General features: G+C 47.6%; 2 protein-coding genes and 1 pseudogene across 4 annotated transcripts in view; 2 read left to right on the forward strand and 1 right to left on the reverse strand.

The window, feature by feature from the left end:
* Positions 1-1837: 1837 nt before the first annotated feature.
* On the reverse strand, positions 1838-40556 carry FAM131B (family with sequence similarity 131 member B). The gene is made up of 7 exons (XM_067570010.1): positions 40305-40556; positions 12261-12370; positions 10791-10826; positions 5585-5678; positions 4634-4858; positions 4200-4343; positions 1838-3711 (listed from the first exon to the last, which is right to left on the reverse strand). Exons 1-7 carry the CDS (start codon positions 40330-40332, stop codon positions 3167-3169), a joined length of 1182 nt encoding a protein of 393 aa, XP_067426111.1. The 5' UTR covers positions 40333-40556; the 3' UTR covers positions 1838-3166.
* Positions 31884-32132, forward strand: LOC137167744 (MICOS complex subunit Mic10 pseudogene; annotated as a pseudogene).
* A 14933-nt stretch (positions 40557-55489) lies between the features above and the next one.
* Positions 55490-67406, forward strand: part of ZYX (zyxin) — a 15402-nt gene continuing 3485 nt past the window's right edge. The window contains exons 1-4 of one of the 3 annotated variants that reach the window (XM_067570020.1): positions 55490-55626; positions 60579-60865; positions 66383-66564; positions 67051-67143. In XM_067570020.1, the coding sequence (XP_067426121.1) occupies positions 60601-60865; positions 66383-66564; positions 67051-67143 (540 nt within the window). In that variant the 5' untranslated portion in view covers positions 55490-55626; positions 60579-60600. Of the gene's footprint in view, positions 55627-55908; positions 56204-59618; positions 59939-60578; positions 60866-66382; positions 66565-67050; positions 67144-67406 lie in introns of those variants that run through there. The other 2 variants (XM_067570019.1, XM_067570021.1) reach the window with 2 other exon arrangements.

The raw sequence follows: 67406 nt of genomic DNA on the forward strand, positions 1-67406 counted from the left end.
AATAACTTGAAAATAATAGGTTTCTACAGAAATTACTCTAAACACCTGTAGGATTTAACAGACAATGAGATCTTGTGTATAAGCTTTTTGAAACTGGGGTATAGAATTCTGTAGCAGGAGCATAATTTTCTGGAGGTTAGAAAACTCTCTAGAAAGATTTTCACTTGCTATTACATTCTGTAGGGTTTTCATAAGGTAAATTTCTTTTCTTTTTCTTTTTTAGTCTTTGTTTTCCATGCAGTGTGTGTCCCTCTGTTGCTTCTCCCCTATGGAGAAAATGCACATCTCTCTTACATTTGTCACACATCTTACCAAATGCACAACTTGTATGCATTAAAAAAAATAGACCTTAACCAAGATGACCCACCTGTCCTGGTCCTATGAATGACAAGGCGGAAGCAGGATACATTTGAAGATACACTGAAATATAGTTACCGTAAACATCCAGGTTGGTCCTGGCTAGGCACCCGGGGGCAGAACGGTTCGGAGAAAATAAGAAGCAGGCTATCCGAACATTCCCCCCCAAAGAAACACTCCAAACTCTTTTTGCTTCCCTGAAGGTTCAAAAAAGGTTGAGTTAACTTTCATTTGTATGTCGTCCGCTGCAGTGCACCCTGCCCTTTCCCAGTTTCCCTGTTCTCGTTAACGAGACTTCCCCAATCCACGCAGCAGCCAGACCACAGCAGTTCAGATAAATTCAGGATAACGAGTCCCCCCAGAACTTTGGGAGGTGCTTTGTCCAACCCTCTCAACCTTGGAAGGTTGGCACCAGAATGTGTAAACATATTTAAGTAGATATTGAAACCTCATCACTCAGGAAAGGAGCAACCTCCCCTGGAGAGACAGGGAAGCGCCAAAGAAATGGGGACAAAGAGGTGGTTACAAAGACTTTTGTCTCAGACCCACCCCCAAGCGTCAGCCTCACATAATTCTCCCAGTGGCGTTTCCATAGAAGTGCAGTGAAGAGGGAAGACAGATCCTCTTGAAATAGAGCTGGCCAGAGAGAGACTCAGAAGTTCATTGTGGAGTTTCCTCTAATCCCAATTACCGGTGCGAAAGATGTGTGGGCGGAAATACCATCTCTGAGTCCCCGTGTCCAATTCACCCTCCTCTTGACTCCTGGATATCATCCACTTCTGTTTACCCGTGGCTGTCTCAGCTCTTAGCCTCCTGCCACATTCTCCTCTCCTGACACATCCTCCTTCCCGGCTACGTAGTTGAGGTTCCGAATCTGGATCAGGAGAGGGACACACCTCACTCTACCATCTGGCAAGCAGCAATACCAATTCTGCCACCAGGGAGAAGGCGGCAGAGAGGAGACAAACGTCTGTATGCCAGCTGAATAGACTGGTTCTGGCTTGGAGCAGGTGGGGAAGAGATGCCTCCAGCGTAGTGCAGAAAGAGGGCAATCTCCAGCTTGGTTCATTTATCCAGCTCCAACCCTTAACTTGCCCTTTGCTGGCATTTTCTTGCCGGAGGATGCAATTGTTCACACGTTGCCCACATTTCAGTGAAGACCCAACACTTCTATCATCCCCTGCCGGTTCTGTTCTGTTGTCTGAACATTGATTGCCCCATACAATTTTTGTCTCCTGTTTATTCCCTGGCAAGAGCAGAGAGGAGACAATTGGTTAAATACCTATTTAAAGCCCCTTCCCCTGCAGTATGTCTGCAACGGCAAGAAGGGGAATCACATGGGATCAAAACCCCATCAGTCCATGAATCATAAACTTTGTTAATAAAAATATAGAACCCGTACAAATGGGGAAAACCCCCCAAAACCCAGCCTTCCCCACCCCCGAAAGAGAGATGGGAGGAACGAGAAAAAAGAGACAAGTGCCAAGGAATATTTACATTGTCAAGAAAAAACAGAAAAAGTAAAGCAGGAAAGAGAAATGAACAGGAGGGAGGAGAAAAGTTCCCCTCCCATCCCCTTTCCTCCATCCACATTTGGCACGACAGGGGACACTGGGAATGGTGTGGTAGTTACGGTCAGTGGCAGCCGGCCCACAGGCCTTTCCTTCTGTTAAGCACTTTGTTTAGAGCCATTCCCCGGCAATATAAAACTGTAGAAAAAGAAACAGCAACAGAAATCCAATGTAAACCCAAAAATGGTGATACTGCTTGTTCCTGGCCTCACTGCCTGCTCTCTCTCCGATATCACAGGCAGAGGAAAAGAGGGAAGGATCCAGGCAGCAGCAAAAGGTGGACAAATTCTCAAACCCTCAGGGAAAGTCAGCTTTATGTTATGATGGGTGATCCTCCCGGCCCCTCCCCGTGCATGTAGTGCCCAATAACACTTGGAAATATCCCCCTCTCCGACTCCCAGGCAGACAGACATGGCAGGCGGAGCAAAAGAAAAATGTTTCAAAGAGACTGAAGCACAGCTGTTTGAGTATGGGTTTAGGTCTCTTTCCACAGAGCCACGCCATCCGTACCAGAGCACGGCCCATGTCCACAGAGTTACACCATCCGTACCAGAGCACAACCCATGCCCACAGAACCATGCCATCCATACCACAATACAGTCTGGATCCAGAGCCTTGGTTCTCATATCAAAGTACTGCACATAGCTCATCCATCCTCTTAGTCAGTGGCTATACTCATACAGCCTTATCCTGCATATCAGCCATCGTCCCTGTATCAGTGCAACCTATATTCACAAAGCCACGATTCCCGTATCAGTGCAGTCTGTATCCACACAACCTTGTCCCCTGTTCAAGAAAGACTCTGTATTCACATAGCCCACGGATCAGAGCAAGTTGTAGCCACAAAACAACATCCATTCTGCCAAGAGAGAGTCCATCCAGACAGACACATCCCTGTATCAAGCCACTGTTTGTCTCTTGGGAGCCACATCCCAGCATCTGAGCAGTCGGAATCCAGAGCCAAGCCCCTGTCTCAAAAGGATGTAAGGTCCAGAACTCCCTGAGCCCCCAGCGTGCTGTCTGGAGCAGTGGGGCTCAGGGGATCTGTCCAGGATGGTGGGAGAGGAGGGCTCCGCCCCTGCCGAACATCTCAGTTCTTTACTTCCGTTCTGTTGAAAATCAAATGTCAGAATGAAAGGTGTGTCCGCCTGGGAACCTGGGGAGAGGTTTTCCTCTCATTTTGTTCTCCCCCACCCCTCTCCCATCCGGTAGTGGTGACAGCTGGCTCACTGGCAGCATCAGTTGTTTGCTTCCCCCTCCTCCTCATCAAAGGACTGCACCCCGGAGGAGGTGACGTCCGAGACCTTGCGGCTGAGTGCAGCATGTTCCAGTTCCTCTCGAGGTGACAGCGACTCCAGGTCCCGGCACACGGCATCGTCCTCCTCTGGAGAGGGCTTCTTGGTTAGCAGCGGGGCCTTCTCCAGCAGCGGGTTCCCGTCCTCCTCCGGGTGCACCCCCATGTACGTGCTGGCTTCAGCCCCTCCTCCGCCCCCGGGGGCAGCCTGAGAGGGCCACACGTCAGCGGGCCCCGGGCTCTGGAGCAGGGGCTGTGGTTGCTGCTGCTGCATCTGATGTTGCTGAATGAGGCTACCCTGTACCAGCGTGTTCTCCTGCAGGTTGGACTGGGTCTCCTCAAAGTTCTGGCCTAGGTAGGAGCCGGTAGCCGGGGAAGCGATGAGGGACTGGTCACTGGTCTCCCAGGCATCGGAGGAGCCCAGACAGTACATGCCCTGAGAGACGTAGGAGTGAGGCCAGCTGTCGTACTGTGTCTGGGCCATGTGATCTGCAGACAGAGAAGGGGAGAGAGAGAAAGGGGGAAGGAACGGGAGGAATTGGACAGAGAGAAGGGGAAAGAGCGTGAGACAGGAGCACAGAAACAGGGAGAGATGGCGGAGAGCAGTGGAGACCACAGAGAGGCGGAGGGGGAAGGACAGAGGGACAGAGGGCGCCTTTGGAAGTGGCAGCCGGACAAAGCTGCAGAACCTGGGCATACAGGTGATTGATTCCCGGCCTCCCCTGCTACGCCCTGCGGCCCAGGAGAATGGGCTCTGGAGCTTTTCTGCTAGGCCATGACTCCACGGGCAGCTCCACAAGTGGGTGATGTTCCTCTCTCTGCCAGATCTCAATCCGCAAGAAAGGGCGTCGGTGACCCCCCCACCCCCCACCCCCCACCCCAGAGGATCAAGACCCTAGTGGGGATGGAAAGGAGCCTGCCAGCAAGGACAGGGGAGGGCAGGGATGTCCCAGCACCACGGAGGGGGTCGGGCTCACCCTGGTTCTCCATCAGCTCCTGGTAGTTCTCATTGTAGTTGCCTGCTGGGTTATCCTGGGTGGAGTTGACACTCATGTCCTCACCATCCATGGAGGACCAGGCCATGAGAGTGGCCTCAGAGATGGCGAACTGCTCCATCACTCCTGCGCCGGAGAGAGACAGGGAGAGGCAGCGGAGTCGTGAGGCGCTCCCACCTACCCCCACCTCACTCACACCCCTGAAACACTGATTCTTCCTATTGCTGCCTCGGTGATATCTCCTGCTCTGAACTGCCCCTCCCCGCCACGTGCATCCTCCTGCAATACTCCCGTCCCCCCCCATCCCCACCTGTGTGCGTTCCCCAGCAATTCCCCTCTCTGGATCTCTCAGGTTGCCCCTTCTCTCTCTGCTCGCAGACACCCCAGCCCCCAGCTGTGGGGGGAGTCAGGGCTACCTGCAAGGAATCGGGCTTCCTTCTCGCCGTCGCTCAGGTCCGAGTAGGCATCCGCGTCCTTGCGCACCGCCTCGTGCGTGTGTTGCTGGCTGTTACCTTTGCCCCAGCCTTGCCACTCAATCATGTGAGCCACCCGACCCTGTGCCATAGCCGTTGGCTTCGTGACGTGATCCTTCATGCTGCGGGATATCCCTAAGGGGCCAGACATCAGAAAACAAGGAGGGGCTATTACACAGTTCCAGGGCTGTTTGTCACTCTATTCACCTTGCCCTGGAAAGGGGCTCCCCCCATTGTGGGGCTCAAAAGGCTTATTAAGCAGCTCCAGGAGTCGTAATTGCTCTCCATGCCCTTCCTGATATGGTTTTGCATCACTTCCTGGATGGGGTCCCATGGGGGTGCAGTAGGGAAAGGAGGAGAAAGCTAGAAGTGAAAGACCATGGAGAATGAGTTCTCTTCTTTGCCCAGCCCAGAGTTCGGCATTAGGAGAACCACGGGCACAAGAGGAGAAGCTCAGAACTGGATGAACTAGAAGACGGAAAAGGAGCTTTTCCCAGGACAGGCTTGAGGGAAAGCAGTTGAAGAGGTCTGAGCATGGGGGCACAGTGAGAAGAGACCGAGGCCTATGGGACAAGTTGCAATTTTGAGAGGCAACACCTGGGAGAAGCCCGAGGCTCGGCAGTAGCAGAGAGGAGAGGTCTCCAGGTGGGCAGGGAAGTGAGGCGAGGACAAGGGCTAGAAGGCAGCAATCAGAAGAACAGTGGGCTTGGGTAAGGGGGCAGCAGTAAGGACAAGCAGTGAGTCGGAGAGGCCGGGGGTTACAGGGCAATGGTAAAGAGAGGTCTCAGGTGGAGCAGAGCTGTGGGTGGACACCTGGGTTTGTGGGGCAGCAGCAAGGAGAACAGTCACAGGGAGAGGAGTAGTGCCAAATGAACCTAGGTAGGAGGTTCTCACCAGAGAAAGATGACTTAGCCAAAGCCCCGATTCCATAAGCGTTGGAGTTCCGCTTCAGCTTGGGGAGAATGGAGGTTGTGTCTTCCATGGACAGCTGAAAAGAGAGAGAGCATGAAGGTGTGAAAGAGAGGGGGGGGGGGGGAGAGGGAAGGATGAAAGAAAAAGAAAACGAGAGAAGGAGAAGAAGGGGATCAAAACGAGAGATCAGTTGAAATGTTCAGGAAGGCAGAGGAAAGATGGGAAGCTGAAGAAAACGACAAGAGGAGGAGTACAAAGGGGAGGGGAAAAGGGGACGCAATATAAACTGGACGAAGAATCTGCATGGCTCCCTTTGCATGAGGCGAAAGCCGGGTCAGGTGCGGGAGGCCCCCTCTCTGTGGGCATGTTGCCCTACCCCCATCTCTCTTTTGATGACTATGGTGAGTTTTTTTATGTGGTGACCACTGGTTTGGGGTGCAAGGAGTAGGGGTTGAGAAGGGGGAGGTGACAGCGCAACAGGACAGGAGGCAAGAAGCAGTAATAACAGGGGAAGAATATGCTTTTGGCCATTGTTTTCTCTCTCATTTTAAATCATCTGTAAAGAAAAAACACAATGAAAAGGAATGTGTCAGTGATGAGCCCCCTTTATTCAGTCCATCCACAGCCACAAAAAATATAAACAAGCAATGAACAGCAATGCCCACATCCTTGTGGCTCCCAGCCACACCCCTCCCTATGATCAGCCTCAACTCTAGAGAGAGGGGGACACTAAACCGTCACACGAGCCAGGGGTTAAATGTCGTTTGTTCCTCCTGCATTAATCCCCTTCTTCCTCGGGAATGCCAGGGTTTTGAACTCCACATGCTCCTCCACAAGAACTAGTTTCTCCAGATAAATCCATTAGGTTCCCTCATACATCCCAGACCAAATCATTAGACTTGGGGGTTGCTTATAAAATTAGGCACCTACATCCATATTTAGGCATCTAGGGGCTGATTTTCACAGGGGCTGAGCAACTAGGCTCTCACTCCCACCAAGTACAAGTGCAGACATAGGTGATCAGTCCCTCTGAAAATCATAAGGACATAAAAAAAGCTGTAGCGGGTCAGACCAATGGTCCATCTGGCCCAGCATCCTGTCTGCCGACAGTGGCCGGTGCCAGGTGCTTCCGAGGGAAGGAACAGACCAGGGCAATTATCAGGTCATCTATCCCCTGTCATCCAGCCCCAGCATCTGACAGTCAGAGACTTGGGGACACCCAGAGCCTGGGGTTTCATCCCTGACCAACTTGGCTAATAGCCATCGATTGACCCATCCTCTAAAAAAGCAGCTAATTCTTTTTGCAATCCAATTATAGTTTTGGCCTTCACAACATCCCCTGAGAATGAGTCCCACGGATAGACTGTGCGTTGTGTGAGGAGGTACTTTCTTTTCTTTGTTTTAAACCTGCTGCCTATCCATTTCACGGGGAGGCCCCTGGCTCTTGTGTTATGTGAAGGGGTAAATAAAATTTCCTTATTCACTGTCTCCATGCCAGTCATGATTTTATAGACCTCTATCATATCCCCCCTCAGTCATCTCTTTTCCAAGCTGAAAAGTCCCAGTCTTTTTAATCTCTCCTCATATGGAAGCTGTTCCATATCCCTAATGATTTTAGTTGCCCTTCTCTGTACCCGTTCCATTTCTAATATATCTAATAATCAGGCCCAGAGTGTTTCAAGATGGACACCCAGAAACAAAGGCTCTCAAAATTAATGCACTGTTTTATTGGAAGGTGTTAACAGCTGCTATCAAGCATTTGCTCTATGGGCAATCAGAGAACTTGCTAAGTCTGATGAGTCTGCCAGCTGCCCTTCATTCAGGCTAAATGGAAGAAGCAATTAAATGCCCTTATGGAGAAAGATTGCTGGTGACAGTGGAAGCCACCACCCAGGGCAATAGGCCACATGCAAGGCCAATCAGACACTCATCCATATGGCCGAGGGATTTCCCTGGAAACTGAACTGGGCCACTGATTAGCTGGAGCGCTGTGTGTGTCTTCATGTGTCAAAGGGAGAAAGCAACAAGAAAGCCAGAAAGCAGTTGTGAGCATGGCCCTGAAAGGAGGCAGAGGGACAGAGCTCCTGGGGACACAGGATTGACTGAAAAGGCAGGCTTGGAAACTGTGAGCAAGGAAACTGCCTGCTGCTGTTTGTGTCTATTGCAGTCAGGGAAACAGGACTTCAAACATTCTTTGTAAATAAACAGGACTGCACCGAAGGAATACCTGACTGTACCATCAATTTCTCCTCCTAACTGAAATAATCCAGCAAGGCCCCAAATATTGGCTAACCACTCACGACAATGGTCAATAGGAACTTTTGAAACAATGGTCCTTGGAGCGTAAATAATTGCATATACAGGGAAAACATGCTGGTATTGCTACTGCAAGAATTTTATCGGCATGAATTTGGGATGGTTCCATTACTCACTAGTGTCAAAGCCACAAATCATCCATGTGGCAGTAAAACATTTTCCTCCACCACACCACCAACAGATTCTGTACATGGCACATATTTTACAGGAACACTAATTTTGGAACATTTTAAAGAATTTTTTAAAATTGTATTGGGACGCTAGCTGGTATCTTTCATCCTTGTATCTGATCACCTGAGTTACCTATTGTACAGGGCTCAGATGAAGCCATGGGAACCCCTAGAAATGACTTTATTAAACAGAATTTCAATATGTGAACAAGTAATGATTTTAAGATCTGATAATTCAGGCACTTCCAGTCCTATGTGCGCCATTGGAAGCTGGGAATTCCCTTTCCAGTTATATGAATCCTCTACTTCTAGCTTAGTAGTGTCATGAGAATCGAACTGTAAACCTATCAGTGGCGTGGGACAGAGTCTCATCTATCCTGGATCTCAGGCAGGAACATTTTGGGGGAGAAATTCAGATTTGAGGGAAGGAAGAGGAAACATCTCTGTGGCTGGTTGATTTTTTTAAATGGTGATTGACTGACTACAGAGTGCTGGAAGGAGTCCAAAGGGAGTGGGCACAATGAGGGCTGAAAGATAGGGGAGCACACAGAAGTATGAACCGTGTGATACATGTATTTATCCCATGGAGATCAGCTCCACATACTGTACATGGTGAGATACAGAGTTATTGTAGGTACAGTTCTTCCGGGGTCTGTGGTAGAGGTGAGTATTAAGGACCTGAATGTGCAGAGAAGGTGGCCTGAAGAACAGGGATATGGTCCAGGAAAGCATTCCATGCCTAGAAGGTGCAGTGGAAAAGGGCAAAGAGAAAGGAGGTGTACTTCAAGGCTGACTGTCACTACAGAATGGAGAGACTCAAAGTCAACGATTTAGACCAGAGCAGATTTGTGTAGGGAGTTGAAGGGAAGGTCAAAATGCATAAAAAGTGTGGTGGTCAATGGGACGCCAATGGAGGGATTCGATGTCGTCTGACTGTTAGGAAAGGGACATCATTTACAGTCTGATCCAAATGTATGCCCCTCATCCCTCTACTCCTCATCCCCTGCCAGTTCTGTAACTTGCCTTCACTTGTATATTTTTCCCCCCGGGTAACGATTTATTTCAGCTGATCAACAAGAAACCATGTACTCTGCATTAAGAAACAAACACACCCAACCGTGGACAATCATATTAGTACGAACAGACCTGTTCAGGGCAGAGAATAAAAGGATGTGATGGATCTGCAGAACAGGAAACTACAACTCCCATCGTCTCCCGCCACACTGTACATGCCCTTTCCTCTGGTCAGCGGCCACATAAGGGGAAGGAGTGAGTGTTGTGGCGAGGGAAGCTGAATCCGTGGCCACAGGGCAGCAACAGAGAGCAGGAGAGAAGCTGGAGGCAGGCACAGTTACAGAGCCGCGTGGGGATCAGGTGGTGGCGGCCAGGCATCACAGCTGGGTGCAGATCCGTGGTGGGTTTTTGGGGGAGCAGCAGCGGTTGGGTAGGGAGCCAGTGCAGAGGGGCCCCAGTGAGACGCTAACTGAGCCTGGCCTGGAAACATGCAAGCTCCTGTTTGCATGAATAGAGACTGGACTGGAGAGGACACCCCAGGCATAGGCCTGAAGAGTCCTGACTCTCGGCTGGACAGCCCTATGGACTGTAACTGTTTAATCCTCTGGACCCAGGGTATCTGCAACCTTTCCCCTTCCTGCCAGCCCTAGGAAAATACTCTTTCCCTTAGCCGTGTGTCTGAGGGGTTGGTGGGCCCTACCAGGCCTAGATGCTGAAGTACATATAGTGCTTGCCTCAGAGTCGCAGTATACCTGGCGCGCTGCTTGTACCTTCGGGGTCTGGGGTGCTCCATTACTGAGCAGCGCCAATGATTACACAACATGAACTTCAGAGCCCACATCTCATGCGCTGCCGGGGCTAGAAATACTTTTGGGGAAGCCGATAGAAATGGCTTCAGCACCAGGAAACTCTTCCCTGCACTGGTATTGCGCTAGCGAGCAGAGAAAACAAACACAAAATATAGTCACAGCAGGTTACGGATGACCTGCAAAAGGGGGAGAAGGTGGGAAAAATGGTTTGTATCTCTTCTATTTGCCTTACGGTGTACGGAAAAAGCCTTGTTTTTAAACTACACTTTTGCTTGTTGTTTTTTCCTCCCTATTGACAGCAATGGTCAGTGCAAGGTATTCCAGAGGGAAGCATAAAACTCCAAACACCTCTTTGTATAACTCTGTCCAATAAAGACACATTTCTTCCTTACCTCTGAAGATGATATTGTGCCCTGAACCAAGAGTATTAATAGCCAGATATGCTACAGATACACCCCAATAATCCAACAGCACCCAAAAACCCCAGAGAGGCACCCAGAATAATCTAGCCGCCACAGAGATCACATATAGATGGCCAGAGACATCTCAAGATCCAATGACACCTACAGATCCCACAGGTATCTCCACCAGCAAAACACCAGAGGACCCAGATCCACCAGCACCCAAATACTCCCCAAAATATTACCCCAGGGTCTATCAACAGCCAGACACCCCACAAGGAGGCCCAGAATACAAGTGGCACTCTGGGCCTCCAAAGATATCTCCATAATTGTGTTCACTATTCACAGTGACAGCGTTAGACACATTCTGCTAATCCTGGGCTTCCGCTGGGTGGAAACTTGAACATCCTCATCAACTGTGCAAATGCTCCTCTGCTGCTTCTCATGATAGGAGGATTGCGGCAGGGTTTGTACTCACATTAATTCCATCCCAGGAGAAATCCGTCCGGGTTTGCTATGGAGGAGAAGAAAGCGAACATGTTAATGGAACACATGGGTGTAGTGTGTGCGACCATGTATTTCTCTAGTGGCTGGTCCTAATGATTATAACAGCCTGCTACTTACTCACAGATAAAGGAGTTACTCCTTTAGCTCAAGTGGTAGGGGCTTGTGCTTTTGGTGCTGATGGTCCTGGCTTCATTCCCTCCTGATCACTGTGGTGTCTGAATGTATGCGGCCATGGTTTGTGACATAAGGGATTGGGAATATACAAAAAAACAGAGAGGGAAAAAGAGAGAGAGAGACAGACAATATATAACCCTCTGATAGAAACCCCCTGCATTCACACACTGCCTTTCTTCACTGAATTCTGTGCACTGGCAACTTCAGATATTTTCAAAGACAATGAATTTGTGAGGTCCTTATTTCAGGGCAGTAACAAGTGCATAAACTTCTGTGGGAGCTGCACCGCCCTTGGACTCACTCAAGGGGGAGCTAGACAACTGGACGATTTCAGCCGTAAATCGTTCTACAACAAGCTACAAAACAATGCATTCACACTAAGCCAATCTTCCTTTTGCAAACCAGTTCCAAGCGTCCCCTTCTGCCATTATAGTGCTGGTTCACTGAGGATCTCCTTGAGTTACTTATCTCTGGTTCCTGGCACAACTCCCTAAAACAGGAGTTTCTGGGGGTTAGAACCCATAGTTGAAGAAGTGCTGACTCAAGATGCAATTCTTATATATTTGTTTTTTCAATGTGTAAAATTGTATGTGCTTTGTAAAATAACATGGCATGGGTATTGAATAAAAAGTGTCTTGAACTTTTTGTTTAACATGAAGGATCTTGTGCTTGCATACACTGAACATTACAAAACAGAAAACTCAGACGCATTAAATTACAGAAGCTGCATCATTCAAAACAAGAAATGAATCAGCACAGGAGATACTGCCCAGTAATTTAACTGCAGGGATTTAACAGTGAATACCCCCCCAAAAAATAAGGAGAGAATAAAATGCTCTCTGTTTCCCCACAACAATGTAGCTCTGTGCTATGAAGAATTGGTAGCATGGAGCTTCAATACTAGAGCCTCCCGTCTAAGCCGGCACCCAAGCAATTCAGACCGAGATGGTTATTAGACTCACTCTGAGCTGCTTTTCTCATTCCACGCTAGGAACACTTGTGAAATGCTACACGCACTTTTATTTGTGAAATTTTACTAAGACCAAATTTTCAAAAGTGGCCTCTAATTCCGGGTGCCTCGATTTTTAGCTGTTCAACTGAAAATCAAAGCTTTCACTTCTGAAAACTGAGGCCTCAAAGTCTCTAGTGCAAGAAAGACTTTTGTGCCTTTCCCAGCTGAGGTTGGTGATTCCAGCCCCTTTGTATGTATTCTGTAGGGTTGAAACTTTCTAGTCTTCTCCGCTGTGGGCATGGGGTGGATGCTCACCTCAGTGGAGGGTCGGTGGATGCTGCTGCCATGCAGTGAGCTGGTGCTGTCCATATTGATTTGGTCCACATCTTTCAATCCCTTCCAGTCCACTGCAATCACCTCATTCCCTGCAGGGACATAACATCCAGTCGGGATTCCTTACTTCTATTGCTTTGAACAGTGCTACAAAGGGTTTTACATCAGAGTTCAGCAAGGGCAGGAGTGTGTGTCATAGATTCATAAAGTTTAAAGCCATAACAGACGGTTAGATCATCTAGTCTGACCTCCTGTATAACACAGACCATTCAGTTTCACCCACTTATCCCTGCATTGAGCCCAATAACTTGTGTTTGGTTAAAGCTTACCTTTTAGACAGATATTCAGCACTGAGTCGGGATGGAGAATCCACCACTGGTAGTTTGTTCCAGTGGTTAATCACCATCACTGTTAAAATTTTGTGCCTTATTTCTAGTTTGAGATTGTCTGAGTTCAACTTCCGGTCATTGGTTCGTGTTATGTCTTTCTCTAGATTAAAGAGCCCTTTAGTACCCAGTATTTTTTCCCTGTGAAGGTACTTGTACACCATAATCAAGTCACCATTCAGTCTTTTTTTTGATAAGCTCTCGCACTGGTAAGTTTCACATTGTAAGGCATTTTTTCTCTCTCTCAAAATTTGTGGTTCTTCTCTGCAGCCTCTTCTATTTTCCAACATCCTTTTAAAAACATGGACATAACTGGATGCAGTATTCCAGTATTTATCTCATCTATGCCATGTACAGAGGTAAAACCACTTCCCTACCAGGGTTGGCAATTTCTAGGGAAATACTAGTTTAGGACAGGCACTGGTAAATACTGGCTTAAACCCAGGTTAAACTGGGAAAAATAATGACATCAGTGGCCAACAAGTTCAGCAAACACAGAACAAACCTTTTCAAACTTTGTATACATTCATTCAAAACTGAGGAATAGGCATAGTCTATCCACTGTGTCAAAGCCGGGCTTCTGCTACGGAACGCTGCATGGCCAAGTGGACCTGGAATGGTAGTCTGCAACTCTGCATGTTCCTGATTGCTTAATGCTTCAAGCCTACAACTCTGCATTATTGTCATTTTTATATAATCAAATGTTTTTGACTTCTGTTTATATAATATTGAAAACTAAAGAGCGTCATTACATGTATAACTGCCTTGAGAAAATACCAAACCGGAACGTATACAGACATTCTAACGCTCAGGATTATAATTACATACATTAGTATTACACCCACTGCAGGTTTACTTTTTACTTGTACAACTCTAAATTAATCTACGAATCTACTGCCTTATGTAACCACAATTTGAATATGTAACTAAAACGATATGGAATGTGGTGAAACTGTTTTTAATACAGAAAACAGTTTTTAAAATAGACAATGCCTTAAACTGGGACTAACTTGTTTTTCCCAAAGTGGCAAAAACCATGATTTTACCTGGCAAAAACCACCTCTGGTAAATACCCAATGCCATCCCTGCTCCCTTCGCCTACTCACGACTTCCCTGTTTGTACATCCAAGGATTGCATTAGTCTTTTTTGCTATAGCATCACTGCGAGCTCATATTCAGTTGCTTGTCCGCTGATCCCTAAATCCTTTTCCAGAGACACTGCTTTGGAGGCTATGGCCCCCATTCTGCAAGTATAGCCAGCATTCCTTGGTCCTAGATGTATAATTTTTCATTTGACTGTATTAAAACACATATTTCCCTGTATGACTGCCCTGCCCTCATCATTATTTACCACTCTGCTAATCTTTGTGTCATCTGCAAATTTTATCAGCATAACTTTATATTTACTTCCAGCTCATTGATGAAAATGTTGAAAAGCATAGGGCCTAGTATCAGTCCCTGTGAAATCCCACTAGAAACACACACCAATTTGATGATGATTTCCCATTGACCGCTATTTTAAGCCTGTCAGTTAGCCAGTTCTTAATACATTTAATGTGCGCTTTGTTGATATTGTATAGTGCTAATTCTTTAATCAAAGTGTTGTGTGGTATTAAGTCAAATGCCTTACAAAAGTCAAAGGGCTTGACTACGTTGGGAAGTAAATGCAGAATAAGCTAAGGTGTGAATTTAAATTGCAAAGATACTCCACACTAAATCCCTATGTGGACGTTCTTAATCCACTCTAAGAGTATCTATTTATGATTTAGGTTTATCCACTATCAAAGTGGATCCACTTCCAAAGTGGATTAAGCTAAACCACTTAAAGGCACTCTTAATGCGTAAGAGTGTCCACACAGCAAACTATTGAGGAATAGCTATTTAGCAATATCTATTCTGCCATATCTATTACAGGTTTTTCCCTCTGTAGACAAGTCTTAGTATGTTACATTTATGCAGTTACCTTTATCAATGCAACTTACAATCGCCTCAAAAAACGAAATGAAGTTTGTTTGACAAGACTTATTTTACATCAAACCATGTTGACTGGCCTTGATTATACTCCTGTCCTTCAATTCTTTATCAGCTGAAGCCTTTATCGGTTTTTCCCATTATTTTCCCTCAGATTGATGTCAGGCTAACCAACCTGCAGTTACTTGGGTCATCACACTCGCCCTCTTTGAATATTGGCACAACCAGACTTCTGGAATTTTCACCATAGAATAATAGAATATTAGGGTTGGTAGGGATCTCAGGAGGACATCTAGTCCAACCCCCTGCTCAAAGAAGGACCAACCCAGACTAAATCATCCCAGCCAGGGCTTTGTCAAGCCAGGCCTTAAAACCACTAAGGATGGAGATTCTACCACCTCCCTAGGTAACCCATTCCAGTGCTTCACCACCTTCCTAGTGAAAAAGATTTCCTAATATCCAACCTAGACCTCCCCCACTGCAACTTGAGCCCACTGCTCCTAGGGCTATCATCTGTCACCACTGAGAACAGCCTAGCTCCATCCTCCCTGGAACCCCTCTTTAGGTAGTTGAAGGCTGCCATCAAATCCTCCTCCCCCCACTCTTCTCTTCTGCAGACTAAACAAGCCCAGTTCCCTCAGCCTCTCCTCATAAGTCCTGTGCTCCAGCCCCCTAATCATTTTTGTTGCCCTCTGCTGGACTCTCTCCAATTTGTCCACATCCTTCCTGTAGTGGGGGGCCCAAAACTGGACACACTACTCCAAATGTGGTCTCACCAGTGCTGAATAGAGGGGAATAATCACTTCCCTCGATCTGCTGGCAATGCAGCTCAATGTGCCATTAACCTTCTTGGAAACAAGGACACTGTTGATTCATATCCAGCTTCTTGTCCACTGAAACCCCCAGGTCCTTTTCTGCAAAACTGCTGCTAGCCAGTCGGTCCCCAGTCTGTAGCTGTGCATGGGATTATTCTGTCCTAAGTGCAGGACTCTGCACTTGTCCTTGTTGAACCTCATCAGATTTCTTTTGGCCCAATCCTCCAATATTTCTAGGTCACTCTGTATCCTATCCCTACTCTCCAGGGTATCTACCACTCCCCCCAGCTTAGTGTCATCTGCAAACTTGCTGAGGGTGCAATCCACGCCATCATCCAGATCATTAATGAAGATGTTGAACAAAACTGGCCCCAAGACAGACCCCTGGCAATGCTCCGTCTAATGCAGCCCAATATGCCATTAGCCTTCTTGGCAACAAGGGCACACTGGTGATTCATATCCAGATTCTTGTCCACTGTAACCCCCAGGTCCTTTTCTGCAGAACTGTTGCCTAGCCAGTTGGTCCCCCAGTCTGTAGCAGTGCATGGGCTTCTTCTGTCCTAAGTGCAGGACTCTGCACTTGTCCTTGTTGAACCTCATCAGATTTCTTTTGGCCCAATCCTCCAATTTGTCTAGGTCTCTCTGTATCCTATCCCTGCCCTCCAGCATATCTACCACTCCGTCCAGCTTAGTGTCATTTGCAAACTTGCTGAGGGTGCACCCCATCCTCCAGTTAACGAAGATGTAGAACAAAACCTGCCCCAGCACTGACCCCTGGGGCACTCCGCTTGTTACCAGCTGTCAACTAGACATTTAGCCGTTGATCACTACCCGCTGAGCCCGATGATCTAGCCAGCTTTCTATCCACCTTATAGTCCATTCATCCAACCCATACTTCTGTAACTTGCCGGAAAGAATACTGTGGGAGACTGTATCAAAAGCTTTGCTAAAATCCACATTCCAAACTGTATTAAAAATGAACATCAGTAGGCCGGAGATCTCATCAGGTGGGCCTGTTGATTTAAAAATGTTTAACATTCTCCTTAGTTAATAATGGACTGGAAGTACTTCATCATCCCCATGTGATACGAGTCCATCATCTTGCTTCTTTTAAAATACAGAATAGAAACATTTATTGTACATTTCTGCCTTTTCTTCAGCTTTATTCACATTTTTACCATCACACGGTAGTAATGGATTGATTTCTATGTTTTCTAGGAGTTCTTTAGTTCCTAATACACTTTAAAAATTCCTTCTTGTTATCCATAGCCCTGCCAACCATAGAATTTTCCCTGATGTCTTTATCTTTCTTTACAAATTTTCTCCCCTTCATGGCTTCTAATTTATACTGATTATTTTCTCATTCCTGTCTTTTACATTTGTTACATATTGTTCTTTTATTTCTAAATGCTGTTGTCACTTCACCACTAAACCCCTTTTGACCAAAGTCATCCTCTTCCTTGATTGTGGAATCATGTTTTTTGGCTATCTAAAAAAATCTTTAAAACTCCATTTTTCATTCATATTTTTCTGTCTAAATTTTTTCTCATAATCAGTTTTGCTCATAGTTTTCCTCAGCTTTGGGAATTTAGAATTCTTGAAGCAGCAATTGTAATTGTAATTGTCTGGGACTGTCCTCTGTTTTTCATAGGTTCATAGATTCTAAGGCCAGAAGGGACCATTGTGATCATCTAGTCTAACCTCCTGTATAACACAGGCCAGAGAATTTCCTGTGATGAGGTGCATAGTCCACAAAGACACTGAAGGGGTTAATGTGGGCCTTGAAGGCCAATAAAGCAATAATGGTACCTGGCAGGAGAGCCAGGCTTAGCGGATTATGAAGCCCAATTTGGCAGGAGCAGGCTGGTTAGTATAAAGTCATGAAGTTGACAGCAGCAGTGGGTTATAGGGAGGTAGTCTGCAGTCATTCTTTGGGAACAGAGAGGTGGTGAGGAGGAAACTCAGGGGAAAGGATAAGCCCTGGGATCATAGCCCTGAAAGAAGGGTCAACCCAGAGAAGTTCCAGGGAAGAAAGGCTGGGTATGAAGAAACCCAGGGAAACAGAAGCCTGGAGTGTGACTAGTTGAGCGTAGCTGCAGGTTCCAGTGTAGAGGGAGGGCCCAGTTTCCCCAACCAGCCACTGGGAAAGTGGCACAGGACCTGGAGACTTGGAACGCAGACCGCCTGAGACAGTGTACGGACAGCTTGTCTGGTAGGACGCTGTTACTCCAGAAGAGGAGGACTATATTGTGACCTGGGCAGAAGGCCGAGTCATGAAGATGGAGCAGCCTGAGTCCCAGAGAGAGAGGCCACAGCCCGAGCAACCAGCAGAAGGGGATGCCGGACAAGGCACGTGCTCGTTCCCAGACTTAGCCAAAAGGAGCTGCATCTGCAGTAAGTGAACTCCTTTACACTTCCCAATAATTCCTAGAGCAGATCTCGTTTTAAAAACTCAGTGATGGAGAATCCCGCACAACCCTGGGTAAATTGTTCCAATAGTTAATTACCCTCACTGTTAAAAATGTACATCTTATTTCCAGTCTGAATTTGTCTAGCTTCAGCTTCCAGCCATTGGATCTGGTTATACCTTTCTCTGCTTGACTGAAGAGCCCATTATTAAATATTTGTTCCCCATGTAGGTATTTATAGATGGTAATCAAGCCACCCCTTAAAATTCTCTCTGTGGTAAGCTAAAAAGATCGAGCTCCTTGACAGTATCGCTGTAAGGCAGGTTTTGTAATCCTTTACTCATTCTTGTGGCTCTTCTCTGAACCCTCTCCAAGTTATCAACAGCCTTCTTGAACTGTGGACACCAGAACTGGACACAGGATTCCAGAAGCAGTCTCACCACTGCCCATTTTGAATCTAATCAGGTCATGATCATTGGTCCCTATGGCAACCAACAACTTGAATCTTTATCCATCATAATGAGGCTCAAAATAGTTACCTTGTGTTGTGTGCAATACCTTTTGTGTTAGAAAATTATCTATAATTTACAAAAGTATCCTCTGCTTGCTGGAACACTGATCCCTATGCATTCGAGATATTGTGTTTCTGAGTTATCAATATCTCTAAAACAGCCAATGGGTATCTTTAATGTAGAGTGCGACCCCTCATCTTTTTCACTTACTCTTGTGTTTCCTGAACAAGTTGCTGTTATGTTCATGGCATATGCATAATAAAGTTAAACAGACACATCAAATACTCTTGCCAGAGAGTTGCAATGTGACACTACTTGATTTCTGAGAATTCAGAATGGTGACACAAAAGAACCTCCTAAGAGAGAGACAAAGCAGGCTGCTCCCTGAGGCAGAAAGGCACAACTCACCCCACCTTACTGTACACTTCCCTACAGGGACCCCTAGCCAGCAAGCAGGCCCAGAAAAAGCTCTGAGCATTTAAAGTGATATCACAGAATTTCCATTCAGGTTTCAGTACACACAGTTGTAACTAGTGGTTTTAATACTCTAATCACATGAATTGTCCAGGCAGGTTTCAGCAATATATATCCAATTTCTATATTGAATGTCTTGTGATCAATGAGAATTTGCATTTCCTCTTACTGGTTTCCCAAACTCATAGCACTGGTGCGGAGCCTGGGGTGGGGCTGGCTGTGACACAGAGGGGAGCCTGCAGAAGCTTCTCTACATGACAGTGAAGGGAACGAGGGGGCACTCACCAGCTGACATTCACAATACAGAAAAATAATTCAGTCTTTTTAGAAAAGCTAAACTTCACTTAAACTAAAACTAAAAGGAATCAAATGCCATCTGATGCAGAGCACACGTCATCCAGCAAACCACTGCTTCCTACCTCACTGCCCCTCTTAATGCAGTAAGAGTCATGGGGTCTCAGAGTTTTAACAGTGTCCCCAAACCATGCTACTGCCTGGGACAGAGTAGAGCAGAAGCAGACTGGGGGACATGATTAAAAGATAAGTGATGAGTGATGAGGAGTAACATAAGGGGGATTCTCTCTTGAGGCAGTGGTCCTCTCCGCCTCTCAGAATTGCTAACAGAACCCGTGCTGCTTAGTGTTAACACAGGGTCTCCCTAAATCCTGGCCTGGCAGCTACACAGGCACAGAAGGGACTGCTGACTACACAACATCTCTTGGTGTGCATGTTGATTAAATAAAAACCACCCAAAAATCACAGTCCCAAAGGAGACAAATCACAGATACACAAAGAAAACATTCAGACCCTCCGCATGCCAGACTCCATCCCTCTACTCTTCCATACGCTCAGTTCTGGGTTATTCTCTAACAGGAACACACCTTCCCAAGTAAACACAACCCCTTCCCTGTCATGTCATTCTAAGCCATAGTTTCTCAACCTGTGGTACGTGTACCCCTGGGGCTATGCAAGACACAGGCAGGTGGTACCCAGGGAAAAACAGAGTGAAGGGGAGATGGGCGGCAGCTGCGACTTCTGGGGAAGCCGAGTGGCAGCCCCCCGCTTCTGAGGGAGGCGGGCAGCAGCCCCCCCACTTCCCACCTGGTCACAGCTCCCAGGTGGGTGCCCAGTGGCAGCCTCCTGCGTCCTGCGTCCTGCGCTTACAGCTGGGTGGCAGCCACCCACGCTCCATCTCCAAGCCGAGGGACACCCTCCAGCGCCCTGGCTTGAAGACGGGCAGCAGCCGCCTGCCCACATCCCTGGGTCCCTGCCAGCGCTGAAGCCTGCTCTGTCCTAGCTCAGATTGGGTGGCAGTCGCCCACCTCCCGGGCTGGCAGCCAAGCGGCAGCTGCCTGCAACTTGCCCAGGTGGCAGCCCCCCTCCCTGGCTCAAAGCCCAGTGCCCAGAAACTTGTCAATGTCACTGCTCTAGCTGATCGGTGAAACTGACAACTATGACAGCCCAGATTTCACCAGTTACCCTCTTTTCCTGTCTCCCTCTCGCCCTCCTTCCCTGTCTCTCTCTCACCCCTTCCTCCTCTCAAATCTACGGCAAAAAATTTGGCGCGGCGCTTTATATTCCCCAGCACTGGCATGCCGCTCACAGACTCCTAGCTTTGGCCAACGTCACCTCTAGCCCAGGTACATACCTGAGTTGTGCACCCCTGGTATAAAGGTGGTAACCCTACCCACACTGGATCTGAGATCTGTTATATCACGGCCGTATATACTCAGCCCTTCTTCCAACATATGGCTCACATTAGTCTGTAAATATCAAATCCCGTGGAAAATGGAGTGTTGGGTACTTATTAAAATTTTCAGAAGTTAGGGGGTCCTTGTTACTTAAAAGGTTGATAAACACTACTCTGAGCCACTCCCCTGCCTCCTCCCACTCTTTGCTTCTCCCATCTCAGCTGCAGCAAGTACTTTTAAAGGCCTATGTGCAGTAGGCCTGTCCAGGTTTTCCCCGGATCTGCCCTTGGGACATCTGTAAAAGTACGCACTGCCTGCTAGCCAGTTTTATGGGATCAGGATCATCTCAGATGTCCCAGTTTTTTGTACCTCAGAGGTGGTAATCCTAGTGTGGAGTGGAGGGGAAGAACACAGTAAATGGGAGGTTGAAGACACTATATTTAATCAGGGCAACAAAGCAGTTTCGGTTCTGTTGGAAATCTCCCTATGAGTGGGGAAAGCTGCAGCTTACTACAGAGTAGATTGGGTCCATTAAAGTGCTGCCAGCTCTCACAATGATCTTTTAAGTATCACGAATTTGGTGTTTTCCTTAAAGCCTTAGCCCCTGGAGTCCTGAGAACACACAAGGATTTCAGCTTTCATTTACAAAAAAAAGTGTTCATGTCTCCTAGTTGCAGAGAAGGGCTTGAAAACATGAACCCGAAAAGCAAAAACAGCAGAAGAACCAGAATGAATTTCTTATCTATAAAAGCTCGTGATTTTTAAGCCACTTGGGAGCCTGACTAATGCTTTGTTTGGCGATACTGAATTCGGTTCTGTCTCTCTTTGGGGAGGTACAGACTCCACCACCGTCAGAGGGAGCTGTAGGAGACACAATGTCTCTCAGAGCTCAGTTGTGCAGCACAGGGGAAACATGACTGCTGTGATGTTCTTTGGGAACGCAACAGTGTGCTCCTTTTCAGTGGTTTCCCTGTTTCCTCCATCAGGGAACAGTTGCTGAACTCAGGAGAGTGCAATATCTTCAAACATGTATAGCGCCTGCACAGAGGTTAAAGAAAGGAAAAACTACATGCACCTTCCTCCTCCTTTCCTGTGCATTCGCAATGACCAGGAGCAATCTGGACCTGCAATGGCAGCAGTGGTGAATGGGAAAGGGAGCAACTCAGTCTAGTTAAAGCCTCTGTTCCCACTTCATCATGATGGTCTCAAATATTCTCTAAGGCTGAAACTTCCCATGTTGTGTCTCAATTCAAAGGTTTGGGTTTTTTTTAATATATTATCTTAATTCGATTTCAGATCAGACATGTAGGAAACAAGCAAACTTCCCTCACTGGGAAAAAATTACTTTGCACGCAGAAAAACTCATAAGCGACTAAAACGTAAGATGGCAAAACATACCTATGATTCGTCCTCCTAGGGGAGGATAAAGGCACATTAAAATCAGCTTATATATATAACAGTGAATAATTGAACTTCAATCAGAGATGGGCTTCTACCTACTTTAGGCTCCTTTAAAACTCACTTTAAAAACCACTCAAGTTATAAGGGATTAACATTTTCTTTCACACACAATTTGTACAAAATATTAATGTTAGATTGGCAGGTATCTGCAAAAATCCTTGCAAATCCCAAAAGCTTCATGCATTTTAACATAATTATTTATCTGCAAATTCACACCAAAAAGTGTCTTGTTTACCATTCATCATTCTCCTACTGAAATGTTTCAGGCACCCAGTCATGGAACAGAAACCATAAGATGAGACCAATTGCAAACTAGAAATAATGAATAGTGAATAGTCAACGTGAAAAGTTCATGAATGACCCACAAGCTGAAAATTATCAGTCCAAATTGTTCCGTGAACACTTGGAGAAAATGAACACATTGGAAGGAAATCAGAATCAGTTTATGAACATTTGAAGCACAGAAATTAAATGCAAAAATCTGTGTAAACAAAACATTACGGCACCACATAATGAGGAGGAAGAGAAGGTAACACTTGCATCTAAATAGGGTCAGGCCTGGGGATACCCTCTCCGGTCCAAAGTCAGGAATAAGTTTCAGATTTGCTTCTTCAAGAAACAGCCAAAACAACATTAAATCATAGACTCAAAGAGCCAACTTCTGCTCTCAGTCACTGAACTTAATGGAGTTGCACCAAGCTAAATGGGAGGTGCATTTGAATAATGCACATTTTCTATTAAAACAAATTAGTCTCTTCCTTGTGGTTGTTTTTCCAGTTTCTTTCCCTCTCCGCCTCACTCTTCACATTTCCTTTTATATTTTCATATATCTTTTCTTCAGTCTCTTCCATCCTTAATGTTAACTTTTTTGGTGCATGAGCTTTACTTTTCCCTCTAAAACATTCTTTTACTTCAAGATGTTTTTCTTTTCCGATTGTACCTTTCCCCCCCTTCAGATGTTATTTCTCTGCCCTCCTTACCTACCTCTATCCCAGTCTCTCCCAATCATTATCTCTCTCCAGCCCCAGTCTTCTATCATCTCCCAGAGCACAGGTCCTGCTCACCCTACAAATAAAGTTGATGAAAGTGTTTTAAAGGGTGAATTGGTCAGAGAGCTAATCTGAGGGTGTCTTCTTCCAAATGTGAGCTACTTGATTGCCCTGTTAAAATGATGAGCAACCAGAAAATGAAAAGAAAAATGAGTTTGACCGTTTTTGTTTCTGTATAATATAAAAGGAAGGGCAGAAAGGGATTGTCTTTTTGTTTTAGGGGTTGTTTGATTTTTTGTTGTTGTTGTTCTCTTTAGAATCTTCTTGGGTTTTTTTCCCCCAATAGTTTTTTACATTAGAAATTCAGATCTTGCCCTGGAATACCTTACAGATGACTGGAAAACTAGTATGATGTAGCATCACAGGTAAAAAGGAAATAAAACCCAAGCAACTTAGGAGAGGATTTTTAGTCAAAATATTTAAAGCTCTTTTTTTGGAGGGAAGGCGGGGGCCTTCTGTTTTTGTCGAACACAAATTTAACTCCAACATCTGACAAACAGTTTGGTAAAAAGATCTCTTTGTTAACAATTTAACACTACCATCCCTTCAACTAAAGGTTTTAAAGCTTTAATTAAAGTCCTCTGGTCCAACATCAAGTCAGGAAAAGTCAAAGTGGTTACTCCTAGCATTTCTAAGGTAAAGAACAAAGTGAATTTTAAAAAAAATCAGACCTTTACGCATCATAAAGAAGCAAAACATACAACAAAATAAAAGGGAGGTGGGGCCTTATAAATACTTGTTTCTCTTTTCAGCCCACTTTTCAATGTGAACACCAAAAGGTCAGAAAATGCAAAAGTTAACATTCCCAGAGCAATGTGAAATCACCCACTTTGTGACAAATGTCCTGGAAACATCCAAGAGATAGGCTAGATGAATCTATCCCACCATGTCCATTTTATATTACTGCCCATTTCTATTTCGGTAGCTCAGGCCATCATATACTGTGCCATATTTCCAGCCATGTTTTTCAGTTCTCCCAGATCCATACAGGGAGTTTCTTAGTGGATCTTTTTTCTTTTTCTTTTTCTAGTGACTTTCTTCTATTTCTATCTATTTCTTGTGTCTTTTATATTTTGTAGGAAGAGTGTCTTGTTTTAAATGTCTCTTCTGTCATGATGTTTACAAGTCCATCCTCCTGGGGTTTCCAATGGGCCGTATGTTTTCTCAGTTCCTATTTGCAGTCTGTAATCACTGATACTATATTTGGTACGTCTGTCTGTGTTTTGTTCGTTTGACTCTAATAAGGTCATCTGTACTGGGCTCGCTAACAACCTAGTTTGCTGTAATCTTTGACCTGCTCATACAATAGGCTTTAAGCTGTCTTTTTATTGTTTGGTTTAGTGAGGAGCAAAGTACAATTTTCAAGTGTTGGTTTCTCTCTTGGTCTTGGTTGTAAATATCACTGGGAGTGATGCTATGTAGGTGTGGAGTGTGTACCTATCACATTTTTAGGTGTTTTGTGATTGAAGCTGGTCAGATAATACAAGGAAATGATTTGTAAATAAACATAGTGATTTCCCTCCACTGCTACTGCTGGGGTCATATTATTAATTCTTTACAAATAATCTCCTGTTTTTAAAGTGTCAGTCATCCCATCAGAGAGCAGAAACACTGTAATGTAACTTAAGTGACCAATTACACACTGTGAATAATGAATACTCAGAATGAGCAATTTTCATTTTTTCCTCATAAACTATTAGGCAAACAATAAATACAGACATGGAAATTAGGATCAGTCTTTGAATGATTTAGGAATGGAAAAATGTTTCACTTATCAGAAAGTTTATTTGCCACAAATAATATGACCCACTCTTTTAGTGACAGAGGAAATGTATGGTATGTTGCTTTGAATGCAATGGCACCAGAAACAGAATATTCTCTTTTGAAGACTAACTAGCGGAAAAAATCATCTCAGTGCTATATTTCAACCATTGTTGGAAACATTCCTGTATTAAAAGTGGGCCTAATTTTCCTCTTACTTATACTGATAGAACTGCATTTATTTCAGTGGTAATTTTCCTAATTTACATTGTGTAAGTAAAATCAAATATCAGGTCCATAGATTTTATTTGCAGATCTTCAGATGCATGTTTACTGGGGTTTTGTCCCATACATCATAATCTTTGGTTAGTATTGGGCCCTGGATATTTCAAACATATATAATGTAAAATTGATTGAGTGATATTATCTATTCACATAGAAATCCTGTTCTTCTCAGAAGAGTGACTATAAAAATGGCACCTTCTGACTCCACAGGTCTGTCCCTGATTGCAATTCACTCCTCTGCAGCACAATACCAATTCATCACTACTGTCCTCAAAACAGGGATTTAGTGGAACTGAAGTGGTACATACACACCTTGTGTTTACCCTCCCAACAGAGGGGAATTTCAGCCCCACTGTCTATTCAGAGTCCTAACTCTTGTCTGTACTGACAAAAATACGTTTTTACTGCTCTTTTCTACATTTTAGCCCTGCAGAAATATATTTGCACGGCTCTGACAATGCGAGTTGGGTACTTTTCCATTTTGGGCCTCATCAACAGAATTGTTTACCAAATGCCAATCAGTGACACCTGTGCAAGCCCGCTGAGGAGAAAAGGGACTGTTCAGGAGCTACAGAGGCATCAAGTGAAGACAATGAGGTTGCACAAAAGTTAACAAAGACCTAATTTGGCCTGCAGAACCTTGTTTACTTGTGATGATCTGTGAGGAGGAAAGAGCCCAGCTTGCCACGCCGAGCCCAGGCGGAGTCTTCTGGGCTGGTGGTTAGAGAATATATCTTTGTATTTGTAAACTGAATAGAGCTGGTTGGAAAACATAATTAATTAACAGGAACAAATTTCCAACAACAAAAATTTGCCATTTTCTGTTCACAGATTCTAGATTCTGTTTGTAGATTCTAAGGGCAGAAGGGACCATTAGATCATCTAGCCTGACTCCCTGGATAAGAGAGGCAGTGGAACTGGGAGGCAATGGGGGCTGGTGCCCATGTAATGGAAAAATTACTGATTTAGGTTTCTACCCCCAGCACATCATTCTCTGTAAACTAAAAATGCACTCTCAAGTCAATCCCAAACACTGCTGCTAAGATCATCTTGGCTCTTTTATCTGTCACCCTCACTCTCTGTTTGCATCCTGCCACTGGCCCTACCTTCCCCTGTATCAGAAACAATTTGACTTTACCTTTAAGGCCTTTCATGGTTTAGTCCCACGTAACTCTAATATGCCACCGAGCCACTGACTCCCACCTCCACCCTGCCAATACTGCCACTGTTGCCTCAGGCCCCTCTGTATTTTCTCCTATTCTGCCCCTTCTGCGTGGGAGGTGCTCCCCATAAACATCCACAAAGCCAATACACTGTCCCCCTGCAAATTATCCACCTCTCTTGTAGTGCCTACAAAACTCCTGACAATGGCCAGGCAGTAAGTGTGCTGATGACCACTGTTTACTATGCTGACTATGACCGTTCCCACTGTTACCTCTCTCCTCCCTTTGTTGGTTTGTTACATGCTCAGATTGTAAGCACATGGAGACAAGGTCTGTCTTTATTACATGTGTGTACAGGGCTTAGAATAACGGGGCCTATTGCTTCCCTGACTAGGCTGCTGGGTGCTACCACAAAACAAATAATAAACGAACAATAATAATGATTACAATAGGAGTGAGCTAGCACCCTAGGTGGTCCCTTTGTGCCAGAGATGGAGATGGTCTTTGACAAAGATGTCATGCATTGGACTGGGCTGAGACCTATCAACTCATTTCATACGCTCCACATCATGGCAAGCTGTGTCAGAAGCAAACAGATCTAACATTATAATAAGAATAAAATTTCACATTTCTAGAACACCCTTTCAGCCTACAGGATTCCCAGAGCACTGGAATGGAGACTCTGTATGCAGGGATCACGTCCTCTCTCTACCTTTTAAATACAGCCATCTCTGGGGTGGAAGACAACAGGCATTTAACAGGACACCATGCATAAATCTGGACAGAAAGTGATTAATATCACATGCAATTAAAGCTGCGGGGAGACTTTTAAGAAGATGAAATGTAGTTACTCAAATTAGAATTTAGCCATGACACTCGGGTTATCACTCTACTCTTGCAACAAAATGCCAATGGGGGTTAAATGGCCCAGGTGATCAGAACCTCAATTTTATATTTCATGCGAAGGGTGGCCTTTCCTGCAGCACAGTCTCTTGCCCCTTGTCACACCATGCTGGGGCATGGAGTCAGTGCTGCCTCAGACGGACGAGACTTACATACTAAGCCAACAACATCCGTTTCTACAGCATCTGGGTTTTCCTGGGTTTTTCTTCTATATTGAAAATGTCCTTTGTTTTTAATGTCTTGGGAATATTTTCCCAACTAGTTCAGGCTGCTGTGGCAAAGTCACGTTTGGTGCAGATTTCAGCACTGAGGCAGCATAGAAATCAGAGTGCCTGCTTGAGAAACTGAAACATTAGTCATCTAGTCACCGAGTCATCAGCAGTCTATTCCACTGCAGTCCAAACCAGGATGTAAGGAGACCGTGTGTAAGTGACACTAGACAGCACGAACTGTGTTAGTCAGTCTGGGAGCTGGAGTCATACAGAGACCCACAGGGTCTATCTTTGTCCAGCAGTCTCAGGGAATTATGTCTTCACAGCTGTCTGGAACCTGGGCCTGCAGCTCAGCTAGTCTCCAGGCTGTCTCATCAGTACAGCTGGCCTGCAGCAGGCTGCCTGATTGGCCATGCAACCTGATTAGCTGCAGGGGCCAGAAGGTTGGCTCTCAAGTCAGCAGCTGCAGCAGTTCATTAGCTGCTCAGTGCTCATAGGCACCACTGCTTGCTGCTCCTGCGTTACCGCCTTGTTTCCGCTGCCCCTGCCTTGCACCCAGCTTGCCTGTGCCTTACACTCCTCCTTGCCTGCTACCTTATTTGCTCCAGTTCCTGCCCTCTGGCTTGACCTTTGGCTCCAGCTTCTAACTACTGACTTCAGGTCTGACCCTAGTCCTTGGTTTCTGACTCCTGCTCTGACCACTAGGCCTGATGCCTGCTCCAACCACTATATTAGATTGCCCTCATCCCAGTTGATTGACAGATGAGACGCCCCTAAAAGTAGGGCCAGGGGTCCCCAGGGCAAGTATGAACCCTACTAGGTCCCAGCAGAAGTGGTAGACACTGTCCAGAACCTGCAGCTGCAAGTTGCCCTGCTGGTTTCTCCGACTCTGTCCTCCCTGGAGCCGCAGACTCTGCTGCCTGGCAAATTTGACAGAGATCAGGACAAGTTTCATGGGTTCCTGAACCAGTCTTGGTTCCTGTTCCTCTTACGCATCAATCATTCCCCATGGACCAGACTTGTACAGGGCTCATCTTAAATTTGTTGACTGAGAGTCCTTGCCTGGGCTTCCCACTTTCTGGACCAGGCCAGCCCCCTCTTGTGACAATTAGACCAATTCATTCAAGCCAGGTCCATTATCGTGGATGACCCCCACCAGGTGCGGATCACTGAGACGACCCTTCCGGCCTTACGTTAGGGATGCCGGCCTATTGCCAAGTATGCAGCTGAGTTAAATCACTTTGCTTCTGGTACCAGGTGGAACGAGAGAGCACAGAGAGCCATCATTTCTGCCTGCTGGGGTTCAATGAGGGTATCAAGGATGAGCTTGTGCAGATGGAGCTTCCATCCAGTTTGAACAATCTGATTGCCTTGTGCATCAGAATAAATTATCACCTCACAGAGCTGTGGCGTGAGTGTATCTCCATTTTCCAGAGGCCACCATTCAGCCAACCCATAGCACTCCAAGCACGCAGGGCTTTGCTGGCATCAGAGCTTCTTGCAAGCCAACCAGGTTCGCCACACCTCTATTGATTTTACTACCGATAAGCTCCAAGTTTCACTTAGAGGTCCTAGTTGACTCGGGGGTCTCAGGTAACTTTAAGGTCTTGAACTTTGCTAAGACCCAGGCTGTTCCCACCATAAGCAAGGACTATCCAGATCTGGTTGAGACTATTGAATGGTTTCTTCTCTCCTCGGGACCAATAACCCACCAGACCTTGCCAGTAATGGTTATCACCCTCTGGGAGCACAAGGAAATCCTGCAATTAGGATTAATCCAGGTCCCTTATGCTCCCATCATCCTAGGTATGCCCTGGCTTACCTCCCATGACCCCCACATTCACTGACAGAAGGAGACCTATACTTTAACTCCTGGTATTGCCAGTTATCCTGTCTCCCAGGATGTGAGAACCAGACCAGTATGTTCTACAGCTCACATCATCTGCTGGAAAACCCTGACCTTCATGCAGCAAGACCACCAGGACCCTTGGTGCCCTCCGCAGCTCCACGTGCTGGAGCCAAGATCCCCCACAAATACCACGACTTCATTAATGTTTCTGACAAGATGAAGGCAGACATCCTGCTTCCATATTGGACTTACAAATGCCTCATCAATCTCCAGTCCGAAACCAAGACCCCATTCGACAGAATACATGCCTTCTCTGAACCCAAATTTTGGGATTTCCACCTGTACTTGCAGAAGAAAGTTCAGTAGAGTTTCATCTGCCCATCCATGTTCCCAGTGGGTGCTCTGAGCTTTTTGGTCAAGAATGACAGCTCTCTGCAGCCATGTATTTACTACTGGGCCCTGAACAAGGTGACCATATGAAACCAGTCCTCCCTCCCCCTTATCAACGAGGTCTTAGATTGGCTATGTGTAACCTGTGTTTTGATGAAGATAGATACGTGTGGGGCCTATAAGTTGGTGCATGTGCATGAGGGAGACGAATGGAAGACCACCTTTCATGCTCATACAGCCACTATTAATATTTAGTCTTGCCTATGCAATGCTCCAGTATCCAATATCGGCCTAGGCAATGCTCCAGCAATGTTTCAACTCTTTATGAATGATAGATTCCAAGATACGCTGGACAACTTTGTTGTTATGTACCTTGATGACATTCTGATTTTCTCCAAAGACCCAGCTCTTCATGACCAGCATGTGCATAGTGTTCTTGAAAGACTATCCCAGAACCATCTATATGCCAAGTTGGAGAAATGAGAGTTTGACTGGGACACCCTTGAATTTCTTAGCTATATCATTTCACCCCAAGGACTGGCAATGGAGCCCCGCAAGATGATAGCCATCATGAAGTGGGTGGCACTGAAGGACGGCTGTGGAATCCAATGCTTTTTGGGTTTTACTAATTTTTATAGATGATTTATCCCAAGATTTGCTGCTTTGGCCAGTCCTCTCTCACTTTTGCCGTGAAAAGGAGTCCAATTTTCATGGTGCCCAGAAGCAAAGGCTGCCTTTGATAATCTGAAACAGCTCCCATCTTGATCCACCCAGATCCTGCCAATCTGTTTATGTTGAAGGTAGAGACTGCAAACTTTGCACTAGGAACAGTCGTTTCCCAACCCACTGCTCCTGATGATCAGTTTCACCCATGTGCTTTTTACTTGTGAAAATTCACTCTGGCTGAGATGAATTATGACAACTTGGACAAGGAACTGCTAGACATCAAAGTAGTCTTTGAAGAATGGCACCATCCTCCAGAGGATACTGGGTTCATGGTCCAAGTTCTGACAGATCATAAAAACTTGCAGTACCTTAAACAGCCAGGTACCTGAACCCGCGGCAGGCACCCTGGTCCCTCCACTTGACATGATTCAAATTTGTAGTCACCTACCAGCCAGGGACAAGCAACGGGAAGGTGGATGCACTGTCACAAAAGGATGAGTACTACAAACCAAGTGAGGAGACTATGTCCACGATTCTCAAGCCCTCAAAAGTCATTTCTGGCACTGTAGCCTCTGACCTTTTATCCTCAGTCCACTCTCAGTTACCTAGCGATCCCCTTGCCATACAAACTCATGAAGCCTCAGACCACAATCAGGACCAGACCTTCGCAAGAACTTTTGGTGGCCTGCTGCACACACCTTAGTTGCATCCGACAGAGTCCGGTGACCTTTGCACCCAGACCAAACCTCCACCTATACAAAACCATGGGGCCTCCTCCAGCCCCTACCCACTCCACCTCCAGCCTTGTGCCATCATTTCTGTGGATGTTATCATGGAATTACCACCTTCCCAAGGCCACACTACCTTTCTAGTCGTGATCAACCACTTAACCAAGATGATGCATTTTGTTCCATTCCAGGTGACTCACTCTGCTCCGGGGACAGCCTGCCTGTTCGCACGCAACATCTTTCGTCTCCACCGCACGCCTGCAGGCATGGTGTCTGACTGAGAATCCCAGTTTATTTCCCACTTCTGGTGAGAATTTCTATGCCGTCTGAGTATCAATGCCCTATCCTCAGTGGCCTATCACTCAAGCATCAAGGGCAAGCACAGCAAATCAGTCAAGTCCTTGAACAGTACCGACATTGGTTCCTAAGCTGCCATCAAGATGACTGGCTGTCCCTGATCCCTCGTGATGCGTTTGCTTATAACAACGCTATACACACCTCCACCAAACAGATTTCCTTCTTTGCTAACTATGGGTTCCATCTTCGTGTTCATCCAGAGATCCCCACTGAATCCCTGCTGTTACCAAACTCACAACCCACATCCAGCAGCTACTCCAAGAACTCTGGAGGCAGTTAGAAGCCCCCAAGGCAACTTACAAATGACATGCTGACCAGTCCCGCCAGCTGACACCTGGCTTTGGGATAGGGAGCCAAGAGGAACATGTGCTACAGACTGTCATCGGGTCTGAGTGAAACTCCACTATCTAACTGGAATGGGTACAGCCCAGGCAAACATCCATGGGAACCTGCAGAACAAGTCCATACGTTGGCTCTCCTGCATGCCTTTGAGGACCACCCACTGAGCACCGCTGCTACTGCGAGGGGGAGGGGACAAGATGGCCTCGGAGAGCAAGTTGGGCAGGAAATGGGACCGGTGTCCGGCCGACTTGGCCATCCAGCTGGGTGCTGGTTTTGGATTAGGAATTGTTTTCTCAGTTATCTTCTTTAAAAGAAAGACATGGCCTATGGCATTTGGGTCAGGGATAAGATTAGGAACGGCTTATTCCAGCTGTCAACATGATTTCCAGTCTCCATCTCTTCTGTGTGGCAAATGTGTCAGAGAACAGTGACCAATGGCTAGGAACGTGGCAGTGGGACGGAAGGAGACATCACGGTTATTCCTCAGGAATACTGACGTGCCCCGGAGTAAGGCAATGTTCTTCTGAAACACTTCGCAGTAGCTCTTTATCCTCCAGCAAGCTGTTTGTGTACTCGACACGAAGCTCTGGGTCTCGTTTTGTATATTCTCTCTGGACAGTGGAAGAGCAGCTCTTCTGAGAAACAAATAAGACCAGGCCCCGAGGCCCCGAGATGGTGCCTCCAGAGGAAAGTATCATCAGGAGCCAGGGCCTGCAGCTCAGCTAGTTTCCAGGCAGCCTCGTCAGTACAGCCGGCCTGCGGCAGGCTGCCTGATTAGCCACGCCACCTGAGTGGCTGCAGCGGCCAGCAGGCCGGCTCTTAAGTTAGCAGCAGCTTGCTGGCTTGGCGTCTCAACGCTTCTGCCCATCACTGTGCCTGCTCTTGCATTGCCTGGTTCCTGCTGCCCCAGCCTTGCCTCTGTCCTGCCCCTGCCTCGCCTCCCTCCTTGTCTGCTGCCCTGCCTGCTCCAATCCCTGCCCTCCAGCTTGACTCGTGGCTCTGGCTTCTGACTACCGACTGTGGTATCCAGAACCTGACCTCTGGTTTGACCTTTGGCTTCTGACTCCAGCTCTGACCTTAGTCCTGGGTTCCTGCTGCCTGTTCCAACCACTAGACTAGATCGCCCTCATCTGAAAACAGCACAGTTAGCTTGAGTGATAACTCGAATGTTACCCCGAACTCGATTCCCGTCCACACAAAAATCTCTAGCTGGAGTTAAGTGGTACCTTTAACTCAAGGTAGCTGGCCTGTCATGGTGGTGAGCTGACGCTTGAGAGATGCCGATGCTCATACTTGTAACACAGTGGGAATGCAACAGCTTGAGATACAACTCACCAGCAGCTGTTCCAATCACTCTGCTAATCCAGTGCTCCAGGCTGCTAATCAAATGTGTAACTCCAGTGTTTAGGGCTTGTCTACACTGGTGCTTATGCCGGCAAAATGTATGTCGCTCAACATGGTGTTTTTTTCACACCCCTGAGCGAAAAAAGTTTTGCTGGCGTAAGCGTGAGTTTAGACAAGCCCTTAGAGAAACAAAGTGGGGGAGGTAATATCTTTTATTGGACCCACTTCTGTTGGTGAGAGAGACAAGCTTTTTAAGCAACCCAAAGCTCTTCAGAAGAAGAACCTGAAGAAGTATAGACTGCCTGAATCCTGCGACTTCTGCATGATGAGGGGGCACTGCATATCTTTCAGGGAATTATAGTCCTGCTCAGCGGTGGGCAACATTTTTTCAACTGAAACTTTTTTCCTGTGAAAAATACAGGTTAGGCGACACTGAAATGATTCATGAATTCATGTCAATGTCACTGAACTGGTTCAATCAAAAATGTTTTATTTTGACATTTTTTTAAACAAAACAATTCAATTTTTTTTTCAAAATAACTTTTTGTGTGAAATTTTCTTTAATTTTATTAAACATAATTTAAAAATGTTATGCTTGAAATCAAAATGAAACATTTCAGTTATTTTGGACATATTTTTGGTCTTTTTTTAAATTTTGAAAATGAGATTTGTTTCACTCTTCAATTTGCTAAAAATTTCCAAAAAAATTCATTTTCAGCTCAACCTGAAACTATATATATATATATATATATATATATATATGTAGTTAGGAATTGGCAGCAAACCAAAATATTCATTATTTGCCCAGCTCTAGTCCTGACTAGCAATATGCAGAATGGTCTTCCTTCCACCATTGTACATGCCACTGACCTCTCTGAGCCATTCTATGGCCTTGTATAAGGTTGGAATGTGTCATAAAATCCCATTTCATCTGTATGCCTACTGAGCTGCTCAGTCATGAAGTGTCTCAATCACTCTCTCCAGAAAAAGGGAACATATCACTTAGGATGACCAGATGTCCCGATTTTACAGGGACAGTCCCGATATTCAGGGCTTTGTCTTATATAGGCACCTATTGCCCCCCACCCCCGTCCCCATTTTTTACACTTGTTATCAGGTCACACTAGTGTCACTCTGTGTAATCAATGGAAAGAACCGCTCAGCATGGCTCACCCAGGATAGCACTTCACCTTCCACCCAGAGGAGGTTGGTGATACACCTCAGTCAATGAGAGATTGCATTGGCATTCGTTTTTACAAAACACATCAGGCAGCGTAATTAACTGCTTCCAAGATTTCACTGAGAAATCTTCACCTTCCACAAGGAGAGTGGTCCAGCTGGCTCAAGAGAGATTGGCTTTAACTTGACTGAACTGACCTTCCCAGTGAAGTGAAAGGAATCAGTCTCTGGGCACCCTCACAAGCACAGCTGGCCTGTAGCAAGTACCAGATTGGCTACGTGGCCAGATTGGTGGGAAGAGTCAGCAAAGCATCTGTTAAGCCCAGCAGCAGCAGTTTGGTGGCTGGTCAAAGCATTCTCTGTACACAGTTGTGCCAGCGCCTGCTCCTGCCTCCTTCACAGCCCGGCTCCCACCTTGCCTCACTCCAGGTAACCCAGTTCTGACCCTGTGGTTCTGATTCCTGACTCCAGCTCTGACCTTGGGCTTCTATTCCTGGCTACTGGCTTCTACTCTAATCACTAGGCATGATCACCCACGTCATGGTCTCCAAGGTGGAGAAGCTGGAAAACTGATAACCAACAAGTCTGTTTCACGGGAGGCAGAGCCTGGATGAACCTGACTCTTAACCATCCTGAACAGCTCTGCAGGGCAATGCTTTGCCACATCTATAATCAAGGAAACTAACTTCTTTCGTTGTCTGAACTACAGTTCCAACACAGGGTTCCCTGCACAATGCGCGTAAGCGGCTGCATAATTACCTTTTTTTCTTGATGTTGGTACATAACTGTGCTCCAGAGTCCATGTTTTCATTTAAAAAAACTGACATCCCTTGCTCTTACAGCTGGCTGGCAGCAGCCTGGTCAGTGTGCTATGTGTCCTGCCATTATGACCAATCCACAGAGTGCGTGAGTCTGTTACAGCCACTCCTACAGAACCCGGCTCTTTAGCTCAAGCTGGCGAGACTCATGCTTACTGCTCTGGGTCCCTGGTGTCAGCCACGAAGGAGGCCATCATACCAGTACAGCCACCGTTCACCAGGTACCAGATCTGTACAGGGCTTCAGTTCCTGATGCCGTCAATGTGGCAGCTTTCATAGCCAATAAGTCAATTTAATCTTTTTTCAAAGTTTAAAACCAGTGGGCGTGTTACCAGGTGAAGGACTTGTCTACACAGGGAGTTAGTATGCAGTAAGCTAGGGTATGAATTGAAAGCACACTAGCCACTCTGCACTAACTCCCCATGTGGACATTCTTACTGAGCACTAAGGGTATGTTTACACAGGGATAAAAGACTTTCAGCATGGCCGTGGCTGGCTTGGGTCAGCTGACTTGGGCTCATGGGGCTTCAGATGCAGGGCTAAAAATTGCTGTGTAGATGTTTGGGCTCAGGCTGGACCCCAAGCTCTGGGACCTTCCCCTCTCACAGGGTCCCTGAACAACTACACAGCAATTTTTCAGCCCCAGAGCCTGAACCCCATGAGCCTGACTCAGCTGACCTGGGCCAGCCAAGGGTTTTTTATCCCTGTGTAGATGTGCCCGCAAGGAAGTGTGGCTTAGTACACTGCCAAAGAGCACTAAGCTAATGCGCACAAGGTTCATTTCAGGGTGTAGTAAGTGTGTCCGTACAGGGAGTAAGTGTAGAGGAGCTGCTGTGCACCAGCTCCTGCAGGCTTTTTGCCCGTGTAGACAAGCCCTAAAGCACTAAGATAGTCTGGAGAAAAACTCTGCTGCCCAAATTCAGATTCATTAAAAAAAGCAAGAGCTTCAACAGGACAATCCTTTTTCTGTGTCTGTTCAGTGCCTAGCCCAATGGGATCTACCTGAAACATACACATAATAAATATTACTACCATTATATCCACTTGGCTCCACTGCCTGAGAGAGAGAGAGAGAGACTGTCTGTAATTGGCCAAATAGTGGATGCCATTATAGCTACAAAATCTCTGACAACCAAACAGAAGTTGTCCTCAGCACGGTGGCTGATACAGCACTCAGGAATTCAAAGATCAGTGAAGAGGCTTACTCCACTTAGAGACACCTGGCTACTGAGGCAGGTGGCCCACCAAGGGGATTTTCAAAGAAGGTCCTTCCTGAGGGTAATACGTTAGGGCAAGGGGATACAGCTAGGAGTAGAAATGAAATTCAGGAAAGGAATATTTCAGGCTGTGTATCAGCAAGTATTTGCTAACTGTGAGATCTACCAGACTGTAGAATAGTCTCCACAAGAGATATTGCAAGCCTCCTAGGATAGGAACTGGTGCACGGGAGGTTTGTACAGCACCTAGCACAATGGGTTCCCAGTCCATGACTAAGGCTCCTAGGTGCTATGGTAATACCAATAAGAAATAATACTGTGAGAGAAACCACTAGGGTTGCTTAAAACTGGAATGGACACGGCCATGGAGCAATCTTAGGGAACAATCCAGCACTGGTCTATGAGGGACTGAATGTGATTTATTAGGTCTTTTCCATCACTAACTTCCATGAGCCAAAGCCCTGAGTTGAAAACCATTCAAATTCAGAGATACAAGCGGTACAGTGCCAGTTCTCTTCCCTCTAGCTCCACAACCACTTGTTCTCAGGGATGGAACATGTAGATCCCAGATTTGATCAATTCAGCAAGAATCAGGCCAGCAAGACCGGATTCCAAGGCCAGAAGGGACCATTGTGATCAACTGAGCTCCGGTATAACCCAGGCCATAGAACTTCCCTGAAAAAATTCCTAGAGCAGATCTTTTAGACAAACATCCAATCTTGATTTAAAAACTGTAAGTGGTGGAGAACCCACCATAACCCTTGATAAATTGTCCCACTGGATAATTGCTCTCACTGATAAAAATGTTCACCTTATTTCCAGTGTGAATTTTTCTAGCTTCAACTTCCAATGATTGGATTGTGTTATATCTGTCTGTGCTAGATTGCAGAGCCCATTATCAAATATTTGTTCCCCGTGTAGATACTTATAGACTGTAAACAACTCACCCTTTCACATTCTCTTTGTTGAACTAAATAGATTGAGCTCCTTGAGTCTGTCACTTGAAGGGATGTTGTCCAATCCCTTAATCATTCTCATGGCTTTTCTCTGAACCCTTTCCAATTTATCAACATCTTTCTTGAATTGTGGACACCAGAACTGGACACAATAGTCCAGCAACAATCACTTCAGTGCCAAATGCAGAAAAAAAATAACCTCTCTACTCCTACTTGATATTCCCCTGTTTATGCACCCCTGGATTACATTAGCCCTTTAGGCCATAGAATTGAATTGAAAGTGTATGTTCAGCTGATTATCCACCAGGACCCCCAAATCTCTTTCAGAGTCACTGCTTCCCAGAATAGAGTCCTGTAATTATGGCCTACATATTTTGTTCCTCGTTGTATACATTTACATTTAGCCATACCAAAATGCATATTGTTTGTTTGCAAGCAGCTTCCCAAGTGAATCAGTGACCCGTTCCCTTCATTATTTACCACTCTCCCAATTTTTGTGTCACCTGCAAACTTTTTCTGTGACAGTTTTTATGTTTTCTTCCAGGTCATTGATAAAAATGTTAAATAGTGTAGGGCTAAGAACCGATCCCCGTGCGACCCCATTAGAAACACACCCACTCAATGGTGATTCCTTGATTCCTTGTTCACATCAGAGACCTAACAGTTTGCCAGCTTTTAATCCATTTAATGTATGCCCCGTTAATTTTATATTGTTCTAGTTTTTTAAGCAAAATGTCTCAATGATACACATCATGTCAGGGGCTGAGTTCACAACTACATCTTGGAGCTCAGAGGCCTTACACCTCTGTGACCTGGTATTAAAAAGAATTAATTTCCTACACAGGCCATCTTCATGGTCCTGAGGAAGCTTCATAATGAGAGCCTGGAAGATTGGATAGCATAGATTCTCCACTCCAAGCAAAATTCCTCCAGACAAGCTTCCCTGCTTTTCTGATGCAGTAGGCATCAGACACAATTACTAGACAAACCTCTCTCTCACACACAGACACAGACAAGAACCCTGGTCCTACAACTCCTAAAACACAGGTCTGTGTCATATTTGTTAAAGGCAAATTCCTTCAGCTAACAGTTTTAGCAGATCTCTCCTTTTCTTCGTGGCCCAACAACTACAGGGCAATGCCCCTCATACATATACAAAGCCAGTACATTACAACAGATCCAACAATCCCAACAAGACCTTGGGATATTATGGACCATATTTTTAAAAGTGATGGTCTAGATGCACTTGCGCACGCAGGTTGCAATTAGTTACCATCACCAGGTGGACGGATGGACATTGAGTCACCTACACGACCATGTCCACACATGGTTACCTGCAAATGCAGGTGACTAGTTGCACAGGCTTTTTGCAATGCAGAATTCAGGCCTCCAGTCATAAAAACGGAGCCCTATGTATAAAAAAAAATCTGTGTGGGTAACGATGAGCAGTTCAGTAGAGTTCTAAACAACTGGGAGTGGGTGTCCCGGGGGATGTTTGTTATTTTCTGAGGGGAGGGTGTAGGGGGAAGGGGATCAGATACCTTTTGTTCAGAGACCACACTGATAAGGCAACATGGCAGGATGGATAGATAATGTCCTCGGCATAGTGCTCACTCAGTTTGCGGGAAAGTGAGGGGGGAGGGAGGAGCAGCGTGGCTGACTTGCTAAGCGAAAGGGTTCAGGTGCCATCATGCTGGGTAAGAAGTATCCTAGAGAGGAAGGGTTTGGTGTAATCTCTGGTGTTATGAGTTATTAGAGAAAACAGTGCCTTCTTGGTGGGGGAGGAAAGGTGGCTGTGAGGATGAACAGGGGCAGAAACCTTCAAGTAGGGGCTTATGTTTGTTACTCTGAGGTGACACAGTGAGAAGAGGTTCCCAGGAGTGTTGTCTTGATGGGCAGGGGGAGGTGCTCGGTGGCAGCAGGAGGCAGGATTTCTCATCCTCAGATCAGACACAGATGTCACAGGGAGAGCAACAGTTCTCAGGAAAACTCTCCCCTCGGTGTGCTTTTTGGGGAAGTGGTTCAATGCCCCCATGCGCCTGGGTAGTCGGTTCCACTGTCGGGGGCTGTACAGGGTTTGTGTAGGTTAGGAGAGGTCTTGGGGTGGGAGATACTGGTGAGCTGGATGAGGTGTGTGTGTGACGTACACCCCGTGAGGGTGGTGTGTGTGTGTAAGCGTGGGCTGCAGAGGGGGGCTGCAGGCCCCGTGGGTGGAAAATGTCCCAGGGGATTTGTGAGAGACCAGGTGGGTGAGGTAACATCTGTGAGCGGACCAACCTCTGGTGGTGAGAGCGCCCAGCTTTCCAGCTACATACCAACTCCTCTTCGGGTCACCCCCTGTGTGTTATTCTGAGGCGATGTGCGCCTGTGTTTGGGGAGGGGGGGGGTCCCCTGTCTGCAGGGAGGGAGGCTGTCACAGAGGCTGTGCGACGTGGGTGCACAGCACACGGGGGCTGCCCCTGGCACGGTGCCCCCTTGGCAGGGCTGTGCGGTGTGGGAGGGACTCTGGGTGTTTGTTATGTGCGGATGAGGCGTGGGTTGCCGAGGAAGGGGCAATGTGCAGCGCTCACTGCGGTGATGGGGACAGTCCGGTAACAATCACCCGCCCTGAGAAGGAGCAGGTGCGGCTGCTCTCACAGACCCTCTCCCCAGGGGGAAGAGCATTTCCCCGCAGGCTCCCTGCCCTCCTGGGGCGAGGCAGCGCCGCGCAAAGCCACCCACCGCCTCCTGCGCTCTGCTCCCTTGGAGGGGGTGCAGCGCGGCGCAGGACCCCCCAGGTAGAGCATGGCACCCAGGCCAGCCTCCGCAGGCTGCCCCCGCCCACACACGCCCCCTCTCCCCCGGCCAGCCCCCGGGAAAGCCTGCCTCGCCCCCCGGGGTCCCCGCAGGGGGGCTCGCCCCGCAGCGGCGAGGAGACGACGGCCCGGCAAAGAGCCGGGGAGGCAGCAGAGCCCCGCGCACCCCTCCTGGCCTTGGAGCCGGGGGGGCCCCGGGGCGAGAGCCGAGTCCTGCCCGTGTCCCTGCCCCTGCGGCCGGGGGGAAGCCGCCGGAGAGCTGCAGGCGGCGGCCGCCCCCGCCCGGCTCCTTACCGACGGTCCTGGAGCCGATGCAGCCCATCCCTCCGGCAGGTCCCCGCGCAGGAGGCGGCAGCCGCAGCAGGAGGAGGAGGAGCGGGGCGGGCGGCGGCGCTCACAGAGCCTGTCCGGCCTGGGCCAGCCGGGGCCGGCGGAGGGGCATGGTCCGGGCGGAGCGCGCCCCGCGGGCAGCACCGGCAGCGGCGCGGGCGGAGGCCGGGGATGCTCCGGGCCGGGCTCGGTGGCCGAGATGCTCCAGGCAGCCCCAGCGCTCGCTGCCTCCTCCCCCGCTGCGTCCCTGCCTCCCTCCGCCCCGCGCCGCCGCCGCCGCCCCCCGCCCCGCGCGGCCGGGCGCGGATGCTCCAAGGATGCTCGGAGGCGGGGTGATGGGGGGGCTGGAGGGGGGGGCTGGGTAAACAGCTCGGGTCCCGCGAGCGGCGCTGCCATTGGCTGAGCCCGCGCCGCCCGCGGCCGCAGGAGGCAGGGCCGAGCCGAGCCGAGCCGAGCGCCGAGCCCGCCCGCAACGCGCAGCCCGCGCGCATCTACCGCGCATCTACCGCGCATCCATCCACCCAGCCGCGCCTCCAGCGCGCAGCCCCGCTGCAAGGGAGACCAAGGGAGCGGGGCAGGGGGAGCCCCCCCCCGGGCGGGGCGGGGCGGGGGAGCCGGGCCCAGGGGCCGAGCCGGAGCCGTCCGGGAGCGAACGTGGAGCGGCTGCAGCGGGAGGGAGCGTCGTGAGCAGCTGGGACCCGGGCCGGGGAGACGGAGCAGGGGGGGGAGGAAGATGCTGCTCGTCACTCGCTGCCCGGAAGGGCCCGGCTCCGGAGCGCGTTTGGCTGTTCACACTGCAGCGCTGGGATGCGAGGCGGGGCCCGGCCGGTACCGGCGCTGCACCGCCGTGCTCTGAATCAGCCAAGGGGAGAGGGTGGGGGGCGGGTGGGGGGCAGAGCAGGTGAGGAGGGGGAGGGATGAAGAGCAGAGGGAGGAGGGGGCCTGCAGGGGAAATCGAGGCAGAGAAGAAGGGCAGCCAGAGGAAAGGCAGGGTCCGGGAGGAAGGGACGAGGAGAGCCGGTGGTTGAAGGCGGCTGGAGGCTGGAGAGAGACCCGGGGAGCGGGAGCCGGAGCCGGCGGGGGCGGGTGGCGGCGTGTCGGACGGTCTCTCGGTAACTACACTTGCAGGCTGCATCCAATTAAAGGACAGACCCTCTGGTGGCCAGAGGCGGCAGCAGCAGCTGGATCCCAAGGGGGTGGGCTCGGCTCGGCTCGGCTCGGCTCAGTCACAGGGACTCGCTCTTAGCTGAGCTCCGGGAGCAGTTATCCCAGGCAGAGAAAGGACAACGCCATGTAGCCCTGGGCCTGCACGGCACCGCCCCACGCACTGGACAGCCCACACGTCCGCCTGGCTCTCATGGCCCACAAGATAGCATGCAACATGGGGCTCTTAGAGCGCTTTTACTCTGAAAAGAGACTACAAAATTGGCTGCTTCAGGCTTCCAGGCCTTCCCCCCTGTGCTATCTGGAGTCGTAGCTGCTTCTTCAGTTACAGCGTTACAGCTTTGCCATGTTCTACATCTGCCAGTGCTGCACTGCTCAGAGAAGGGGACCTGGAGTCTGGTTCTTCTTGTGCATCATCGAGAGAATTGTTTACTGAGTTCTTCTAATCATAGAACCATGGGACTGGAAGGGGCCTCCTGAGGTCTTCCACTTCAGTCCCCTGCAGTCAAGACAGGACCAAGCATTACCTAGACCATCCCTGATAGGTGTCTTTCCAGCCTACTCTTAACAATCTCCAGTGACGGAGACTGCACGACCTCTCTAGGCAATTCATCCCAGTGCTGAACTACCCTGACAATCAGGAAGTTTTTCCTAATGTCCAACCTCAATCGCCCGAGCTGCAATTTAAGCCCACTGCTTCTTGTCCTTGTCCTCCTTGGCTAGGGCCTTGTTTATGGTAGAAAAATAAGCTGACATAAAATATGTCAAGGGCTGATGTCCACACTGCTCTTCTTGGGTCCATGGAGTGCGTCCTCACCAGGACCACTTCCACCAACCTAAGGGGCAGTCTAGGGAGCTGAGAGACCCACCTCTCAGCTCCCTGCAAGGGGAGCCCACAGGCTCCTGGGGTCCCTGTGGGCTTCCCCTCCCCCACACCCTGCTCCCAGCCAGGAGCCGGGCTCAGCCACCCCAGTTCTGGCTTGCAGCTGGGAGCCGGGCGGCAGCATCCCGCATCCCACTCACATTCTGCTCCAGAGCCGGGAATCAGGCGGCAGCCACCCACATCCCAGGTGGCAGCGAGCAGCAGCCACCCACCGCCACATCCTGTCTGGTCCCGGCTAGAGCCAGGCTCCAGTTGCCTGAGGCTGGCCCGGCCCCAGCTTTCTTGTCAATTTCATTGGTCCAGCAAAATTGACAAGAACGATAGTCTCTCCATTGCTGCAAGGGGATGCAGTGTCTACACTGACATTGCGTCGCCTAGCTCTGGGGGAAAAGCCCTACACCTCTTGAGGTGGTTTTATTTTGTTGAAAAAACAGGGCAATGGGGCGGGGGTGGGGGGTGATTGTAGTGTGTACGCCAGCATTGTTTGTCGACAAAAGCTGACTAAGAGAAACAATTTTTCTCCCTCCTCCTTGTAACAATCTTTGATGTACTTGAAAACGGTTGTCATGTCCCTCCTCAGTCTTCTCTTCTCCAGACTAAACAAACGCAGTTTTTTCAATCTTCCCTCATAGGTCGTGTTTTCTAGACCTTTAATCATTTTTGTTGCTCTTCTCTGGAATTTCTCCAATTTCTCCACATCTTTCCTGAAATGTGGCGCCCAGAACTGGACACAGAACTCCAGTTTAGGCCTAATCAGTGTGGAGTAGAACAAAAGAATTACTTCTTGTAATTACTTACAACACTCCTGTTAATACATCCCTGAATGATGTTTGCTTTGTTTGCAACAGCATTACACTGTTGACTCATATTTAGCTTGTGATCCACTATGACCCCCAGATCACTTTCCACAGCACTCCTTCCTAGGCAGTCACTTCCCATTGTGTATGTGTGCAACTGATTGTTCCTTCCTAAGTGGAACACTTTGCATTTGTCCTTATTGAATTGCATCCTATTTACTTCAGACCATTTCTCCAGTTTGTCCAGATCATTTTGAATTTTAATCCTGTCCTCCAAAGCACTTGCAACCCCTCCCAGCTTGGTATCATTCACAGACTTTATGAGTGTACTCTCTATGCCATTATCTAAATCATTGATGAAGATATTGAACTCAGATATCGGACTCAGAACTGGTCCTTGTGGGACTCCACTCAATATGCCCTTCCAACTTGACAGTGAACCACTGATAATTATTCTCTAGGAATGGTTTTCCAACCAGTTTGCACCCACCTTATAGTAGCTCCATCTAGGTTCTGTTTCCCTAGTTTGTTTATGAAAAGGTCATGTGAGACAGTATCAAAAGTCTTACTAAAGTCAAGATATACCACATCTACAGCTTCCCTCAATCCATAAGGCTTGTTACCCTGCCAAAGAAAGCTATTAGGTTGGTTTGACATGATTTGTTCTTGACAAATCCATGCTGACTGTTACATATCACCTTCTTCTGGATATTTGCAAATGTATTGCTTAATTATTTGCTCCATTATCTTTCTGGGTACTGAAGTTAACTGACTGGTCTGTAATTCTTGGGTTGTCCTAATAACCCTTTTTAATAGATTGGCACTATATTTCCCTTTTCCAGTCCCGACTTCCATGACTTTTCGAAGATAATTGCTAATGGCTCAGATATCTCCTGAGTCAGCTCCTTGAGTATTCTAGGATACATTTCATCAGGCCATGGTGACTTGAAGACATCTAACTTTTCTAAGTAATTTTTAACTTTTTTGATTAAAGTGTTTGGGTTTTTTTTATGAAAAGAAAATGCTTTCTGTGGAAAATGTCAAGTTTTCATCAAAAACTTTTCAACCCAAAACTTAAGTTTTTGGCTTTCCTTTTTTGAAAAGTTGAGCTCTCCGCAGATAATTTCACCAAAAATGTTTTTTTTTTCATTTTCATCAAAACTGTCTGAAAAAATATATATATATTTTCTGACCAGCTCTAGATATTTGCTCTAAGTATTGGAAGTACTTTTTAAAACCGCTCTGAAACTGCTTTTTCACATTAGAATGTGTATGCAAAATGTATACTTGTACACTACTGATTTGAAAGTTAAACTGAAGTATCTTGACAAGTGCTCAGATACTGTAATGATAGGATAATATAAATACATAAGATTGGGATACAGACAGATGCTGTACATAGATATATAGACAAATACTGCAGAGTGAAGGACGGAGAGGGCCAAATTCTCCATTCTACTGCAGCATCATAAAAGAAATGTATCATGGGCAGAACTGTCCCTTGGGGAATATCCTCTGTGCTGGGGGATATTGGTGTAGAACTCTATGCCACCCTCTTCCAGACCCTGAGGTAGGAGGTGTGCAGGGCGTGGGAGGGAAAGGGTATAGTTGGAGCATTTTGCACTCTGGCTATCCTTGGCTGTTGCCACTTTCCAAAGGGGGTTTTTGCAGCATAGAGTGAATTAGAACAGCTTCAGGGCTGCTTTAATTTATATACCAGCAGGGGCCAGAATGCAGGAGGTGCAAAAGTGGTGTAAAGCCCCCTTGTCTCCTTCCTTCACTATTCCTGTACCTATCTGAGGAATAGAGCAACGGGGAACTGGGCTCAGAAGCTGTAGTTAGATAGGGTTGTATTGCAGATAAATACAGTACATTGATAAGGATTTAAAAAAAAAAAGAAAAAAATCAGACCTGTTTAACACAGTGTACATTTTTCAAACCATTGTTGAATCCTATCTGTTAAACTGTATTCTTCCAAATGCTTCCTGAATCGATCCATAAATATCATCTCAAGATCTTTTCCTAATATAGATGTTAGATGTACAGGGCTGTAATTTTCAGTCTTCTTCCTAGAACCTATCCTTATAACAAATGGAGCTATAGTCACCGTTTCCCAGCAACCTGCTACTGATAGATATTTATTTATTTAAATGTACAAAAATCATATCGCAATAATTAAAGAGCTCCACTTCTGTGCCCCAGGTGTCCTTAATGACCACTTAAAATACAAATCTACAAATATAAACCCAGCAGTGTTATCTCCCACTCTCAGCTAAAAATAGCCAGCCAGAAAGATCATTACACATTTCAGACTCTCCCTACAATATCCACCCTAATCCTTGGCTTCCATGCCAGCGTCTCACAGCTCTCATGGGAATCTCTGCCCCAATGCCCACAAAAAGACTTGCTAAGAAACAATTGTTCACCTCTTTGCTCCTTGATCTTCTCTGCATTACAGCATGCTGCTTTGTCCACTTTAATTGCATCTAAATTCTTGTGGCCAGATCACCTCCTCCCATGGAAAAGCCTACAGGAGGTAGGTCCCCTTGCAGAGTTTCCTGAGAGGCATATATTCACGGCTGGGAGACTTGCAGAGGGCCTGGAGTTGAGGCATCCTAACCCCATGCAGGAAAGAAAGCCTCCAGATCTATGGAGGCAGGAGCCCATCCTCAGGAGCTGCTGCTCCTCTGGGCAACTCGGATGGCCTGCCACTGACAGTATAGTTTCTTCAGTAAGTGCCACCACTGGCTGAGTTCCCTGTGATTGCTTAGGAGCAGTCATAGATGAGACACCACAGGAGTTAATGCTACATCAAGCAGCATTAGCACCGATAGATTTTCCCCTCTGGACTGGAAAGGAGATGGTGCTGCAGAATGCCTGATCCTGTTCTCTATTCTTTCCTGCCTGGAACTCCTTCTGTGCAGAAGACACACAAAGAACCTTTTGTGGGTCCCAAGGAATAAAGGAAAGCATCCTGGGTGTAACATTGTACCCTCTTCTGCTTTGCAATGGGGATTCTCTCACGTTATGGTTCCTCTACTCAGGTAAGGCATGGGCTCTATCCTGGGCTTGCTCAACATTTTTTCAGTAATCTCAGTCTCTTCCAATTTGTCCTCATTGGTACCCACAAACACATTTGCCACAGGATACATTGTTAATTCTTGATTTCTCCAACATCCCACTAATAACACAAGGTTCTCTCTCCCTTTTAGTCCTCCATTATATGTGAACTGCGAAGCATCACCTATCGTTAAAGTTGTCTGCGTATTTCCATTGTAAGTCTGAGGAGGCAGAGTTAACTATGGCTTTTCCTCTCTTTTGAATACTTCACTTGTTGGCAATATTTTTTTCATATGGAATATTTAAAGGATCTCCAGTTTTTATCTCAATACCTTTATCTATGTGTATTTCATTTCCCCTTTCTTACCCTTTACATTCCCTCTGTCTTTTTTTATAACCATCTGTAGCTGTACTGCAATTTTGAGCTCCCTATCATTTTTAGATCTCACCTTTTACTCATAGTTAATATTAACAGTGTACCTTGTACTCACAGAGGGTTTAAAATGTGATATTTAGTTTAACATAGTAATACACACTCCCCTTGAACTAACTCTGTGACTTCTGCAAACTTTCGCCAGTTGTTGCCTGCAGTTGCTAAGAAACTGTCAGTTTTTCTCTCTTCATTTGATCAAACTAGCTTTTTACCTATATTTGCATTCAAAACATGCCCAGTAGTTAAAATTTGGACCTTATTAAATGGAAATCACTATTTCCCAAACTATCCTTTATAGTCACTTTATTTACCATGTCCTCAACATTCACTAACATCTCTGTATAAATCCACGATACACCCACATCTTGAATACTGCGTGCAGATCAGGTCAGCCCATCTCAAAAAAGATATATTGGAATTGGAAAAGGTGCAAAAAGAGATATGGAAAAGCTTCCATATGAGGAGAGATTAATAAGACTGGGACTTTTCAGCTTGGAAAAGAGTTGACTAAGGAGGGATATGATCGAGGTCTATAAAATCATGACTGGTGTGCAGAAAGTAAATAAGGAATTGTTATTTACTCCTCATAACACAAGAAATAGGGGTCGCCAAGTGAAATTAATAGGCAACAGGTTTAAAACGAACAAAAGGAAGTATTTCTTCACACAACGCATAGTCAACCTGTGGAACTCCTTGCCAGAAGATGTTGTGAAGGCCAAGACTATAACGGGGTTCAAAAAAGAAGTAGGTAAGTTCATAGAGGATAGATCCATCAATGGCTATGAGCCAGATGGGCAGGGATTACTGTTTGCCAGAGGCTGGGAATGGCTGACGGGATGGATCACCTGTTCTGTTCATTCCCTCTGAAGCACCTGGCATTGACCAATGTTGGAAGACAGGATCCCTGGGCTAGATGGGCCACTGGTCTGACCCAGTATGGCCGTTCTTACGTAGATGTCTGAGGCAGAGTCCAGTGCATAAGGCAATGAGATCAGTTTTGTCCTGGACTCTGCGGTAGACTTCTCATGTGATCTTAGGCAAATCACCTAGACTAAAATTTTCAGAATTAGCCACTAATTTTGAATGTTTCAATTTCTGGGTGTCCAGCTTGGGGCACCTCGGGGCACAGCTCCCATTCATTTTAGCTGGAGTTCTGAGTGCTCAAAACTCCTGAAAATCAGGTCCTAGGTGTCTCAAGCTGGGCACACAAAAATGGAAGCACCCAAAACTAGTGGACAATAATGAAAATACGGCCTTAGTCTTTCTATGCTTCACTTTCCCACTTACATGATGGGGAAAATGGTACTTACCCACTTTTGTAAAACTTTTTGAGTTCTACAGTTGCTCGCTAAGAATGATCATTATTATTAACTCTTATTTAGTTTCATCAAGTGGTTTTTTACCATTTCTGTGACTGTACCCAATTTTTAACTTTTTGTAACAATTTAGTAAAAAGATGTCAGAGATGACAAGTATGAAAATTAATTGTATTTAGTTTACTATAGTTGAGAACTAATAGTTTACTAATGCCAGAAAACCTCACAGTTCAGTAATATTGGATGGGAATGCTAAAGTACCATTACTTTCCCTTTAACTGGGAGAGACTCCTTCCACCTCAGCTACGTATCCTAAGAAAAGTACACCATCCTGAAAACGTGAGTGCTTTGTTTTCTTTATTCTCAACCCCATTGTCTTGCAGTTTGTAGAGCTTTCTGTTTAGAGGAATGCATTGCTGAGATGTCCCCTTAGCTAGAATACTGACCTGATAACATTTTGGTCCCTGCAATATCTGGTCTATAATGCAGTGCAAAAACACCCCGGTACTAGCCACACCATAAGGCAACCAGTTATAGTGGAATAATGCTTTCAATAAACTAAGACCAAAGAATTGTTTAGATTTCAATATTCAGAGCCAGTTTTGATTAAATTCTTCCCCCCTGCCATCACTGAATTACAAATCCAGAGTCTTAGGATTCGGAAAGGGACATTATTACACTACTTCAAACAAGGATGTCACTTCATAACCTCAGCAAGTTTTCCACCACTGTAGATGCAAGACCTACTCAGTATGAGTCAGAGAAAAGATGGTGCGGTCAAGGCCCGATCCAGCTCCCACTGAAGTACACGCAAAGACTTCCATGGACTTCAATGGCAGTTGGATCAGACCTTCCTTTTCTCATTCTTTGGCTTCTGAATCCCCGTATTTCTCGGTGGACACAGCACAGATTTAGTTTCATAGAGTTTAGGAATGGCTTTCTCTGAGACAAACAGCCCCATTTCCAATTTGAATACAGGGTATATTTCACACACAACAAGGCTCAGTGATCTGGTTCACTGTTCACCACTCTTAACTTAGCTTCTCACCCTAACTTCAGCTCAACAGAGCACAGCCTTTGTTATTTGACATTGAGAGTGTTACATTTTCCACCTCAACCTGATGCTTCACTTCCATTAGCCTTTCCCACAGTTTTTGTAGTTACTGTGTTTTCAGTACAACATTGCTGGGTTATAACGTAGTTTTTCAGAAATAACAGCTATTACTCTTCCAGCATCTACGTCCATTCTGATCTTCACCTTCTCCCACAAAGGATTGCCAGATATGATTCATTCGGTATTTGTTACACAGAGTCTCATATCAATATTGTCATTCCTAGAGTTCCCATTTCAAGACTTTGGGTGTATGGAGGATTAGCAGAAAGTAATCCGCCATCTGGAACTGTGGCTAGATAGGTTGTCTTGTTAGCATTTCTGAAATACATTTGTAACACACTGGTCTAGTGCATGTGATCAGACCTCTCTCTAGTGGCTGGCCGGCAGTGACTATAACGTCCAGCTATTTTGCTGCAGCTAACAGATGTATTGTGTTAGCACAAATGGTGGGAGTTTGTGCATTTGGTGTTACATTTGGTGTTCATTCCCTAGTGATGACCATATTGTTTGTCTGCCCAGTCTCAGGGTGACTGCTGTGATGGCAGCCACATTATAACATTTTGTCTTTTGTGTTCATGTGTTCCCACTGGGGATGCTGCCAACTCTGGAATTCTTTAAATCTGCATCTCTCTGCAGTAAATGTCTGATCCTCAAACAGTGAAAAAACAGAAGCTAGTTTTACTAAATGTCCACTTTTGAGGCATTGCACATGACAACCCATTGTTCCCTGTGAATAGAATCGTTAAAGGTGATCGGCAAATAAAACAAATAAATAAATGAATAAAATAAAAAGGGGGCAGTGCCTTTATTTGCTTCTCTCTGATGTATAAAAAGTCAGAACATTTTTTCTTTTTAAATAATTTGTTTTTCAGATTGTTTTTTAATTTAGGACTATCAAGTCTGGTCTTCTTTCCTTTGTTAGAGAACTCATTGGAGTTCTCAGAGATGAGGACTGGGAGCTTTCTCAATCCTTAACAGAAGGATTGCAGTGTTGAATCTTTAACAAGCTTTTTTCCAACATGTTTCTCAGATATTTGAGTTAAACAAGTGTTAACAAAACCATATCAAAATACTTAAAGTGAAATCCAAATAAAATTGCTTCAATTTTTTTTCTTTTATTCTTTTTCAGAGATTTATTGAGTCCTTCATCCTCATCTAAAATGCTGACAATTTCATCTTCACTGCCAAATGGTCATACTGGAGTAAAAATATTAAGGAGACCAGAAGTGAATTTGAAATATAACAATGGAGTTTATTAAAGAGATTAATCTAAGAGAGTTTCTACACAAATCTCAAGAGCAAATTCCAGTTCCCAGCATCTCAGGCAAAGAAATTCCACCCACCAAAAAGGGGAATAGGCATAGAGGGAAGTTGCAGTGGGAGTTGTTTTCTTCTGAAGTACTCATATCCGGCAGAAGAACGGCATCCGGGTTTGTTTTCAGAGTACAAAACCACAGACTTTAAAATCATTTAGATGGCAAATGTGAACTCAGACTTGCTGCCTTATCACTCCTGTGAACTCTGCTCTGTCATTTCCGGGTTTCCTGTACCCACCCGCTAAACACTCCTCAATTTCTTATCGGCTTTTGTTGTGACAAGTTACTACAAAACGCCCCAAGCTCCCGCTTTCATTCCTCCCATTCCTGATCTCTTTGACACTGCCAGATAAAGTACATTTATGTTCAGTCAGAGAGGGATATTCCACATGATAGTGAGAGAATTGAATGTACAAGCGGCTGAGTTCATAGGTGAGTGAAATGAAAAAGAACAGGATCAGGCTGCTGCAGTGGAATTATACTGCAGGGGTATATTGTACTAGCAGCTGATAGACTGGATGTCACACAGATGAATTCATAAAACGTGTGTGTAAAAAAGCGGAAAATGGCTGTGAACTTAAAAATTGGACAGTAACAGGCTGGGAATCCCAGTGATGACTGAATCTGGTAATATTCTAAACAACAGAGATCTCCACCATGTTTGTAACTGTTTCCATTGCTTCACACTGACTCAACAGACATTCTAGGCTTCAGAGTCATGTTTTAGGTTATAGTGCATCTGGGTGTGTGGTGTGGGTGGTTGTGTTGTGTGGGGAGAGTTGTGTTGATTTGTGTGGGTGGTGAATGAGGGGTGTGTGCTTTGGTGCAGAACAATGTGTATTTGGATTATTGTGTGCACTGGTTGTGTTGTTGTGTGGTTGGTTTTGAAGAACTGTGGCAATTAATCCAAATAATCCACCATCTGCGTAGTCTCTTTCATTCAACCAATGAATCTGTTGCATGCAAATTGGCTGGAGAGAGGTGATTGGTTGAATTACCTCTTATGCCACACAATGGTGTAGAGAGACAAGGTGGGTGAGGTTCTGAGGCTCTCCCATCGGCGTAGCAGCACCTTCACTAAGACTATGTCTACACTGCAGCTTATGTCAGCAGAATTTATGTCACTCGTGTGTGAATAAACCACGCCCCTTAGTGACATAAATTACACCAACATAAGCACCAGTGCGGACAGTGCTATGTCAGCAGGAGAGCTTCTCCCACCAACTTGCTTCTGCCACTCATGGAGGTGGTTTTATTATGTTGACGGGAGACCTCTCTCCAGTTGGCAGAGTCTTCAGCAGATGTGCCACTGCAGGCCAGATGTGTAGACATGCCCTAAAGTGCTACAGAGGCGCAGCTGCTCTGGTGCAGCTGGGTCGCTGTAGTGCTGTTGAATACAAGCCTAAAGTATCACTCCTAAATACAGTTTGAACAGATAGTTTAGCACAAGTAGTTAATACGTATTTCAAGGGACCATTCACAGTGAGTGGCCCATTAACACCCCTCCAGTCATAGGGAGGAAAGAAAGAGGTGGGGGAAAGGGAAACAGCTGAGAGGGGGTTGTTGGTGGGTTACAGATTGTTGTAATAAGCCATAAATTCAGTGTCTTTCAGTCCATGATGTTTAGTGTCTCACAAAGCTATGAGGATGAGGACTGATAGGTCAGAGATAAAGTGATCGCTTTGTGAAAAGTGTTCGCCCACAGGTGTTTTTGTCTTTTATAATTTTCCTGTGTGAGTTCATTTGAGTACATAGGGATTGTTTCACCCACTATAGTTAGGGCCCTACCAAGTTCACTATCCATTTTCTTAAATTTCACGGTCACAGGATTTTAAAAATCTTAAATTTCACGGTTTCAGCTATTTAAATCTTAAATTTCACGGTGTTGTGCAAAACCTGTAGACACATCTCCACTGCCATAGTGATCAACGCTCCCCACAACACACCTTTCAAGATCCGTGGTTCCTACACATGTGGTATAGGTTATCCAATGCACTAAAGCCTTGTCTAAACCAGTGGTTCTCAACCAGAGGTATTCATACCCCTGGGGGTACGCAGAGGTCTTCCAGGGGGTACATTAACTCATCTAGATATTTGCCTAGTTTTACAACAGGCTACATAAAAAGCACCAGTGAAGTCAGTACTACCTAAAAATTCTTACAGACAACATGAGAAAGTAAGCAATTTTTCAGTAATAGTGCGCTGTGACGCTTTTGTGTCTTTTTATGTCTGATTTTGTAAGCAAGTAGTTTTTAAGTGAGGTGAAATGGGTACGCAAGACAAATCAGACTCCTGAAATGGGTACAGTAATCTGGAAATGTTGAGAACCACTGGTCTGAACTAGCACTTATTCCAGCAAAACTATTGTCACTCGGGGTATGAAAAAACACCTCCTGAGCGACATAAATGTTGCCGGCATAAGCGCTATGTCTCCCGCTGGCATAGCTACCACCGCTTGTTTAGGTGGTTTTATGATGTCGGCGGGAGAGCACTCACCCGTTGACATATCACAGCTACACAAGCACTCTTACAGCGGCACAGCTGTACCGATACAGCTGTGTCGCTGTAAGCTGTAAGTGTGGACTAGCCCTAAATGCTGTCATAGCAACTATGTGGGTGAAACCAGACACTCACGCTGGAAAATGATAAAAGACAACAACACCAGATCACCTGTGGATGAACATTTTTCACCCAGCAATCACTCTATGCCCTCTCACCCACCTCGTCTCTCCAGTATCCTGGGACCAACACGGCTACCTCAATACTGCATACAACAAGGACACTCAACATGGCAGATACTGCACGGATGTAATTCATAAAGACAAAATGGCTGAGATTTTAAAAAGGGGACGGTAACAGACTAAGAAACCCAGTAATGATTGAGCTTGGTGATATTCTGAAGAAAGTGAGCTCTAAGCTATGCCGGTAGCTGCTTCTCTAACCTCACAGGGACTCAAAAGACATTTTCGGCTCCAGAGTGACATTCCTGGAATCTTATGACGTAGATCATTCATATTCCAGTAGTGCCTTGAGGCCCAAATGAGATTGAAGCTCCGTTGTGCTACGCATGGTGCATAATACAAGGCAGTCCTGGCCCTGAAGAGCCGAGTCTAAGCAGACGAGACAGACAAAGGCTGGAAGATGAAACAGAAGGAAAGTAACTTGCTCCAAGTAGGTCAGCAGCAAAGCCAGTAATAGAACTCGTGCTGTCCCCTGGGCCTTCGTCCATGCCCTCATGCACTAGCTAGATCACACGGCCACTACCACCATGGGGCCTATGCTCTTGCAGCCAGAGCAGCTGGGGCTGGAACGCTGTTACCATAGCCAGATCTATCGAGTGCCAACCTCAGGGCTGATAGGGGACCTCCATGAAACAATTACATACATTTCATGAGGCCCGTTGGTAATGGGTGTTGGTAGAAACCACTACGGCCACAGGTTGGCTCCGCAGGGCGTATTCTTTTCTCAGAGGCAAGAGTGATGCCCATGGGTGGTACTCTCCCAGACACTGTGATGCTAGCCTGCAGGTGCTTGGAGATATGGAGGGTTCACTAAGGTGTGCTTTTCCTTTTGGGGTGCTGTGTTTCAGGCAATGGTGTGGCTGACTCTACATGGGTCATGATCCATGCCACTTTTGTGTCTAAGGGTCTGGCATGACCACAATAACCCAGAAGGAGGCAAGGATTGTCCATGCTAGAGACACAACAATTTGTTGGAGACCCAGGTTGAAGCTTTTTGTATCATAGATATGACCCAAGCAATGCGAAAGCCATGTGGTGTCCCAGCCCAACACAGACAGAACTCACATATCCTACAAAGTCACATGGTGCACGGACTGAGTCTGAGGACAACCAGATGTAAACGGGTCTCCTGACACGTCTGCACTTGTAGCATCGTAACAACAATACTCAGCACATGTATAAGAGAGAAGTTAGTTTAGTTAGTCCTGTTTCACAGACAGGGAAATTGAGGCTCAGAGAGGTGCAGTGACTTGCTCAAGGCTATCCAACAGTGGAGGTGCCATGTTTCACATGACAAGCATAATTAAAGTTCTGTCTGTGCTGGGGTTTTTAGACACTGTTGTAGCTGCACCCTAGTTCAGACATCCCGCCCCACTGTAAACTGGGATTTGAACTGGTGCCTCTGACCCCAGACAAGCTGCACCAGTGCAAGTCCCACGCTACACTACGTGTGCACTTGGACTGTGGCGGCTACATCTGTGTAATTGGTGGATAAATACCCCACCGTAGATAAATCCTAAATCCTCTGAGCATTGCAATGATTAAGTAATCCCTGGAAATTTGGCAACAACCAGGGCAGAAAGCCCAGTATCGTGGCCACATTCCAAGGGGAAAGTATGGTGATTATGTAAAGAACAGGAATTCCCCCTTGGCTCCAAGCTTGGAAGAAATAGGCTGAGGGAGGCTACCCTGTAAAAAAAAAAGGGCTCGGGGAAAGAGAAAAAAGAAGACCAAAGATGGGAAATGTTAACTGTAAACTCCTGGGTGCAGGGACCAGGTCTTCTTCTGGGCGAGGTACAGTCCTGAGCACACGTTCAATCCATGCTCAGACTGAAAACAACACCGAACATGTAATGCTGGAATGGATTGGGGAGTAACGTGGACCCTGCAGATCCGCACGTACAATTTGCAAAGCACAAACCTGGAGCAAGCAGCCAGAGGATTGTGTCCAGGCTGCAGGTTGGGGTTGAGGGACTAAGTGGTCTGTCTGGGTGCTGGGCTTTGAGAGAAGGTTCTGTCCTGTCCTGCCCTGAATAAACGAGGAATTACATGACTTGCCGCCCTGTGGGCTTCGTTGCTTTTTTTAAAAAAAACAGCGTCTGTAGGACTGGGAAAGTCTGAGTCAGATTCTCTTGCAGCTGGCTGCTGCGGGGAGGGGGAGGGTGGAGAAGAGGCCGAGCGGGACCCTGACTCGCCAGGTCTGCCAAGTCTCTCTCCTTACATGCATGGTTTAGTGACTGGAAATGAACTCATCGCTGGGGGAGGGGAGTCGCTGGGCGGGCAAAGGGACGGGGTGGGGGGTGAGCCGCTACTAGGACAAGGAGGAAGGAGGAGGAGGCAGGCGGCCCTGGGGCAGGAGCCCCGAGGGGGGAGAAAGGAGTGCACGGGCAGGGCTGGGAATCGGGACCGAGAGGCCTGCAGTGGGCAAACCCGGGGGAAAGAGGGACTCCAGCAGCAGCAGGGTATGAAATACAGGCCGTCCGTCCGTCCGTCAGAGGCGATGGGAGGGAAAGCCGACACCTCCCGCCCTGGACAACGCGGGGGCCAAGGGGGGGTGACGAGGTGCTGCTTTGAAGAGGGGCGCCCGGCTGTCCCCCCTCCGCAGCCCTGCCCTAGTGCGTTCATCGTTCAGCCTCCCCAGCCCAGCCCAGCCCTGCCGCCTCCCGGCCACATTCCCCGGCGTGTGAGCTCAGCTCCGCGCCGCGCCTGGCCCGGCCGCTCTCCTTTTATGGTCACGCAGCTCGGCTGGGGCGAGGCCTTTTTCGCGAGCTGCTAGGAACCAGCCCCTGGGCCCGGTCCGCCCGCCCGCGCGCCTCTGGCCGCGCCCCGCTCCTGGCAGGGTCCGGAACGCAGCCGGGCTGGAGGGAGCAGCCGGAGCCGGGCGGGGCGACTGGAGCCAGCCTCCGGGGCCGGGCCGGGCCGGGACGGACTTGTTGCTCGCTGCGTCCCAGCGCCGAGGACTTGGCAAGGCGCAGCCGGGCGCTGGTAACGCCCGCGGGCTTCCCCTGGCCGCGCCCGCTCCTGCGCCCGCTGCCCGAGGTGAGTCTGCCCCTGCCCCTGCCCCGCGCGGAGAGCCGGGCCGGGCCGGGCCGGGCCGCGCCTCTTGGCTTTAGTGCAGCTTTTCTGCTCCGGAGCCGAGACCAGCGCGTGCATCTTCGTGCGGCGGGGACCCCCCCACGCACCCCCGGTGCATCGCACCGCACCGCCCCGCGGGGCCGTCCGGGGAGCTGCTGCGTGCGCGCTGCGCCGGGGGCCGCTTCCCAATTTTGGCGAAGCTGCGAACTTGCAGCGCGGGGCCGGTCGGTGCCTCCCCCCGCCCCGCCGGGTGTGTGACAATGAACGGCCCGAGCCCGCGCCGCCTGCCCTGGGGAACGTTTCCGCGGGGTGTGAAAGCGGGGCTGGGCTGGGCTGGCCGGGGGGAGAAGAAGAAGAAGAGGACAGGACTTCGCTGGGGCTGGGTCACTTTTTGCGCTAGCCCAGCAGATTGTGCAGGGCTGGCCTGGGAATGCCTGTAGCTCGCTCGCTCGCTCTGTCTTTTTTTTTTAAACACCCCGGAGTAAATCAGCTCGATTCTTTCACTTCGTGTTTTCCGCAGCACAGCCCCTTCCTCTCGACTCGCACAGCCCCTTCCTGCACTCGGGGCCTGCCTCGCTGCTGCAGGCGCCAGAGTTACTGGGGTGTGGGGATTCGGAAACAAACACCTCCTGCTCCCCCCAGCCCTTCTCCAAACACTCCCTGCTTGGTCTGAACCCAGACCCGCCGTGAGGAAGGCACCGTTTTGGAGGACCTGAGGTTAGGTCTCTCCCTTCACAGTTGCTTCCCTACTTTTGAGTGCAGTTCAGGTCATGGGGCAGGAAGGAACCCCAGGCTGAGAGCGGGTTTCCCGTTGGTGGGTCCCCGAATAGGCCAGGGGTCTGCAGGCTGGCTTGTTTTCTGTGTGGGTTGCTTTCATGTAATCAGTGCAACTATAGCCAGTGAAAGGATGTACATCTCAGTTTCTGCCCCTAATCAGTAGAGAGGGGTCTGCCACCTTCCTCTACCGCTGTGTAGGGTCTTCTGGTTGTTTTAGATGTCGGGAAATATCTCCCTTCGGGGGAGCTTTGATAACTCGTTTAGACTCAGGCCTGCCTGGGTGACACTCCCTCGCTAATTGTTTGTACACTTGAGTAGCAGGACCCTATTAATGCAAGTCTCATAATCGGGGCGCTGCCGGTCAGGATTGAGGGGTGTCCGTGGAACTGTGGTGGGACTATCGCGTGGGTAGCAGGAGGAGAAGTAGGTCAGTCTAAAGGCATGTTGGGAAAGCTTCAGTCCCTGGCAGCTCCGTTTCCCCTTCCCTGTAGGGTGGCTGGTGGACAAAGAGGAGATATGGCTTCCTGCTGCTCTCTCAGCAGAACTTGGGACAGGCAGGGGTAGCTGGAGGAGGGCGGCTTCTATCCTGAGAGAGCGGCTTCGGCCTAGACAGAGTGAATGGGGAGAAGGACTGCCCTGGGGTTATGGAGATGGAAACAGCTGCTGGGGAGGAAGCGAAGTTATCTGCATGATGATGCTGACGTCCCACAATCCATCTCTATGAAGACCAGCCCCATTATAGAGCATGATCATGAGGTGATGAGGCTGTGGTCTTCACCTACCTCCATGGGGAGAAGATTTCTGATGCAGAGGATGCTTTAAAGTAGCAGATAAAGGCATAATAAGATCTAGGAGCTGGCAATTAACCATTGGAACAGCATAGCAAGGGATGTGGTGGATTCTCCGTCACTTGGAGTCTTTAAACGAAGACTGGATATCTTTCAAAATGATATCATCTAGCGCAAGGAGAAATCAGTCTGAAGCAGAATCACGGGGTGAAGGTCTATGGTTTGTTAAGCAGAAGGTCACACCAGAATCTAAAAAAACGAGAGTTCTGTAGCACTTTAAAGACTAACAAATTTAATTTCTGCAGGCATAAGCTTTCGTGGGCTGTAACCCACTTTGTCAGATGACATCTTGTGCCTGCCAAAATTAAATGTGTTTGTCTTTAAAGTGCTCCGGGGATCTCCTTGTTTTTGCTGTATACAGACTAACACAGCTACCCCTCTGGAACTAGAATCTAAAATCATAGTGGCCCCTCCTGGCCTTAAAATGTATTAATCTGCTCCCCAGGACACTTATGGACAGTTGATGTGCCCAGTGTCTGACCTTGGGAGAAGCAGGACCTTGTGATTTCAGTCGTGTAGGGACATGTTCTACTATGTTCTGATAGCTCCACGTAGTTAGGCATTTCTCCATGTTGGTATGATGGTGGGGGAGGCTGGTGAAGGTTAGTTCCCATATAACAACTAAGGCAAATATCTGAGATCTCCCATGGTACCCCTGTGACTTGGAGGATTTGTACAGGTAAGTGGCCCACACAAGTCTCAGTGAGAGCAGCACCGTGGAGTAGCTGTGGGAGGACTCTTTGCATCTCTGGGGCTGTTACAGCAGCCGTCATTGCCCCCGTGGAGGCAGGCACTGTGGAAGGATGTTGCTCAAAGCAGACTAACTCCTAATGCTGGCATGCTTCCCTGTGCACCACTGGGAGCATTATGTGCGAGGGCAGCATGATACACTTCCTACTGCAGACAAGTTCTCTGGCCTGGATACCAGCATTGGGGGAATCTTAGAAATGTGGGCTCTTATCAGGAGATCTCCAATAGCTCCTGACTGCTGTGAGTTTGGAAACATCCTGAGGGCAACCCAGACTGTGGTGTGTGTGGGGGGAGGGGGAAGGGGGCAGGGTGGGGAGTGTTTCAGGGCATTTCAGATTTGCCACGTACAAGCCTAGGAGAACTCACTTTTCAGGACATGGCTAGGCAGCCAGGGTTGCCAACCTTGCATTTTAGTTTTTACTGATGTGAAGATCTGAAGTTGATCTTATTTATTTATTTATTTTTACTGACACCGTAAACGTTTTACTGACCTGGCTAACAATACTGCGCACACTACAGTAATCTCTGTGTGTGGACTTGCTCACGATATTCTGTACACAGGAATTCGGACTTACGCAATTGTTCTAGCTGCAGTTAATTGATCAATCGGATTCTTTGGGCGTGTGCAATAATAGAAAACAGGAAGTTGATAAAGACAGGGTCAGAGTAGTTTTACGATGCAAGAAGTGATTCTGAACGATGCCAATCAACGACAAAATACAATGTGTTTTATTTCTACCCCAGTTTTACGGACTTTTTCATTTATTTATGGATTAACTGACCGTGTTAAAATTGTACCTTGTTTTACTGACCGTCCATAAATGTACAGACGGTTAGCAGCCCTGCTAGGCTCTGATCCTGGGAGTGGAGATATGCAGCTTGCTGTACCCCAGCAAGATACCCTTGGCAGGATGGAGCTGTGAGCATATCCTGGAGCAAACAGGAAAGTGCTGCTTGCTGGCTGTCCTAGGCTGCACCTGGAGGCCAGGCCAGCAGTGGACGGGCTGGCTTTAGGGCAGCGTCTGTGCGGCAGGGGCTGCGGGAGGGAGTGACTTCAGGCATGTGTGAGCCAGGCTGGCTGGATCTAGGAGCTGCTTCCTGCAGGAAGGGGCGGGAGCAGGGCGGCCAGCCACTGAGGATGCTGTAGGAGCCCTTGCCTATTGCTACAATGACAGGAAGGGACAGCAAGACGGAAAGGACAGCGAGACGAAGGGCTTGGCTGGAGAATGTGTGACAGCATGGAATTGCCCTGGCTTCCCTTTGTTCTGCTTGTGCTGCAGCTGTCAGAGCTTCCCCGCTGACGGGAGGGGCTGGGGGTCTACAGGTAAAAGGATGGGGGGGGAGGGGGTTTGAGGCTGCAGGAGGAAAGGATCAGCGGGTTGCATGGACAGAACTGGCAGGGATGCAATGGTGACATAGGCATCGTAGGCTTGGAGGTGCAGGAGGGCACGGGTGATGTGACCTGAGAGATGTGAGCTGTCCCTGGGTGTGCGGTGCTCCAGTCTGGGGTGTGGGGTTCTGGGCTGGCTTCTCCAGCCGTGCTCTTTGCATTGATCCCAGCTTTTCCCCTCTCTCGCTTCGTCATTTCCCCCCTCCCTGCCCCACACACGTTTGTTAGCCCCATTCAGCAAATGGTCTCTGTCCTGGGCAGGGGTGGAGTGTGTTTGTTGGTGCTTTGACCAGTTGCTCCTGCTCTGCATCCCAGCGAGGAGACGGGGTGAGGTGCTTGTTCGGGGTTCGCCTCAGGGTCAGACAACATTTCTTGCTTCAAAACATGTTTCTGTCTCCCAGTCCAGGGGCTGCCCTGAGCTCTACTCATGCCCCTCACATCTGCCCTGGGTACACCCGCCTTCCACTTCCCTCGTGATTGCCTGCTGTGCTTTTCCCAGGTTCGTTTGCCCTGGTTTCCTGCAGGGTCATGTCTAATCTCACGCCTCCTTTCAACTCCCCTCCTGCCCCCTCAGGTGCTGAGCAGCCAGCCGCAAGATGGCATCATCCGGCACCCCGGGGACTCGCATGACGTCCACGGTTAGCATCAATATTTCCACCCCAGCCTTCTACAACCCGCAGAAGAAGTTTGCACCAGTGGTTGCTCCAAAGCCCAAAGTGAACCCCTTCAAGGCTGGGGTTGCTCTACCAGGGAATGCCTCAGAGCCGCCACTGCCCCAGCCTCCAGGGGCTGGTGCGCAACGTGCCCGGATAGGGAAGGTGGGGGAGATCCCACTAGCTGCATCGTCTACACTTCCTGAAGGTATGTGAAATCCATAACGTATTATGCCCTCCACCTGGGGAGCTGATGTGGTTCTTACGTTCTCCATGCATATGGACTGAACAGTGAGGAAGGGAGTGAGATACGACTAGCTACACGTCACGGATGGGTGTGCGTGCTGGGGAGGGTAGCAGCATTCCAGAGTGGGATACAAGGGGATCTAGAGGGGGCGACACGGGGGAAGCAGTTCTGACCGCTTTGATCTATTTTAGGCACACCTTGAGGTCCCTGAGAGAAGAGGGTGGGGGAGGGATTCTGTTCTCTCACTGATGTATTGGTGAGGCTGAAGGAATACCATAAATATCAGTGTAGGGGGCAGTTACGTTGCTGAGAAGAATCTCCCCTCTTGACTCACTGTGGGGATGGCTCACACTGGCTTCCATTTCTGTGATTCATCCCCCTCCTCGCTCTGTAGCTTGTCTCGGATTGTGAAAGCGCTCTCCCTTTGGTCTCGCTTACTTCCTGCCCTTGCACCATTGCGCTTACCCTGCCTGGGTGGATGGAAGGGTGGAGCTGCAGGGGCAGAGGGGAGGTAGGAAGCTGCCATAAAGAGGAAGTGAGACAGCTGTTTGCTTGACTGGCTTTTGTTTTCTCTTGTTGAGTGTTTTCTTCTGGGCAGGGTCCTAGTGCAAATGTAGCTTTTACTTTAGCACCTGATCCCTGTTGGGACCCTTGGACCTTTTCACTCCTCCGAGGAGCAAAGGTCTCTTGGTGATTTAGCTGGCCAATTCAAGCCATTCGGAGTATCGTTACTACCCACGCTCTCCTCCTCGACCTCACTGCATGTCACCACAGTGTCACCGGCTTCGTGGTGACTAGGTGGTGTGGTGTTCGATGTTAGCCACCCTCTTTAAGAGGCTAATGTAGACAGGACAATGTCCACTTGAACGTCTACTAGCTGGGTTGAGTTAGTCCAGCGGGCAGCCTAGCTAATGTTTTAACACTGCCTTTAAATCCTAGTTAAGACACACAGCCCCAGAGGAGATGGGTGGTGCTGGGAAAACTTGCTGCCTCTCACACCCCCTCCCCCATTTGGGCAAGAGATTTTTGGCTTGGATGCACCCATAGAAGCTTGTTCTTCTCTCTCTTTTGCAGCAGAGTAACTGCACTGACTGCAGCACGGTTCCTGACCGTCTTCCACTGCTATCAGTGAGAGCAGGATTAGGACCCCAGTTGCTTTTATTTTGTGGTCAGAGTGAGGAACTGAGGTGCTGGGGAACTTCCTCTCTTGCCCTCTGGGTTTCCTCTGTTAATTTGCCCTAATTACATTCTCAGTCCCAGTTGCTGAATTCAGCCCTAGCTGGCTTCAGTAGCTTTCCAGGTGCATGCAGGTTCTGAGCTGAGTGTGCTGAAGCCCGCTCATGATGTCTGTGGAGACGATGCCTTACAGGGTATGCTCTGTCACTGCGGTAAGAGACACTGACTCCACCTATCCTGGGGCTGCTTTTCACCAAGGTCGGTGGCTGTGCCAGGTTCAGGAAGCTGTGGTGTTGCCTGATCTCACAGGCTAAGCAGGATTAGAATGGGGCAGTTGTTTGATGGGAGACTAAGAAAATCATGGGGTTGATTAAGAGGGGCTATGCTTTCTCCCCTCTGAGTCAGTAGTGGCCCCAGTGCTCCACTGTGGTGCATGGAGGCGTGTAGGTGGTGGTTGAGTTGTTGTCTATATCACACGCTATTTTATTGAGTAACGTTCCTGTTGCAATAGTACAGTCCTGGGCTTGGGGGTGGAGGGGAGGGAGAAAAGAACTGTAACAGAACTTTATAGTATTTATTTTAAGAAAGATGCTCCATGCTGGGAAACTCAAGGTTACGTTTTTATAGTGGACCTGCAGAAAGAATGGTGAAAAATGGGCTTTGGACCTTTCCTTTGCTACTTTATAGTGGCTAAAGGAAGCCTGAAATTCTCCCCCTCTGGAAAATGGCAGTCATCTCCACTCCTCTTCTCTCCTCCCCCCCTTCCTCCCAATTTATTTCTTATCTGGGGAATTCAGGCCCAGGCTAGCCTGGAGACTGCGGTGATCAGAGAACTAGTGGAAATTGTGACACTAGACAGCAAAACCTGAGCAGAGAGGGGATTTTTAATCAGACTGGTTAAAACGTTTAAAAACACTATCCTAATTTCAGTGAAGATGGGCGCTCGCTACATATCTTCTTACCCATTTCTCTGTTGCAGTGTTTGGGGTCAGATTTCAGTGTGTTCAAAATTCTGCACAGACATGAAGATTGGATAGATTTGAATCCTTAGTACGGCTCTGTGAGGTAGCTGTTCTCCCCATTTTACTGATGAGGAAACTGATCCCCAGGGTGAAGTGACTTTCACAGAAGGCAGTGTGGCTTGCTTAATCACTGAACTGGGAGTTCAGAGATCTTTGTGGTCTGCCACTGGCTGGCTTGGGCAAGGTACTGCTTCAAATCCTTTTGCCCCAGCTGTGAAGCAGGGATAATATCCACAGCATTAGTTGTGAAACTCACTTTTTGTAAGTGACTTTTGAGTCTGATTGTTTGTAAATCGCAGACTGAGTCCTTGGAAAGGTCCTATGTAAATCCACAGTCACTTTGTTGGGGGGACACATTGTGACAAGGCTGAGACTAGATCTTGTGTATCCCTGACTTCCAGCTTTCTGCCTTGTTCACTAGAAGTTCGTGTTTCAGTCTGAGCAAGATGGCTGCTTGAAAATGGTAGAATGATCAGACAACACCCGATACTCTGCAGACCTTGACAAGGAGCACCTGGACTGTGGGGAGATGCAAAAGTCCCTACCATAAAACTCCCAGCAGCAATCAACAAACCTTCTTATGGAGAGCAGACAAAATAGCAAGCCAGCTGGGAGTCTCTAGCCCAAACAGTGATTAACATAATATTCCAAAGAACCCCCTAGACTTTTCCAAAAAGTAATTTTTTTTCTTTTTTTCTGTAACTTCCCTATCTCCAAATCCCCCCTCTGATTCACTCAAAAACTTGCAACAAAAATCTAAGGCCAAAGTGAGAGATTTCATGCAGATTGGTTTTGTGAATGTGATGCTCAATTGTGGAGAGGCACTACTCTCTCTCCATAACACAAAGGCAGAGAGAGAATGTGATGTTAATGTGGAAAATAAATACAAAGTCATGTAATGCAGTGTTAACTGTATGAACTGGTGATCTAATGGTCCCTTCCGGCCTTAAAAAAAAAAAGTCTATGCTGTGCAGATAGACACAGACATAGCCAGTATTGCACAAAAATCGTAAGTATAATGTTAAACAAGAAGAGAAAATGCTACTGTAGTGCAACATGGCAAGTTAATATTATCTCTCTCTTGCATCTACTACTGAGGATTAAGATCAAGTTAGTGCAGGTGCAGTAACTAACCATTAATCTTTTATGAATAATGGTATGAAGCCATTTTGGTGACTAATTCATAATCTTTGCTGGTACTACCCAAACCGTGCTGGCAGAGCTTGGTTCCAATTCTGCAAACTGCGTTGAGTTGTTTGAGCAACTATTGTCTTTTTGCATTCAATCTTCCAGCTTTATCTTTGCTTCCTCAATCGAAACAGCGAAATGGACTTGGCTAAACTTTTCATTCAATTGTTTTGGCTCTGTGTGCAGAAACCAAGGTTTGAAAATTAGGAAACTTTCCCTGACTTGGGGGTCAAATTGAGGAGTTGGGGGGAAGATGGTGGTACTTTTTCATGCTCCAGTTACACAAATAAGCTCTGTTCACTTGAGGAGAAAAGGAGATGGTTCTATCAATAGACTGTACAGATGTTCAAATATGATCACATGCTCCACTGGACTCTGTACCTGGCTTTCCTCATGAGCTCTTCTGGATTCATTTGGCCAGGCTCTTGAATGGGGAGGGAAAGATAAGTGGTATCTCCCAAATATTTGTTGCCAAAATGAGCTTGTCACTCAGAATAGATCCTCATTTTTTTTCAGGCTTTGAGCAACGCTGACATTTAAAGTATCATAATTGGTATTGAAGTTAACAGCTGCTTAGATGACTGGGACCTTGCCCACATCCCAGAGTTCTTGTTTCAAGATCTCTGCAAACTGAAGTAGACCATGTTGCTATGGTTATGCTTGTTTCTCGTTTTCATGGTTTTCTTTGCAAATATAACAGTTAGACGTTTTTTGTTTTTTAAATGAAGGCAGAAATGTGGAGAGCAAGAGAGCAGACTGAGAGTCTGCATACCACCCAGTGCAGGGTATACCTTGGCTAAAAGGGACACTTAAGCTTTCAGCTTTAAGAAAAGGTGCATCCTGTCCCTTGTCGTTCAGAAGAGAACCTGCCAAAGGTGACCCATTGTATTACTGTTGGTTGAATCTAACTTTCCCAGGCTGCAGCAGGTCAAAACCAACCAGGCTGGACAGTTATACTCCGCATGCAGCAGTGGAACTGACAAGAATCAGGTTCATTTCATTCATGCTGCTGGTCAGAGGTAACTAAGCAGCAATAGAGGCTCTGGATCTAGGGCCAGGGGTATAGTAGTGGACACCTCTACTTCCCCTTCCCGCAGCAGGAGCCTTTGTAGCTTGGGTTGGAGTGGAGGAAAGAGAATGCAAGGAGCGTTCTCCTCCCTTCTAGGAGGTGGTGAGGAAAAGTGGGTTCAGGTTTATCTGATCTCTGCTAGCTAGAGGATCTCCCTAAGCTGGGTTTGGGGACATCCGCCTTATAAGAACCTCAACAGCTGGAGGGAGAATTGAGCTGCTGCTTTTTTTTTTTTTTAACCAGTGCATGATCCCTGGACTTGTCCAGCCAGGGCCCTTCCTTTTTCATCTCTATCTCTGTCAAGATGGTGTCTGGTAAATTTCTCAAAGCCGTGTGGAGACCAGGCATGGGAAACTTCAGCCCCTTCAGCTACCAGAAAGAGCAAAGTGGCTTCCAACAGCACCCAGGTGTCTGGTTTGTGTGACGGGCCAGATGGTCTCATGCATCAGTTCCCAAATTATGGTCCCTGTGCGTGTGCTGGAAGGTTATGTGGTGCTGCCTGCTTGGACACACTCTGTATAGTCCTCCAGGCTCTTCATTGCACACGGCCTGGATGCCTGTAAAAGTACCGGGAAATGAGGAATAGCTACTCTTGCTGCCTGTCCTGTGGGAGATGCTATGTAGGAGGAAGAGAGGAAATGGGAGGCCACCTGGCAGTGGAGGAGGATCAGGCATTGGAGAAGCAGGTGCAGGGGAATGGGGGGAGAGGACAGAATGGCTGGGAAGGGAGATATTGACATGTACCATCTCAATTAAAATACCTCCAGTGCTCGGCTGACTCTCCCAGGTTACAATTGCTGTGTTTGTGTCGGATGTTATGCGATGGCAAGTGTGTTGGCCATGGTCTGTGTGTGATGCCAAGCGTGTGAGGGTTGTGGTCCCTGTGGGATGGAGCTAGAGACCCCTTCGTCAGACAGTTCTTGGGTCTGGTCTGGAAAGCACGCTGAGATCTGCTGTGTGAACGTTGCTGGAGAAGCGTAGAAGAGGGTCAACACCTGCCTTTCTTCTCGTTCTTCCCTGCAGAGCTGCCGCTGCCGCCCCCACCCCCTCCAGGAGAGGAGACTGTCATCTCCCCAATCAATGCTTTCCCCCCGCCCCCACCGCCATTCGAAGAGCCTTTCCCCCCAGCCCCAGAAGAGGTTTTTCCTTCTCCCCCTCCCCCCATGGCTGATGAGGGGCCTGTGGCCGGGGTGCTTGCCCCCCAGGTGAGTATAGCCATGGCTGGTCTGGGGTTCGTTTCTTACCCTGGGCCACTCGGGTTCCCTCTGGTGTTCTGAACAGGGGCAGACACTTGGCAGGATTGCGGAGCCCGGAGGCAACATCTCTGCAGGCAGACCTCCGCGCTGGGAAGGTAGCGGGAGCAGCGAAGATCTCCTGGGTGTTCTCGGAGTGCTCTGTTCCTGGGGAAGGCGCCGCTTAAAGATATTATGGCACCGCCTGTCTGGGGCCCGCACTCCCTACTGCCCACAGCGCTCGCACAGCACGCACCTCACCCCCGCCAGTCACCCCCAACTTGCTTCTCTGTGCGGTGATCCCAGGCCCACAGCATTCTACTGCGGCAGGGGATTGTAGGGTGGGGAGTCCCAGGGTGGGATAGGGGAATGCTCCCAGGTTTGCAGCTGTTCCATGAATCGCCCCTGATCAGGGACATGCCCTGTTGCTCTTTCCTCCCCCGTTGGCTGGCGACGCAGGCGCATGGGAAGTTGAGCAGCATTGAACTGGAGATCGACTCGCTGTCCTCGATGCTGGATGACATGGAGAAGAACGACCCCTTCAAATCCCGGGTGAGCTGCCCTCCAGGGTGCATTGCACTGTCTGGATGGGTCAGGTGAAAGGGGAGGGCTGGTCGGCTGGCTTCGCTAGGGGTTTGATGGGGTCAGAGGGGCTGATATTGTGTTACTGAAGTATGAAGTGGATAGATGAACCATAGGGGGAGGAAGCCTAGCTGTGCAGCTGGGATGTTGGGGATGCTGAAGGGGTAGACAGACAGACAGACAGATGAGGTGGGGTTTGGAGTCGGGGAGGAGAAAGAAGGGCAGCTGTCGCC

The sequence above is a fragment of the Emydura macquarii genome, unplaced genomic scaffold, assembly GCF_026122565.2.
Source record: "Emydura macquarii macquarii isolate MOO-44397 ecotype Brisbane River unplaced genomic scaffold, CSIRO-AGI_Emac_v2 contig_2979, whole genome shotgun sequence".
NCBI classification, from domain to species: Eukaryota; Metazoa; Chordata; order Testudines; family Chelidae; genus Emydura; species Emydura macquarii.

Excerpts from the sequence above, each read along its gene's own strand:
- FAM131B (XM_067570010.1), bottom strand. The coding sequence starts at position 40,332 with ATGGGCTGCATCGGCTCCAGGACCGTCG. Across the intron at positions 10,827-12,260 it reads TCCACCGACCCTCCACTGAG|CAAACCCGGACGGATTTCTC; the intron begins GTGAGCATCCAC and ends TCTCCTCCATAG. Across the intron at positions 5,679-10,790 it reads TCTCCTGGGATGGAATTAAT|CTGTCCATGGAAGACACAAC; the intron begins GTGAGTACAAAC and ends CTCTCTTTTCAG.